This window comes from Eleginops maclovinus, chromosome 18 (assembly GCF_036324505.1).
Source record: "Eleginops maclovinus isolate JMC-PN-2008 ecotype Puerto Natales chromosome 18, JC_Emac_rtc_rv5, whole genome shotgun sequence".
Taxonomy (NCBI): Eukaryota; Metazoa; Chordata; class Actinopteri; order Perciformes; family Eleginopidae; genus Eleginops; species Eleginops maclovinus.
Window position 1 is genome coordinate 16,149,971 of NC_086366.1, and position 69,311 is coordinate 16,219,281.

General features: G+C 39.9%; 7 protein-coding genes across 13 annotated transcripts in view; 3 read left to right on the plus strand and 4 right to left on the minus strand.

Moving 5' to 3' along the window:
• Positions 1–3,061: 3,061 nt before the first annotated feature.
• socs9 (suppressor of cytokine signaling 9) lies at positions 3,062–8,724 on the minus strand. Its single transcript, XM_063907604.1, has 2 exons — positions 8,602–8,724; positions 3,062–7,087 (listed from the first exon to the last, which is right to left on the minus strand). The coding sequence occupies exon 2, from the start codon at positions 6,934–6,936 to the stop codon at positions 5,287–5,289; it is 1,650 nt and encodes a 549-aa protein (XP_063763674.1). The 5' UTR covers positions 6,937–7,087; positions 8,602–8,724; the 3' UTR covers positions 3,062–5,286.
• Positions 8,725–8,862: 138 nt separating this feature from the next.
• LOC134880665 (protein Smaug homolog 2) lies at positions 8,863–20,666 on the minus strand. The gene is made up of 13 exons (XM_063907676.1): positions 20,344–20,666; positions 18,342–18,863; positions 17,721–18,191; positions 17,286–17,525; positions 17,040–17,149; positions 16,634–16,720; positions 16,102–16,393; positions 15,206–15,291; positions 14,810–14,925; positions 14,409–14,607; positions 13,964–14,090; positions 12,390–12,473; positions 8,863–11,740 (listed from the first exon to the last, which is right to left on the minus strand). Exons 2-13 carry the CDS (start codon positions 18,535–18,537, stop codon positions 11,712–11,714), a joined length of 2,037 nt encoding a protein of 678 aa, XP_063763746.1. The 5' UTR covers positions 18,538–18,863; positions 20,344–20,666; the 3' UTR covers positions 8,863–11,711.
• A 1,389-nt stretch (positions 20,667–22,055) lies between these two features.
• On the plus strand, positions 22,056–24,132 carry gmfg (glia maturation factor, gamma). 2 transcript variants are annotated; one of them, XM_063907680.1, is made up of 8 exons: positions 22,056–22,214; positions 22,621–22,717; positions 22,871–22,920; positions 23,005–23,054; positions 23,149–23,231; positions 23,450–23,523; positions 23,783–23,868; positions 23,915–24,132. In XM_063907680.1, exons 1-7 carry the CDS (start codon positions 22,212–22,214, stop codon positions 23,852–23,854), a joined length of 429 nt encoding a protein of 142 aa, XP_063763750.1. In that variant the 5' UTR covers positions 22,056–22,211; the 3' UTR covers positions 23,855–23,868; positions 23,915–24,132. The 2 variants fall into 2 exon arrangements, with proteins under 2 accessions (XP_063763750.1, XP_063763749.1); XM_063907679.1 differs by having other exon boundaries at positions 23,783–24,132.
• A 15-nt stretch (positions 24,133–24,147) lies between these two features.
• paf1 (PAF1 homolog, Paf1/RNA polymerase II complex component) lies at positions 24,148–32,539 on the minus strand. 2 transcript variants are annotated; one of them, XM_063907677.1, is made up of 17 exons: positions 32,387–32,539; positions 31,327–31,463; positions 30,704–30,748; positions 29,114–30,601; positions 28,118–28,150; positions 27,891–27,983; positions 27,687–27,808; positions 27,505–27,571; positions 27,314–27,415; positions 27,125–27,230; positions 26,910–26,978; positions 26,669–26,772; positions 26,460–26,576; positions 26,232–26,360; positions 25,899–26,004; positions 25,080–25,164; positions 24,148–24,920 (listed from the first exon to the last, which is right to left on the minus strand). In XM_063907677.1, the coding sequence occupies exons 4-17, from the start codon at positions 29,158–29,160 to the stop codon at positions 24,484–24,486; spliced, it is 1,617 nt and encodes a 538-aa protein (XP_063763747.1). In that variant the 5' UTR covers positions 29,161–30,601; positions 30,704–30,748; positions 31,327–31,463; positions 32,387–32,539; the 3' UTR covers positions 24,148–24,483. The 2 variants fall into 2 exon arrangements, with proteins under 2 accessions (XP_063763747.1, XP_063763748.1); XM_063907678.1 differs by lacking the exon at positions 30,704–30,748.
• Positions 32,540–33,336: 797 nt separating this feature from the next.
• Positions 33,337–47,216, minus strand: taok1a (TAO kinase 1a). Of its 2 annotated transcripts, none has more exons than XM_063906565.1 (20): positions 46,915–47,216; positions 43,782–44,033; positions 42,595–42,666; positions 42,393–42,494; positions 42,263–42,308; positions 42,059–42,155; positions 41,846–41,959; positions 41,652–41,743; positions 41,373–41,466; positions 41,195–41,276; positions 40,938–41,105; positions 40,583–40,783; positions 40,284–40,412; positions 39,715–39,951; positions 39,497–39,625; positions 39,206–39,409; positions 38,832–39,071; positions 38,246–38,458; positions 37,915–38,097; positions 33,337–37,128 (listed from the first exon to the last, which is right to left on the minus strand). In XM_063906565.1, exons 2-20 carry the CDS (start codon positions 43,911–43,913, stop codon positions 36,589–36,591), a joined length of 3,075 nt encoding a protein of 1,024 aa, XP_063762635.1. In that variant the 5' UTR covers positions 43,914–44,033; positions 46,915–47,216; the 3' UTR covers positions 33,337–36,588. The 2 variants fall into 2 exon arrangements, with proteins under 2 accessions (XP_063762635.1, XP_063762634.1); XM_063906564.1 differs by having other exon boundaries at positions 46,723–47,216.
• A 2,690-nt stretch (positions 47,217–49,906) lies between these two features.
• tsr1 (TSR1 ribosome maturation factor) lies at positions 49,907–57,036 on the plus strand. Its single transcript, XM_063907876.1, has 15 exons — positions 49,907–50,081; positions 50,911–51,014; positions 51,103–51,331; positions 51,696–51,830; positions 51,985–52,439; positions 52,575–52,719; positions 52,985–53,172; positions 54,770–54,972; positions 55,086–55,245; positions 55,321–55,431; positions 55,556–55,688; positions 56,095–56,211; positions 56,328–56,468; positions 56,574–56,648; positions 56,739–57,036. Exons 1-15 carry the CDS (start codon positions 49,955–49,957, stop codon positions 56,915–56,917), a joined length of 2,502 nt encoding a protein of 833 aa, XP_063763946.1. The 5' UTR covers positions 49,907–49,954; the 3' UTR covers positions 56,918–57,036.
• A 9,110-nt stretch (positions 57,037–66,146) lies between these two features.
• hic1 (hypermethylated in cancer 1) overlaps positions 66,147–69,311 on the plus strand; it is a 15,341-nt gene continuing 12,176 nt past the window's right edge. The window contains exon 1 of one of the 4 annotated variants that reach the window (XM_063907089.1): positions 66,147–66,331. Coding sequence is in view for 3 of the 4 variants with exons in the window: in XM_063907085.1 (XP_063763155.1) it covers positions 66,272–66,331 (60 nt within the window). In the remaining variant the exon portion in view is untranslated. Of the gene's footprint in view, positions 66,332–67,776; positions 67,980–69,311 lie in introns of those variants that run through there. The other 3 variants (XM_063907085.1, XM_063907088.1, XM_063907086.1) reach the window with 3 other exon arrangements.

Sequence of the window (69,311 nt, forward strand, 5' to 3'; positions counted from 1 at the left end):
CATTTCCGATTTATAGGAAGTTATTTAAGAAAGCTAGAAATGTCAACATAACAAGTTACCTGTGTTTATTTTTTTTAAGTTGGCCCGTTATGTAGGCCTATGTCCGAGTCAAACAAATTTGTAGCTATGTAATTGCATTGTAATCATCTCCCTAAAAATCTCAACACTGATTATATGAGGCACAAACAAAAGCTGAGCTGTTGCTTACTTATATAACAACTAAAATCAAACTTGAAAGCCGGTCAACCTTAGAAAATCAAAATTGTGCGCAAACATCTGCCCACATAAAGGTTAATGTTAATTATTGTATAGGCTATGCTACAGCAAGTTAGTGCAAAGGATAATTAAGAATTGCCATAGTGTTAAAATATTAATAACTGTTTTCTGTTGTTGTTTTTTGTTGTTCATGTGCAATTATGTTAAGTATACTGTCATATTATAGAACAAAACAATGAATTATTTCATTAAAATAATTGAAAAAAACGTCTAAATAAAATGTTTGCAAAAACATTTTCCAACTGGGATATTTTGCCATGCGTTATTAGAATAATTAGACAAACAGCATCTCAACAATATAACCAAAACACATTTTACTAGAGTAAAAAGGCAGCTTTTCAAGCAAGCATTATTTTTAGCATTTAATTAGACTAAGGGGTAAGGGCAATCATTTTGCAATATAACTGTGTGTTTGTAATGGGAACAGTGCTGATATAGGTTTTCATTGTGTGATTTGTGAAAATATCACTTGGTTTAAAAGTTGCCCAATGTGAATGAGTCTTGCAATAACTAGCTGGCAAGGTCCACCCTCCTTTGTAATTTGTACTTTTTCATTTTTACACACTGGTCAATGCAACTGTTTTGCAACAGCATAAAAGACCCAGAAAACAGGATTTACGCAATTGTAAATTTTCCCCTACCTTTATCAATAATGCAGGGGTCTTTTCTAGCAAATTATTGTGAATGCTTATTTTAATTGACCGGTCTCCTTAAAACAAACAATGCTTATCTATAATTACATCTATTATCTGTTGCTCTATTAGAGCCCATTTGTAGTACAAACACATTATGATACATAACTTAATTTTGACAAATGAAAATAGAAAATTGCAGGATGTGTTAATTAGCAAAGCTTCATATAAACAAGCAAACATCATCATCCGTCCATGGTATATTCCTTCATTATTTCCAGTCTGTTGGTTAATGACTTTATAGGCTGAATCCTAGAATATGGGCTGTTGTGTGTCCTTTACACTGCAAACCCATCAATCTGTGTAGTATCCATGGCTTAGCTGTAGCATGCCCAACACCCCCATTATTCCATCAACAACCTGTCATTGCACGGGAGAGTGGACAACAGAGGCAGCGAGAGATTGTACAGGAAGAACACAAGCAGCTTCAATTTAAAATACTGATGTATGAGAGAATGGGAGTGCATTTGGATTTTAAATAGAGGGGAAAGGGAATATTCAGTTGTCAAAGGCTTGCTTCGAGGGAAAAAATATCAAGCGTATGCGTGTCACTGTTTGACAATGTACCTCCTAAGGGAGAAATTGTTAGACTTTTAAGAACTGAAACTGTATTAACTTCAGAAACACTTATACAAATAGTGCTCTGTTTGAAAAGTCATGCTTTGAAATATAGGCAAGAATGTTCCTAGTCAAGGTTCAAAATCAGCTGGACTCATAAACTGACCCAAAATAACTCTCTCTCAGCTGCAGTGCAGTGATCTGTCACAGCAATGTGTTCCTGCTCTCTGGATGGATAAGAATCACGTCGGGCTGTATGCATCTTGCAAGAATTTGAAATCAGTTTGATGCATCCTCCTCTGAATTAATGTCCTAGATACACATTGCATCTCATGGTTGTTGAGTTCACAATCTACAGTATATTGTTCTACATGCAGCAGCCAAGCAAATGCCCACAAACAGTCCCAGTCTCTGCACATTTTCAGCCTTAGAAAAGCCAACTGTGTGCCGTGGCGAGCCCTTTGAGGGCGTTTATTAGATTATGAGCAACAAGATTACTACTTGGGGAAGTAATTGTCCCCAGGTGTTCTGAGCACTCCAAGCTTATTCTCCACCCCCATGATGCTCAACTGTAGAGATTAGGCTCAGGGTAAAAGCTCTTCTCTCAATGGAAGGAAGGGGGAAAAAGGAGCAAACAGACACAAACACACTAAGTATGTGTAGCCAATACGCTTTCTGCTTTGGTTGAGCATGCTGTCCCTCTGGGCCCATTGATCCAGGCAAAGAAAAGTCCTCCTTTTTCCCACAGGACCTGTAATACCTGCATGATGAGTGCCACAGTGCTGCCAGCTGCAGCATCAACACTCTAACCCCCCATCTCTATCCACCACACAGAGGAACACAGAGGCCTGTTAGCAGCCATTGTAAAATAACTAAGAAGCTCTTTGCAGCCACCTGCTGTGCTTCATGTAATACAGCACTGATGGGAACCCAGTATTAGATTAAAAAAACCCGTATGTGCTGTTTTGTAAAGATAATGTGCGTAATTACTAGGCTATATAATTGTATGTTGTATTGGTAACACTTTATTTTTATGAGTCTGTAATTTCCTAATAATGTCAAGGGAAATTTCATGGAATTAACTATCTAATTTATTACTAGGTACAGGGCAAATAGAGACAGAAAAAGACAGTTTAGATGGTTGAGTTAAGGCTTTAATCAATTAAGGATTTGCACAAGAGTTATAGAATAAACTGCTCTATTTAAACACAACTAAATGTGTGTTCATTATGACTTTATAATTGAATCGAATGTACTAGCACTTAAAATGGTTTGGCATATTTGAAACTAATGTACTTGCAGATTGCTTGCTGTTCTGAATATATGTTCTCTTGCACTGACTGTAAATTGCTTTGGTTAAAAAGATAATGCAATGTGATATTTGGACAAATATATATATCCAATTGTACACTTGACTGCTAATACTTTCTGGTTACACTAAATCATTATATTGGAAATGTAACTTTTGCCAAAACACACATAAATATTAGCTCCTTTAAATAAAAAAGGGAAATTATTGGACACAAAATAAAGTGTTAAAAGTATTGAAATGTTTATTATTGGATCTCATTTGCCAGGCATGTGTGATTGCAGAGCATTGCAGTGTGCTAGAAATACAAAACATAAGCCATTAGCTTTCAAGAATCTGAAATTGCTGGTCTACAGGGTTCATAGCACACACTTGTGTATGCATGAAATGTCTTCCAACACAGTAAATCAGATTTTATAGTTCAGTTTTTGTGGTGACTTAATTAGGTATACAAAGGTCAAAGGTCCTGACTTTGCATTTTAAATGAAGACTTTAATGCAGCAGTTGAAATTATAGCTGCTTCATTAGTGAATGAGTGCTTGTCATGGATGATTTGCATTCTGCATATCAAATGGGCCATCTCAAGGAGAAAACAGCATCTCAAGGGTTGATGATCTGGGATCAATTCTCCATGCTTTCACATTAACACTGGCATGGCTGTCTTTTGTGATTATTACTTAGTGCACACGACCATTGGCAGTGTGGTCTTTCTTGTGCGTTTTCATGATAAAAAAAGTCACACACAGCAGTAAATCACTCCAAACCATAGGTAATTCATGCAATTAATCCTTGAATAAGTCCAAAGAATAGGGCAAATGCAAGTATGTCGAGCATTAATCGCCTTTTACTTTGTATTGCGTTGTTATGGGGATTTAACGTTTTATTGGTACATTAAAACATGCAGATGTTTCTTGTCTGCCATTAAAAGATTTATAGCATTAAGGCCATCAACAATGTCCAGATAATTATTCCAAGGTATTTTAATATAATTAAAATGCATATTATATTTTTTATTTGGTCAACAAATCACATATAACAGAATATATTAATATATTGTAAATTGCGGTTTATTTGTGTGACTGCGTGAAAGCATGTCCCTTGACTTCATATCATCGTTCATGTCATATACTATTTAAGTCCATCAGTGCCTTCAGGTCTTTGCTTAAGACTGATTAGTCTTTGGGAACTTGTAGAATTTTGTCTCCATAACTGACATGTCAAGCTTCAGAAAAAAAAGCCCAAAGCCATAATTTCAAACACCCTTCATTTTGTTAATTAAGATTAATCAGTGCTAATTCACTATGGTAATTTGGAATGGAAGATTAGTGTGTAGACACCCCCCCCTTAAAAAAATTAAGCACAGCAGGAAACATAGCAACAAGATGATATTTCTTAAGGATTCAGAACTTTACATTACAATTAGATGCCAATTTAAAAACAGCCAGACCAAAGCTATAACCTAAGAGAGACTACATTTAGAATTGGACAACACAATAGTTAGATCTTAAGCAAAATAAGGTTCAGAAGTCGTCTGGGCTTCATTATTTGTATTCTGATAATAGCTGCATCACCTGCTGCCCTCATTAGGGTCACATTTGATTCTTTACTTCAAAATTAATGAAGACCGCTGGCACTGGCAGAATACCTGAGATGGTTTAAATCTTAGACAAAAAAAAGCGGCTGAAAAATGTTAAATCTGATCTTAATATATTCCTTTACTGCTAGCCTTTGCATCTTCCCCTGCATTTGAACCACCCCTGAAAACAAGGCACAAAATAAGCACCATTACCATCCAAATGCTAATCTAATGAGTGGCTGGGGAAATGTGACACACTTCCACCCTGACAGAAAACTAATGCAAGCATAAGATCATACCTCAATGAGTGAATAATACCTCTTATAGAGCAAGCTCTTACTTTTAAAAATAAACATGAGGCAGCATTGCACCAAAAAATCTCCTCCCTTTAATCAGGGGTGTGCTAATTGTGGGAGAGAATAACTATTACTTCAATTGTTCCACACTCCCACACCCCAGAAGGAAGAAGAAACCCTTGTCAGTGTGTATTCCACCTTCTCAGCACGTGACTGATGAACACCTCTATTACAATCATCTCGACTCACACTAGGACACGTTTCCCATCGTCAGATAATTAAGCTGATTTAGTCTCACTTGAGAACACAGAGGATGTGTGATCGTAGTTCGGTGAACACCACATATCTAAATAACTGTGTTTAATTTGAGCATAAAAAACGTTGCTTCCACACGATCAGTGAGATTACATATAGTAACATCAGTGTAATTTAGTAGAATTGTTAAGATGTACAGCAGGAATAAAATAAATAAGTACATTGCAGGTTAACAGTGTAGGTTAATACAGGCAGACAGAATTGTTCAGTTCAGCTTTGGGAGTGTTAGGACAGTTTCTTTTAGTCAGTATTTTTTGTTCTTCTTCATTCCCACCAGGTATCCATTGGCCGTACACGTACTCTCTGCTTATAGTGGTATTCTTTCAGGTGCTTTTTCAAAGCATTAGGAATGGGTAGCATGTTAATGCCATCATAGGTGGTGCAGCTGCTGGTGACCGCTCTGCAGATCTGTTGCAGGGTGAAGGGCTGTGTGCGATGGATGGGGTTGGACAGCAGGGGCTCGAAAAACATGCAGGAATTGGGGTCCTTGTAGTGCTCCAGCAACCCTGTAACAGTGGGAGCGTGGAAGACACTGGGGTCGTGTACGTCGAAGCTAAAATTGTGGTTCCACTGTTCAATGCGTGCGTGGAGTGAGCGGCCGTAGCGGCGGAAGCTAACAGAGAAGAGGTATCCCTCCTGGGCAGAGTCACGTAACAGAAAGGTGCCTTCAGGCTTTCCCTCTAGCAACGTCTCTGCCTCGTAGCGGTCCATCACACCCCAGTAACACGGGAGGTTCGTGATCTGAAGCAGGTCTGGAACTAAGCAGTGGATATAATCAATCTGAGTGTGAATGCGGTATCCATCGTGAGGTTTGTGATCCTCGTTCAATGGAATAATGGCTTTGGAGGGCACGTTGGTTGCTGTAACCTCTGGGTCAACCAGAGGGTCGGCGAAAGTGTCACAAGTTTGGGAGGAGGCCGAAGCAGAGGCGGAGGCAACCACCTCATCCAGAGTGTCCAAACAGCTCTGCAGAAGGAGCTGGTGCTGCTGCTGTCTTTGGAGAAGAAGCTGCTGCTGCTGATGAATGGAGGTTCTCTCCGCCCCGGCTAACTCACTCATACCATGAGCCAGCTTTGGGCCGTGCTTGTACAGAGGGTTAATTTGGGCCGTCACCTCAAATGTGTGGATCTCTGCATTGGGTGGTGGCTCGACGCCTTGTTCAATGCTGATACGCCTGCGCTCTCTCAACCTGTCATCTACGTCCTCCACAACAGCAGCCATGGCCGAAGTAGGCACACTGCACACGACTTCGGAATCAAGCACATGAGGCTGGGTGATGGGCGCCGTGTGTTGCTTGATGAGGTACCACTTCTGAGCCAGCTCCGATCCTACAGGGAAAGGGCAGTCATCCAACATCAACTCACTGAGATGGATAAGGCGCCTTGTGGATGCACAGGCAGCTGGCGGTGAAGGAGCCTGCGGCGGTGGAGACGGAGATGGAGAAGGTGGTAGTGCAGTTGCACTGTGAGTCTTTAATGGGAAACACTGTCCCATTGCATCTTGGATTTTTTGCCAGGGAGTGCGGCTGCCGCTTGACCCTCTACTCTCACTTTCGCCAGGTTTCTCTGTAGCAGAGCTAATTGTTCCCAGTCCAGGCCTGGCTGTTACCTGTTCTTGTCCTAGAAACGATGCAGCGGCTTCCAAACCCTGCCATCTCCAACTCTCTTTCAAAGAAGAGGAGGAAGATTGGTCCCTGGTCTCTAGGTCACTCAACAGCTCACCGTACTGAAAGCCATCACTGACAGGTCTCTCAGTTGCTGGTTCATAAGAAGTAAGGCCTTTTTTCTTCCCCTTTCCTCCTTTGCGTCCACTACGTGCATCTCGTCTCTCCTCAGACCGGCTCTGTCTCACTTTGGGACGGGCCCCTCTCTCTCGATCTTTTCCTCGGTTTCCTGTCTCCTTTGGTAATGACATGATAGGTGATGTGCTAAAAAAAACGTCACAGTGTTGCCAATGGGTGACTTGTAATTGCTGTTAGCTTTTGGCAGGAAGTTTCCCATCCACATCTCTTGTTTGAAGCTTCATCCTCATTTTCCATGCATTGTGGTCACAGAGTTAAAATGCCCTGGAAAACAAGGTGAGGGTAAATCACTTTTTTGAGATAAAATACTGTCATATTGATATGGATACGCTTTTGTGAAACTGATGTAACTAGTGCCAACCCATCTGCCCTACTACAAATTTGAACTTCCTGAAGCCCATGTTAATGTTCCAACTTTTTAGAGGTGTTTTTTAAAAGCTGCAAATTACACTTATTCTCATTACCTGAACATTTTTTCATTTAGTAGGCCTATTTCCTTATCAACACACAAGGTCAAATACAAGGTTTAAAAAAAGCTAATGAAAGCCCTTTACTTTTTTTTTAATTTAATAATTTCGGCTTTAAAAGAACATGATTCGTCTTTATTCAAAATAGTTGCAGAATTGTTTTCTGTTATATGGTTATACTGGGAGGTGTTCCCCAATTTTTTAGATATGTCAGTCTGTCAAGTAAGCTATGTGTACTTGAGTATACTTTGAATTTAAGGCATATTAAAAAGGAACATATACTGTAAGATAGCTAAGAGAAGTATTCAGGTTGTTTTGTCACACCTCTTTTTCTTTTTTTTTCTGTGGCCGGCAAGTTAGATAATTGAGCGGTCAGCAGAGTTTTTATCATGTAGACCGTGTAAAACATAGTCTTAAAGTATTAAAGAAAGTATTGTCTACAAAAAGGGTTTTTAACTGTGCACAAGTGCTTTATATGTGCTACAATCTTGAGTCAATTGTGCTTACATTTAATCCTGCTTATGTGCTATCACTGTGCTCAGGTGATTTACTGTGTCTATATGCTCTCTTGTAAACTTTCTAATTGCCATCAACCTGCCAGGGACTGCAGATTAAAGTTAGCATATGGCTAAATCTGGCACATTAACATGATGGACTTCAGTGCTCCTTTTAATTAATGTACATTGTCCCTTGAATAAACAAATACATATTTGCTTGACTACTGGTGATACAATGCACTTCCTTTGAACGTCTCATAAGGCAGTTTGTTTTAAGCGTGAAGAATCTTAGAAAGTTCATGAAAATCACAGTTTTACAAGCAACGTTACGCCAGCGAACAAAGTTTACCAGAATATTTAACTAGGGGTGTAACTTGGCATAAGTCTTGACCAACTCTTCTCCTTTTTAACCCAGTAAGTGTCAGCCATTCTTTGCATTGAAAAATATCATGAACGCTGCGTATCAGGAACAGGATATGTCCTCTATCAAAAAACATTAGTATTTTCGAGAAAAGGTGGACACTCGATTAAAAAAATCCACACTGTTATCGCTACAAACTACGCTAACGCTAGCAAGCGACAAATACTTGACAAACTCAAACTCTCCCAGCACATCAACGAATCAAATGATCAATGTTCAAGCAATAACAATAACATTACCTACCAGCCTAAAACCGAGCAGCTGTTAGGCTAGGTTAGCCGCAGCTAGCTATCTGCTAACTTGGGTACTCTTTGCTACAGGATAACATGTTACATTTTGTTTATGGCAACTTATACCTAGCTTTCACAAACATAAATCAACATGTGTACAAACCTCAGCAGCTGTTGTAAAGTTTTCAGATGAAAAGGCTTCTCTTTATTCTTGGATAAACTAATGGCGTTAACAAAAAGGCGGCTAGCCCATATTAGCCTGATAAATGAACTCGGCTAAACCGTGTAACCCGGAAGTAAAAAGTAATTGAGGCTGTTTATGATATGATGACTGATGAGAGTAATACAAATAGCTGGTTTTTTCAACTGCTGAAAAGGCATGTGAAGTGTAAAACAGTAAGTAGACAAAAAGACAAACCACAGCTGAAGTTGCAAAAGAACTGAACCTCTTTATTTGGACTGTCAATGATGCGACGGATGATGCACTTCAGACCATTCACACATATGAGTGACAGTAAAAAAGTAGAATAAGCATGGGATGCAAAAGGTTCATAAAATATTAGAAAATGTCATGGGGGGGGGGGGGGGGGTCATCAGAATTAAATATAAATTGTACAAGACAAATATCCAATATCTGGCTGCATCATTTCAATAATAATTAAGCCTGGCAGGGACTTTAACATGACCTATTGGTAGACGTCTCCATGTGAAACAGGCTCTGTACCTCCTAATGGCTGCTTGGTATGTGAAAATACACCAGGCTGAACTTGTGAAGTGCATTTCCCAACTCATTTCATGCATCAGTGGAATGTAAACATGGAGTAAACATATTCCTTGGCCTGTTATTAGTGTTCAGTTTACTCATAATCACAGAATCTGTGGCTCAGATAAGCATTGTCATCCTCTGATGCGTCTTCATTCTGCATGGACATTTGCAGAAACCTGCCTCACTGTACCTGTCTTTTTTTGCAGTAATATGTAGGCTGTCCATAGTCACAGAGGCTATGAAAAGGATCATCTGAGCCATTTGTAACATAACATAATTGATATACAGTATAGTGAATAGTTAAAAATAAGATAGCCAAGTCTTAAAGTTCTCAGCATTGTTAACTCACTGAAGAGTGTGATGCTTTTAGTAAGTCAGATCTATCCAAGAGCCTGCTCTGAAGAAATCCTTGACTAGAACACTACTCAAGACCATTAAATTGATATATTAAGGATGCTGGAGCTGTGCATTTCAGGCACCACATGAACAGTTGATCACGACATGACAGCCAAAGTTCAATCACAAGGCCAGGAAAGCTATCTCTAGTCACTGTATGACCAGAAAAAGTAGGTGTTACATGCCTCAAACAGTTACCACTTGAAAAAACCTACTGAGGCTCATACAGAGTCCATGAATTAGGGGGTAGATGGCGTTCGGTTTCAGGCTCTACCCAGCCATCTCGTGCGAGATGGCATCAGTTCTTTAATGCATTACATATTGAGACAATGGAGTAATCATGACATCAGATAAAATCAATTGGGCATTATCCCAGGGATGTAAACAGTGACATTTAGGCGGTATAAACATACAGCATTAGTTGCAAGATTTTTGCTTTAGCTGTTGGTGAGACTGGGCACCATCAACCACCATGTCCTCTATCTACAACAGTGCTGTATTAGTGTGGCAAAACATGCGATTATAGAAAATAAGCATAAGTTATCAATATCAAGGGAGAGTACAAAATACAATTGGAAAAGATATCTGTAAATAACCATCTTTACTAGACACACTCCTATGGCTGTGCTGAAATAAAACGTGAATGGTTATCCCTGCCTTATGATGCAATCCAAAAGTTAAGACCATATTACACATACATGCACCTCTGCTCTGCCACATTCAAAGACAGAGGCTGTATAAGACAAGTTTTTGATTCAACACTGATACCACATGATCATGTTAGGGTTTTGAGTCTGGACCACATTGAGACACATACAGAAAATATGGACATCGTCAAGCACCTTGAAAAGAATGATTCATCAAATCGTCACGTTGGCCATTTGAGGAAAAGGGCACTACAAGGGTGAAGCGCTGCGCTCCCGAGCATTTATTACAAGATCAACCTTCATTTACCAGAGCCAATCATAAGGTGGCCGGAGGGTTGAGATGGGTTTCATTTAGTTTTCTCGCTCAGCTTAAAGTGTAAATTGAAAACACTCTACCCTCCTCGCTTTTATCAGTTAATATCAAATCTGCTCTCACACAGCACAAACCTCATCAGCCCTTATTCACCCCCTCTGGTGATTCTCCTCGGCACAAAATGGGATTCATCATCATCCACATAGCAGGGCATGAAATAACAGACAAATTGCAGCTGGCATAAATTATTCAGGCTGCTGTTCTTTTAAAAGAAAAATTATACCATTCTGTTGCATTTTACTACAAATATCCTTTGCAAATTAACAATCACACAACCCTTCTCTTTGGCTTTGTAAATATCTAGAGGAGGACAGTCACTTCTGCTTTGACTATGTGTTCAGGGAAAACAACCAAGACAAAAATGGTTGAATTACAAGCTTTACCTAAATCTTTTTGGCCCTCGTCTTGCCATGAAAACATGTGCTCTAGAGAGGAAAAAAGGAATCAAAGAAAGAGTTCTGAGTTCCAACCAATATGAGCCATCACCTTAACAGAAGCACTGCACTGGTTAGAGAACAATAAGGGTGGCAAGAAAGTGTATCCGTTTCAATAACTGTCTACAAGCGGAACCGCACTGTTTCTAGGGCCAATTACAGTTTAGTGGATAATATCAGAGATCTTTTAATAAAAGTGCCTTACTTCTGGCTGGACATTTTCTGAATTTACACATTATGTGGTGCCGGGGCTGTGGCTGTCAGTGTGTTCTGGAAAGAAGCCTTGCTCCAAGGCAGGAGGAAAAGAAAAGTAACTTGTAGGGCAGAGCCCGTTTAAGACAGCACCAATCCACCGTTTTTCTCTCAGACCACGGCAAACTGAGCCGCTGCACATCATGTCACAGTCCTGCAGGTGACATGGAGCAGTTTGCTTTTTTTTTCTGTCCTGCAATATAATAATCATCTGTATTCCATTTTTAATAAACTTAGTTGTATATAATAAAGTACAAAAATATTAGAGAACATATACACAGTTTTTTTGTCATTTTGTAGTGACTGCTTTGCCTGGTTTTCTTAAGCATACGTATATCTTTGTGCTGGGTGATGAGGAACTGAACAGGCCTCAACTGAAGTGTATTTTTTTTTTATTTCTTCCTTTCATATCGTTGATGTCCGGTCTGTTCCATCTGAGAAGGAAATTGGAAATAAATATGTTTCAAGACATTTACAAACAGAAAATATATTGCATTTTTCCATATACATTTCATCCCTAAGAGGAAGAGAACAATTCTAGTCCCTTTTCTCACAGGAGCAAAAATAAGTTATTGACCTCTTTTTATGTGTCCATGAATTTCTTACATTTAGTGCATGCATTTTGATGGCATGTCAGCCATTAAACACACCATATTTCTAGATAAATAGCAGCCCCATCCCCACATGGGCAAACCATAACACTAAGCTCTGTGCCAAATGAATGTACATTTGATATTCTTAAAATACTTTGTGGCTATTGTCTTCAAAACGTTTACATGTGTTTTTTACAATGGCTGTTGATATTAATGAAAGGTTTGATTTCCTTTAAATAAGGAAAACATGAAATGTTATAGCATGTCTTATTTGCCACTGCTGACTGGATAAATTCCTTAGTAATTGATCTTAGAAATCTAGAAAGAAAGCCAAACCCCGTGCTAAACAACAAACGGTTGTGTGTGACTAAGTTAGTATGTCTTCCAGAATGTTCACTAAATTATTGTCTTTCGTGGCCTACTTATAGAACTTCATTTGGTGATGTTGTGTAGTTGGCAGCTTTAGCAGCAGGTTGCTGAGGACACTTACCCCCTAAGGCATGCTCCGTCATACTGAGGCACAGTGACTCCAGCGTGGGGTTGATCTCCAGGTCAGCACCGGGAACTTGGCATTCTAAGGGGAGGATAAGAAGGAAGGAAGATTTAGGTCAGGATTGCTATTCAGTCCATTTATTTAGCATTTTAAATGTATTACTATTTATTTACATAGGTAAATATTGCTTAAAGGAGAGAATAGTCATTAATTAGCTGATTTTACCTGGAAAACTATTTATATTATCTGGTTTCAGTGAAAAATATCCTGTACAAGTTTGCTGAAGAACAACTAGTAAGTCAATGTAATGTTAAAATAATTCTCTGACCCGATTATGCGCATTACCAGGGGATTTATACTAAAAACATTGAGTAGTAATACACACATACAAAACAAGATTTACATGTTGAATCTGCTGTTTATAATAATATGTTTATTTGAGCACCTTATTAGAGCAGACATCAACAAGTGCTTCACAACAACATTCAAAACAATAAGTAAAATATAAAACAACAGACAGAAAATGCAGACTTCAAGCTCAACCACCAAAACTAAGAAAAAAGCAAGTCTAATAAAACAGGTCCTCGGCTGCTTTTTTGTGTATCCACAGACCAAATCGGAGAGATTTTCCAGTTTTCGGGGCTACAACTTCAAAAGCACAGTGGCCTTTGGTCTCAAGCATGGAGCAAGGAACAACCAGCAAGCCCTGATCAGAGCCCTGCTCTGAGGTGAGGCTGCAGGAGCACTTTTATGTCTGCAGGCGTCTGACCCTGCAATAATACAAATAATGCCGATGCAGAACAACTGAAGCCAGTAGTGCTAACACATCGCCAAAGCTACAGGCAGCAGTTGGACATCATTTGTTCATCCATATAACCACATTCATTTCAATCCATTAACTGGGAGAATGACATGTGTGAATGTTAAATTATCAAAACGTTTGTTCATTAATTGCAGTACTTCCTAATTCAGACACTATCACTCGAAAACAGCTGTGAACACACAGGTTCCAACACAGTCAATCATTATAATGTACCCTAGAGTGGGATTCCCTTTGTTTGGATGGAAGAAAAATAAGCAAATGTAAACTCATTTTGAAAGAGGTTTTTTTTAATATTGGAATACGAAGCCATATAAATTAGAATGTATGTGTGTATTTTGAATCACAGCTCACATATCACTTGCTTACAAACCAACATATGATCACAATGAGCCCTGCAGAGCTATATTCTGATCTGATGCCAGCTGTGAACTGTTCTTAAACCTGATATATCCCACTGTCTGAGGAGAGACTGATGGACGTTCGGGTGATACGTTTGACCCTTGACTGATGATGACTGATGCTTGTACTTTAATGTGCAGTGATTTGTGAGGTCCAGTTTTAAGCCTAGTTAGGATAATAATAATGATTTCACTTAAATAATGAAAAGGCAACAAGTAGGAATCGCTGGTCTGGTAAAATGTGTACATTGTGACAAAGACTACAGAAAATGAAAACAAGGCCCGGTATAGACGTTGGCTGCATACGCCCATGTTAGTGAAAAACAAAAGAGGCCTGACCTCATACATACCTTGCTGCTGGAACATGAGCATGGTTTGAGGGGACGTGTGGACAGGGAGTGAGTGTGTCCGCTGCACGGAGCTGCGACTCTGACTCGGCATGCTGTTGTTGCCCCCAGGGTTGGCAAACCACAGGTTCTGTAGAGGAAAACAACAAGTTCTCATTACTCAAATGCCACTCATCTTGGAAGGACCTTTTTTTTATCTTTCACCTAAGTCATTACAGAGAAACTCTATCAACATGTGACCCCTAACCCCTTGTTCTGTCCTAACTGCCAAGGTCTCCTGTTTTTATTACTTGTTTTTCAGAACAACTGTTTACTACGGTCTGTTTTGTCTCCTTGGGGATGACTTATGCATATTTTAAAAAATGAGTGGATATATTGAAATAGGATCTGTTGCTAGACCTGAAACAGACTGGGGTTAGAAGGCTCATCCATTGACGCCAATACTGACTTGTCTACCCTGTCCTGCCGGCGCAGGATTAGTGAGTGAGTGGTGTGGAGATGCTCCTCCAATCCCGCCGGGACTCAATAGACTGATGCGCCCGGCTGGGAGTCCACGAGGAGTCATCGGGAACTGCCTCTGTCCCCGTCGCCCTACAACTCCACTCACAGAGCCTGCTGTGGGGAGGGAGTTGGACCCATAGGTCCAGCTGGAGTAAAAAACAAACAGGAACATACATCAGCAATCAATGTAAGACAACTATGAAAATTATAGTTATTCTATGGTGGAAGAGGGAGTGAAAGAGGTAAAAGTTAGACAGTAGGGATGAGGGAAATGAAACATTCATAAGTTCCAACATCTCTGCAGCTGGAGAGGAAGATCAAAGGTAGAGAGGGCAGGCAGAGTCTCACCCTTTCTGTCGGTACACAGGCATGTCCAGCATAGCTTTCCGAGGGAACAGGCGAAGCAGTTTGAGGACCTGCTGCTTCCAGGAGACCAGCCTTTTCTTGTGAGTTTCTGTGAAAGCCTGAAATTGGGTAAAAGAGACAGCAGCAGAATAAAGGCATCAGATTTTCAAAGAGAGGAACAGTGTATTAGCTTCTGGAATTTGTGATTTTTTTAAGCAACATTATTTCTCATCTCAAAAGAAAATATGGCGCTAATTAAAAGATCCTATAAAACTTTATTGCATGTACATTTGTCTACATGTCATTTAAGTATGATTCATCCTAGTGTCCGCCTACTACATGCCTTTACTTTTGTAACACATACATGCATTATTCAGCAAAAGATCTTCAGGTTCTCACCTCATGAGTCAGACACTTCTCAATGAGCTGAAGGTAACCGCTGATATTCTCCTCATCTGGCCTCGACACCAGCAGCTGAGTGCACACTGAAACAAAAAATCCAGGGTTTATATTAAATCTACAACGTTATGTGTGTTTCTGTCCCCAACCATACAGCACAGGACATTTGGCTCAGTGTTCCACCCTTGGTTCTGTACATCTGTGACCTTAACTGTCAAAGCAGTATGTATGTATGTCTATTACACAGACACAAAATCATTTCTAGATGCTTCAACTGAAAAGCTTTGGCAGAGCATCAGTTGTACTTTATCAGCTTCAGCATGCTTGTCAGCTTCACCCACTAAGCCAGGTTAGCTGAGGTTCATGTTCAACAATTGTTTGGAAGTGAATAATGATATTGTTTAAATAAAGTTGTGAATGACTGTGGATACACTTCATTTATTCATTCATTAACAAAGGCATGTCTCAATTACTGAAATAAAATCAACGGGATGGCTGACCACACATTGATTATTTTCTGCATTTCTTAGTGAAAAAAATACTGAACATTGAACACAAAACCGAAGCAGTGAAGTATGTGTACCCTGACAACCCCCCCAGTTTATATATTCATGTCTATAAAGCAAACCTGGATCTGAGGGGTGTCTGAGGATATGAGGGAAGGTGGATATGGATAATTAATATAGCATATAGCATGTGTTTTATGTGGAATGCCGACAGACATAAAAGGCCTGAACAGTTTTATTACAGTATTTTACTATGCTGTTTTGTGTCTTACGTATGTGTGTTGACTAAGTCTGAAAAGCACGTTATAAGGACAGACGACAACTCCCTCTGAAGTCTACAATCTAAGTGTAATCAAATTTATTCTGGCGAAAAAAACATCATACTCTTACCTTTACCCATGACACGGGTGAACTGTCCTGCAATGTCGCCGTCTGAGATGGGTGTGGCTGAGGAGTCTCCGTCACAGGAGGGGGGATTGTTGGACTGGAAGCCCTCTGAGGCTGTGTCTTTGTCTGCTCCTGTTTTTGTGGATTCTGTCGAGGAGGTGGCTGAGTCCGAGGCCGTGGCTGCGTCCAGGAGCATCTGTGCCGCACTGGGTGGGCAGTAGGCCTTGATAGGTGTGGTGATGATCTGCTGTAGCTCCTGGAGAGCATTACGCAGGTTTCCCCCTTCCAAGATATCCTGCCGTGAGATGACAACATCAGTGGGCCATACTGTGTCGGTTATTCAGAAGTCAATTTGGGGTTACGGGATTTCAGACTCGTTGACAGCATTCATTTCCTTTACCAACCGGCGGAATGGAAGTATCTCAAGTGTAGCATAATCCTTAGGTACACACTCAAGTACGACATGCAAAAACTCAAAACACGTTTGCCCTTTCTTCTGAGAAAAGGAAGAGCATCATCATCCCGCTTGAATTACCTTTTCTAAAGACTTGAGCACACTTTGCCTCTCTCGCAGTTTCTGGATACTCAGGGCGATCTTATGCCGCGCTCCTTTAGTGACGTTCTAAGAGGGGGAGAGAAGTAACGAGTTGCCGTGAGAAGTAGGGGAGTTATCCCTTGTGGGAACACAGTGCAATTTATATAGTTACTAAATAACAAACCTAATCACCATTTGTTTCATTAAAGCCAAGGGGCAGAGGCAAAATCGCACCATTTGTATGTTTGACTGGCTCCATATAACTGTGTGGTGCATCGGTTAATTTCATGCCTCATTGAGAGTTGATGTATCATGAGGTTTGAGGGCAATAATGTTCACAATTGATAAGGAGGGTGGAGTAATCAAAGCCCAGCCCCAGTGTATGTAAAAAAGGAGGCGTAAAAACCTGTGACTCGAGGTGGTGTTCAGTGAGAATCATCATCTCCTCATAGGTCATCTGGGAGAAAAGTGATGCATATTTATGAAGGCGGAGACTCTTCAACCAAGCAGGAACATCTAGAACACACCAAGGGATAAGAAGAATATGCAATGTTACATTTGGGCTAATATCACCACAGCTGTTGACGGCATGGCTTTCACCAGGGCAAAATATTGTGAGCAGAGTTGCCTCAGTAAGGCGATGAATTCGGACCTTTCATGCCACTGCCATCCTCGTTGAAGGTGTTGCGAGCGGAGCCTTGATCTTCAGTCTGCTCACTGCCAGAGGAGGCTACACTGCTCTGGGGTGAAAGGGGCGCATGGTCTAGAATGAAGTTCTGCCGGCCCCCTATATCATCATGGCTAACCCACTCAGAGCCACAAGCCTGGGGACTGGAAGGAATAACGGACATGCACTTCTTCAGAGGGCTGGGCTGCATCTGCCCACCCAGACCTGGGAATGGAAACAATTAATGTATGAGAAACATCCGGAATGATGAGAAAAATTAAGTAAATGATTACACTCTAAAGACATTAACAAAAATTGAACACACTCTTAGCACCACAGCGGGTGTCTAGAATGGCCCAACGAAACTATTTGCTTTTCCTTGTTTTTACCCAATTTGAAAATAACAAAGGCTAACATCACCTGTGTTATTGCTGTTTATGGGAGAGGACATCCCGCCCGGGAAAGGCATGTGTCCATTTTGGCCTGCTGGAGATGTGCTGGATGAAGGGGACTGGTCGTGCCAGGCGTGGCCAGGGTCCAGAGCCTCAGCAGAGCTGGGCCATTCATCTGAGCCCTGGCGAGGGTGGTAGGGGCTAGATGGGGCCCGGGGGGCGTAGCCACTTGATAGGTGCTCCTCCAGGTGGTTAAGCCACATGGCCAGAGAGGTGCGGTCATCCAGTGTGGTTGCAGGGTGGATGAGCGCGTAGGACAGCAGCTGCCTGCTCTCTTCCACAAACAGGCTACTCTCAATAGTGTGACTTAACACCTTCTGCAGCAGCTTCATGTACTCACACTTGGCCTCGCTGTTGCGTGGCTGCAGCAGAGGCAGATGGGATAGCAGCAAGGACACAACCTTCTCTTTTGGCTCCTGATGCCACTGGCTGACAATTGCTATTTACAGAAGGGTATACAGAGAGTTTCACTGGGAATTCATATTTTATAACTGGTTCAATATTGGCATTTTCCATTGAAGAAAAGATACTTCTAAGAATGCTTAATGAACAGAGATATTTAAATGTATATAATAAAACATTCATATACCTGCATTGTTGGCCTCAGCTTCTAGGATGTGTATCTCTGTGCAGTCTGCCAGCCAGTGTTCAAGGCAGATGTGTAAGAAGCGAGCCTGGGTGCGGGACACCCTCTTCAGGAGGGACAACAGTGCCACCGTCTGTTCACACTCATTCCAGCCCTTGAACCAATCTGTGAGGATACCTACCTGATCTCGGAACATCATGGCGTGTCTCCCTGGTAAGGAGAACAGTAACGCGTGACTGGGCAGGGGGATAGTGGAAAGACTGCGCTCTTAGACGCAGAGAGGATCAGTCCCACCCCGCACAGCGGGGTCGTATTTGCAACAGTCCTGGGATCCCCTCAGACTGGACCGAGGGGCCCTCACATGGTTCACGTGCAGAAGGAACTGCAGACAGGTGGCAGTGTGGATTATTGGTAAGATATCCTAGGAAGCAAGGCTTATCGTGTGTCAATCGTAGTTGGAAGTGCCACAAACAGGAAAAGCTTAGTTTTTCACTCCAGCATGTTCAGGATCACATCATCCGTGCCCTATGGAAATCAACAAACAGAGAGAGAAAAAATCTTAAGATGGCAACTAGCCCATTTCGATATTAAATGTATAACCTTAACCAGCCAAATATGTAGACATTATACACCCATTACAAATGATAAACAAGTGATTACCTTTTTTTTTTTAAATGTATAAAATAAAATATGTTCTGTTTGTGATATTGGACAGTCTTGTTTGGGCAGATTTCCTTACCAAAAGCCACAAACAAGTCAAAATGTTCTTGAGTGATAGGACATGAGCCTTAGTGGGTGACAGACTGATTCAACCTTGACTGTAAGGATGTTACTTGAGGTGAACATTTACTGGTAAACTGCATCACTTCATATAGATTCAATTTTGACCACAAAGCTTGAGTCATATCAAAATGAAAAGGCAGAAGTAATTCACAAAAAGGTGTGTGCACAGTAAAGGCCGTTACCTAAGACTCATGCTTAACGCAACACACCGAAATGGGCTGCTATCAAATGAATGATGGCTGTCACTTGTGCCCTTTATTTACAACAGCTTTTTATAATTCACTATCTAAATGCTAACCGGCACAAGTATGCTAACGTTAAATGTCAAAACGATATACTCAAAACACTTCAAAATATAGCACCTTTAACATAATGTACTAAACATTGTGATTACAGAACAGGGATAAGGGCCTTAATATACGTTCAGTAGACTGTCGTTATCATTATAAAAGGACGTTTATTGAGTTGAAAAAGGCTAATGTTAGACCCGGCAGCCTAGCATTAGCAGTTAGCCAGATTTAGCTTGGTGCAGTGATGTTACCCTCAAATCACACAACACAGCATTCGTTCAGACCTTTTTATAGCAGAAGTAATCTTAAACATTTAGCTGTCTCGCTTTACCACGCCAAAAATCACGTGACCACCCAAAAAAAGGCCTCTTAAAGTCGAACTGTGTCAGAGAGCTGTCGCGTTCGTTTTAAAGTCGGGATGAGTTGCTTTATTATTTAACAGTAAAAGTGACATTCTTGGTATAATACACGTAAACATACATGTATATATAATTAAAACAGAAAAATACTTAAACCAACTAACATTGTTTTTATCATGGACTCAGATTTATTGGATTTAATCCATCTATATAAATGCAATACAAAGGGCTTGTCCAGCAGGTGTCACCATTTTGCCTAATAAAAGCTTCGAAACAGTGAACCTTTTTCAACACACAATTGCTTCATAGTTATTCAATGATACATACATCTTCTTTGCACACATCATACACTTGGTTTGCGAAGCCAGCGATAAGGGACTCAATAGTATTGTTTATTCTCGTTAAAGCTATTGCTGCCCCTTTTCTCCGTATCGTTACATTACTTCTGTTTAGCGGTGCAAACAGGGACGTTAGGACGCAGTTTTATTCGTCAGCATGTTGCAGCCAGTTAACAAGCTAAAGTTGTGTGAGTTATGATAATCCATAAACAGACTCAAAATGTGTGTTGTTTACCTTGGTCAGTTGTCACTGGTTGGCGAGCTATGCTAAAGTGCTAATGCATAGCTAGCTCGACGGTAGGGTAGGGATAGCTAAGAGCTAGCGCTAGCTTTTTAGCTAGCAAGTTTTGCCTTTTAGATGCAATAATGTTAGCTTAGCTGAAAGAGGCGAAGATTTCGATCCCATTCGAGGTATCCCTTAAGGATATTCCTTTACAGCGGCAAGCTCCCGGGGTTTCAAACAGGCCATATTAAAGAATGTATGTACAAAAGGTGTATTGCAATGCAGAAAATTAAGAGTGTACGCCTGGAGAAATCTACTTCGATTTTGAGTAGACGCAAGACGTGAGTACAACGTCATACGTCTGGACTGTACGTAATGTGTTGTTCCGCCCACTGTCTGGTAAATAAAGAGCTCCTACCCTGACATGTAAACAAACATCTTTTAACGCAACTATGTTCCGTGTTCATGAGTTAGATAAACTTGAGGTAAACACATATGTCTCTTTTTTGGTAAAAGTAGGCATGGTTAACGTACATGTACATGTGTATATCTATTGATACACCTACTGGTAAGAAAGGTTTCATGTGAGGTTTTCTTGGTAAATAACCTGCCTTTTTACGATAAACTTCATCTGTATGTATAAGTAAGAAAATCCTGAACAATTTCCATTGGATGTGCCCAACGCCCATAGAATTGTCTTTAATTTGCATCTTTGGTCAAGCCATAAACCTTAAGATATTTGATTCGTAACAGCAAAAAGTAGCATAACAGTGTATAATCATAATTGTAATATCATTTATATTATAATGTCCTGATAAGGAGATTGAACCCCAGGCTCTTCAATTAACAACAAAGTACTTGATATATGCTCGTTGGATTAATATTTGTTCCACTTAATTTTCTGCTGATCTAATAATTCCATAATTGACTGTTTCGACACCAGATAAAAAACATTGTATTTATTATGTAGGGAAAAGTGAAGGAGTGAACGAGGGACTCATTTTGGACATTACTGCATGTAACTAGAAAAGATTATTTTAGGAATTAGGATAAAAATACATTTCTCCATTGATTGGTTGCTGTTTACCAAGGAAACTGTTGTTTCATTCGTCTGAATGGCTTCGAATCAAAGTGTCTTTTAGTCACATCATTTGTCACAGCAGGTGTTTGCCTTCAGCTGTCAGTAGCCCAGAACACAGCACACACTGATGTAAATGGGAAAGCACCTGATATAAGATTACTGATTGGGGTGTGACCAGAGCTGTAACATGAATTAAGATTCCACCACTAGAGGACAATAACTACACCTTACCTTTATGGAGATGGTTTACATTTCTACTGCATACATTTATATACTTTTACTTTCATGGCAATGTATTGTATCGTGCTATCTTGAAAGAATATAACAAAACCTGTGTGCTATGCAACTTTGTATTTGATGTCCATCCTTCTATGGTAACTGGAAGAGAAAGTAACCCTACTCACATTGATGCTATGACACCAGTGACTCTGATAGACAACGTATGGGGACATTTGACTTCCTTAATTTCAAAGAGTATGGATCCATTAAACTACATTTCTTTTGTCACAGTGAGGTTTTTTATGCAACTGATTTCCCTTCATGCATTATATACATTGAGAGACATTCTTTTCCTTTTCTATAACACTTTGCTGATTGTGCAAACTGGTTTCAACCATGGTTTCAACTTGTGTTGTCAAAACAGGAAGCAGCGCTGATGCTTGCTCAAGCTGCGTGTCTACCCTCCCTTTGGCATTAAGGAGGATCTTGACAGTCTGAGATTAGCTGTCAGTTTGTCACAAGTTTGCCTTTTTCAACAAGCCACGCTGAATACAGGAAGGGAGGAAAGAATCCTCTGAGAATGGTAGGTTAAACTGAAGCAATTGTTTGAAAGTTTCACTTTTCTGTTTAAATCCATTTAATATGATGAGATGTCATTCGTACGTCTTTGTGTTTTTATATTTTTTACTTAACCATTGCGACAGAAGTCGACCATCCCCCGTGCTCTTTCACACAGGAAACCTCATTCTTGCTTGTTGCAGTAAAAACATTTCCTGCCCTCAATATGTCAGAATAGTGTTATAAATGTTTAATGCATGGAGGGTGGATAGGAGCCTCAACATCTGAACAGACCCGGGCATATGTCTCTTAACATTTGTGTTTCTTTTTCTGGCCTGTAGACCACTCCACATAAATGTATCAGCGCAGGAGACATTTTGATATTTCCTAGACTGACACATTGAGTCTTTTCTTTTAATGCCACTTTGCAGTCGAGCTCACTGGTTGTGTGTGAAGTGGATGACAGTCTGAAAGAGAAGCTGAAAAAGTTAAGATTTCGAAAAGAGACCAGCAATGCTGCCATACTGAGTAAGTATCAAATACCAATGCTGAATGTTTTAGAACTGAGCATATTTTTATCTGTAAAATGATCAACACATTGAAATCACATACAAATATCAGTGCATCAATTAATATAAATAAAAACTGAAAGCCTGAATAATCGTTTGAATTTGTTTTTAGTGAAAATAGACATGGTGAAACAGCATGTTATCCTTGAAGAGGAATATGAGGCAAGTCCAATGTTCTTTCTTCCTTTTTTTTTATGGGTTGTACATTTTCTTTAAAAGTCACTTAAACTTAACTTTTCATTTTAGGACATCTCACTGGATGACTTGAGGAATGAACTTCCAGAGCGGCAACCCAGATATCCTTTTAAAACTCGACTTAAATCCATAGCTTCACACAAGTTATATCAGCTTTATCTCTGAAATGTTTTAGAACCCTTGACAGTACTGCACATTCATTGTCTACAGCTACAAATATCTCCATGCTGATGGGAGGGTGTCTTACCCTCTGTGTTTCATCTTCTCCAGTCCAATGGGTAAATGATCAGTTTGTTGATCTAAAGTTATCTTTCTTCTTAGAACAATTTATTGCTCTGCTTGAAAAATACATTTACTGCCAAATCATCTGGTGTTTTCTCTCTTCTGAAATGCACTTTAATTACAACGTATTGATGTAAAGGTAGCATTATTTGTTTAAGAATGTTCGATGAAATGACCGAATACCTATGGGAAAATGTCAAATTAATTTGAACAGGATGTAAGCCAGAGCAACAGATGATGTATGCAGGCAGCAAGAATCGACTGGTCCAAGTTGCAGAACTGACTAAGGTAATTATCTCTAAAGTATGACATGTACTTTACCATTACTCCAGTGGTATACTGAGCAACAGATTAAAATGGGACAATAATTTAATGTCGAACAAACCCAAATTATTTTTAAGGTGAGGTACTGGTACTGAGTTAGATTGATACTTTTTTAAATCGTGATGCTCATATTTTAAAATGTGTCATTTGTTGTGTTTTGACGAGTATGATCTCTGCACATTTATTTATATTAATGTGATGTTCTCTGTTTTTCTCCGGGGAGGTATTTGAAACAAGAAATGCTGATGACTTGACAGAAGAATGGCTGAAGAACCAGCTTGCATTTTTTCACTAAATTTGCATCTCCAATACACTTTTTCTTTGTTAAAACATGACCAATGCCCATGGAATTCAGTTATTCAATGTTGTGCATGGAGATCAATAGTTTTAGACATGAAGAATGCCCTATTTTTTACCAAAAGTCTGAATTCATCTTCACGTAAACAGATTTTTTTTCTTTGACATTGAGCATGTTAAACATTCCTGTTTTTCCTTGGGGCCAAATGAAATATATGTAAATGTTACCATCTACCAAGTGGTTCCCCAGATTGAATAAAAAAGGGAAAAAAAGCACACCTTGACCATCGCTTCTTACAAAATTCCACCTGTATTTTATTATCAGTTTCAAAGCCGTTACACAATCACAAGTCAAAAACAGAGGGAACAAAGACATTTTTACATGACCCTTTATTGTATATGGTGTACAAATGGCTACAGGTGCGAGAGTTTCATCTACAATTAAAAAGGTTTTGGAAGTGAGATGTCCTGGGTCCAAAACCAAATATCTCACACAAATATCCTTTGATATTTGCTATATAAGCTACATCTCCAGACTGAACTAATATTAAGGTCAGTGACAGATGTTTGGAGATGAACATACAGCTAAGAAAGGTGGCCGTCACCTTGCTGTCCTGATCAGAGATCTCATTCACTGTCACTGGCATCACTGGAGTCTGAGCCTCTCTCACTTCCGCTTCCGCTCTGAGCCCGGGTCTCCGAGTGGTCACTGCTGCGGTTGCTGTGTGCTGGAGAGGCACTGCGGCTCCGGCTGCCTCCTCTGTTCCCTCCTTCATCCTCACTCCCGCTGCCCTCCGCCGCACTGCTCCGGGCTGAGGTCTTGTTCTCATCTTCATTGTCTTCACTGTCATCGTCACTGCCGAAGATCTCCTCCTCATCTCGCATTTCTCTGGTCCTCTCCTCGCCGCTCTCGCTCCCACTGCCGCTTGCCTTCCTCTTCCGCTTCTCTCTACCCTGTTCCTCCTCGTCTTCCTCTGCTCTTTGTTCCGGCTCTTCATCCTCCCGCTCAGAGTCACTGCCAGAGTTCTCTGCCTCACTGCCACTGCCCTTCTCTTTCTCATCACCTGTAGGAAGCAATTCCAATATCACAGACAGAAATAGAAGTCATGTCATCAATCCAGAAGGTGAACAATGTAGCACACACACGGTTACTACAGTGCAGCAGGGAGCGAAATAAATTAAAAATAATGAGAATAACACTGGTAGATCAAAAGCAAACTGACCGGAGTCCTGCATGTCCTTATCCAAGTCCAGGTCTTCCTCTTCATCTTCTGGCTCATGGTTCTCCAGCTGAGCTTTACGTGCGTCCTGATAATGAAGATAAAACTGAATCAGTCACAAGTAAACTACTATTGTCCAACACTTGGTTTATACTGCTATAAAAGTTTCAGTCATTAGATTAGATTAGCCGAGTCCTGTTGGAGCGGAACAAAACAAATTCCAACACGCATTACATGCCAATTCATCTAATATGGTTAAACAGACTACCTCACTGTTGAAACTACTTTGTTTAGTTAATGTTGAATAACCAAATGAATGTATTACATCTGTAATCCATGAAACCCATGATTTCTTCAATTTAGCTAAACTAATATTTAGCTTTACTTAGATAGGAGAGAACATTTGATTTATTTACTAATCTTAATGTTAAGTTACCCATGCACAAACAAGGTACTGACCAAATAAGGAACAATTACCTTAAAGAAAAGTTTTTTAAAAAATCTAACGCTAAAAATGAAATCATAACCGATCTGTGTTCTTCTTGTGTATACACATTTTAATATGCCCTAAACTAATTACAGGACTTTACACTACAGTCTTTGCTCAGTGCAGTGAATGTAACTAGTATAGTATAGCTCAAATAAACCAAGAGGCTTCCTACAGTTGAACAGTTTGACTAGGAGAAACTCAAAGAGCCAGAGCATTCATCTGGAACTTTCCAACTTTCCAACTGTGAGCACCCCATATTCTTGTCAGTAAAAAATAACTTTTATTGAAGTAAGAAAGAGCAAAAAAAACAGGAAAGTGAAAAGTACACTCACCTGGGCTTCAAGTTCCTTCTCGTTCATGTCTCTGTGCTTACACACCAGCACAGCATTTGTGGTGGACTGCGCCCCAGCCTTGGCTCTCCTCTTGCTCAGACGCACTCTGCAGCACAGAAAAAAAGCTGTCAGAGGACATGGTCCAACAGATGAAAGCACCAAATATCATAGTGATAGTGAAGTTTCTTATGTGCATCATCATCATCATCATCATCCATATGCCATACAATCTACACTGAAGTTTGATTTAATCACACCAGCTGCAATTATTCCTCTTAAAAGCAAGCTTTGAGGTGGATCAAGAAACAATCTGTTCTCTGATCAATGAGTTACCTTGTCTCAAGTTCATTGTAGTAAACACCATCTCCGTCTCTGAAGATGAAGAAGTAATTCTCTTCATAACCCTTGCTGGCTTTGTTCTTGACATTCCAGTTGTACTCCCTGGCTATCTTGTAATCATACCTGAAACACAGAAAATAAAATACATTATTACTCCCTGGTATACAAGCAAAGCAACAAGTGATTTTTAAATGACTTTCTTATTGCAGTATTTCTACATACAGATCCTCAGGCATATAATCCATGCCCTCATCGCAGTCTCTCTTGCGCTTGCGAATTGTTTCTTCGTTGGGCAGGAAGTAGGCCACAAACTGATTTCCTTCCTCGTCCATCATACCCCTGTATGGAAGAGATGTGAAAAGTAAGTTAGTGTTTATGCATAAATGTTATTGTTGAAACGCACATCAATGCAACACATATTCTGTACAGACCTGATCATAGCCTGTGACATCATTTCCACTCCTTGCGGTGCTGACAAGTCTTTAGGCGCAGGATCAGAGTCAAAGATGACCTGAGCACATGGGTTGATCCACATCTGGGGAAAGAGAAACAAGTTTACAAAATTGGAGCATGTCTTTTGTTTCACATATTTCCCCCTAATGCACTTCTCCCACTACAGTCAACACGAATCATACACACATACTCTTATTAATAATAATAATTATAGCTCACCTTGAAGTCGGGGAACACAGGAAGAACTTCCACGGGAGTAACTCTAGGTTTACTGTAGTGCGTTGCAATCTGAAGAGTAATAACAAAACGTTTAAAGAGAAGCAAAAACTGGGAGAAAACTATAATTACTAGTGCCCATTTTACCCATGAAGTTGCTTGAATTTGAAGAGCAGTCCAGAACCATAATTTGGGAAGGCTCATGGTGGCCAACTTACCGACTTCTGTGCATCCTCAAATGTTTTCTCAATAGCAGAAATCTGGCTGTCTCTATCCTTGTAGATTTCTTCTTCTGTAAACTGCTGTTTGACAGATACACCGATCCTAAAAATGAAAACACGTATGTCATACACACAAATTCATCTTCTATCTGGTCATTTCAAAGTGAACATGTTTAGCTAACTTACTTGACTTCGACTTTCTCATTAGAAACGCCATATCTGTTGAACTCTGTAGAAATATATTCAGTCTTTCTCATCCACGGGACCACTTTGGCATGCTGCTGTGACCTAATAGGGAATAAGAAAACATTTTTTAATAAAAAGATGTTCAAGCAAATAAAAAAATTTAAAAACAGCTGCCTATTTAGCAGCCTTACCTCTTTGAACTGGATGGAGCCTGGATGTCTTCTTCCAACAGTTTTTCATCAGCAGGATCCAAAAGTACTGACAATTTGAAAGATAATGTCAGTCTACAGAGACGCGCTTAAGCCAAGTTGTGTCTTGAATAAAAAAAATAAGAAAAAGACATGATATAAAAAAACAACAACTGGAGACTTACTACATGGGTCTACGCGGTAAGTGTCTGGGTTGATAAGATCAATGGTGACCCCGAGGTCAGGCTCAGTCAGGAGCTCATGCTTGTGCTGCTTCTCTAGAGAAGTGGCTTTATACTGTACAAACCTGCAGCAACAGAAAAACAAATGTCAATCTGTGACCATGTTAATCAGTGCAAAGTCCATGTATGGAGAGGCTGAATGCTTACCTGTGCTGATCAAATGGATATGTGATGAATTTGGGGTCAAAAGGGATGTCTGGCAGGCTGTTGCAGTACTTCACTCGACAGACCACCCCTGACCTGTCACAGGAACAAATGTACAGGACAAACACTTGTTAGGATAGAGAGACACTTTTGAAAGTGCTATTTTCATAGGGAGAGACTTGAAATGAAAAATAAATACAGTATTAATAAACAGTGCTTAATCTACTTACCTCTCTGGAACAGTTCTATGAGAGGACTGCCGACTGGAAGAGAAAACATAAACGTGTCAGACTAGCCTATATCTTATAAGCAAATTCTTGTTTGGACTCGAAAAGTGAATTGATGATTTTCTACTGTTTTTTGATGCTTTGATCTACTCTTACATTGTAGTTGATGGATACATCATACATGCTGTGCACATTTTCTATTTAGTTAATGATTGTGAAAAAGTATACATACTTTTTATAAAGTGAGTAAATTAAAATGGGGTTTTATTTGTTTCAGCAAACTACTAATGTTAGGTAATCTCACAGTAACTATTTATGATTTAGTACTTACAATGTATGGACGTACCGCTCATTTATTTGGATTCACTATGCAAATACCCTGCTATTTAAAACATACAATTTATAAATACATGTATACTGTATATTTAATCTAAAACATTTCTATTCTGTATTAAACCTGCAGTTTAACACCCTAATAATAGATCTAAATTTGCAGCATTATTAAGTATTATTTGCACTTTTGTTAGCCTATATACATTACTTATTTGTTTTAACAGGAATTGTTATATATTGCAAAGTAATGCACTTTTTTTTTAAAGCATTTCCATATTTCTCATTAAAAAAACGTTACGTTACTGTCAACATTAGAACTAGCAAATTATTAGCGTAAACGACGTTTAGCTACCATGAACACAATTTAAGCACATTTAAATGCCTTTACATTAACTACCTTGGAGTAATTCGATGGTATGTGTTCGTATTAAATATTAAGGTTAGCGCGCCTAGTTAGCTTAGCAGGCAGGTTAGCATAAATTAACTTGACACTTAGCTTGCTTGATAGTTTAGCAAGCTAACTAGCATTGTTAGCTTATGCTGTACGCAAGCGAGCCACCTTATAATGTTGAAGAACCATCACCATTTAAGCATTAACTCGACCACATTAACGTTAACGCTGTAGACAACCTGCCAGTATGAGAACCTTGTTTAATATTTTCTTACCTGTGTCCATCTTCTCGTTGAGATTGGGACTGAATCGTCGGAGCCATTTTTTTAACAAACTGCTCAAAACTATGAACAATTGTTTGCACAAATAATCAACCACTATATGGCAGAAGATCCAAGCTATACGAAAAATCCACTTTAATCAGAATGCATACGACATGTTTTTATTTGGATCCGGCAGGATAGGATGAATGACCCGGCGGTGATGTTAGAGATCCGCCGAGTTTAGGGTTAGGTTTAGCTTTATGTTAGCGACCCCTGCTGTCCTGGCATGTTACGTATTTCAACGTATAGTACACTCAGAAAAAACATGCACTCAAAATACTTCCATTTATTTTGCATATTTATATATATAAAAAAAAAAAATTGACATTCTTTATCTGAGTTACAAAATAAAACCCAAATAATTTGCTGGTATTGTTGAAAAGCAATCTGTTGGAAGACCAATAATCTCACAGACTTGCAAATAATCGTATATTTTGAAGGTGTAATTTCACTTTTCTTTCATTTCATAGATATCTCATTGAATTATTGCTTTAAGAGAGGTCACCGGCCAGTGTCCACCCTCTTCAATACTATGTTCCTGTTTTTGGCAATATACATATTGCGTCTAACTGATGAAAATATAACTCAGGGCTTTCGGCTCCATCTTGTGATCTTCCACAGCAGTTTGAACTTTTGCAGTTGCTACCAATGATGCTCAGTTATTATGTGTCCTATTGACAACAAGTCTTATAGTGAAATACAGATCAAATGACGAACAACTGAACAAAATTAACAGATAAAGGCCACAAAATGTTGTTGAAAGTATTTCCAAGATTTGAAATGCACTTTATAACCAGAATATATTGTAAGAGAGTTCTTAGTTTAGAAAAATAGGATTTCCTTGATCAAATAATGAAATCTTAGTTATGGTTCTTTTGTGTTCGGTTTATGGTTCCACCACCTCCTATATTCAAAGCTAGATTACTTATTGTGGTTGTGACATTAACACATCTGACTACAACATTCATAAACCCAACTAAGTACAGATTTACTGCAATCTGATATTCAAAACATATATGACGGCAGACAGCAATAAATGGAGTTGCGTGGAACAACAGTATGACCAAAACCGAATCTCCGAAAGTCTCCAAACAAAATTAAAACAAAGACACACAATACCACGTTTTTTTCTGCTACATTGATTTTGCTTGTCGATTAAGTTCTGAAGGGGAACATATATGTTATATCAATTATTCCCTATAAGCTTATAGCTTAGTTGTAACTCTTCACCACCTGTAACTTAGAGTGGGCCTACATGTATTTATGTTAACAAGCATTGTGCACAGCAGTGGGCGAGCAGTCAGTGAAAAGGAAAAACAGCTACAGCTTTTCATATGTTCTTCAGTTGTATCGCTGCACTCCATTGAAAGTCCTTTCGATGGAAGTCTTCATCTTTGCATGTCTGAGGTCTGCATTTCTGTTTGCATGTCGTTATCAACCCTGTGGAGAGAACAAGTGATTAAAACTTGCATTTAAATATGCAGGACTCCTATTTTTGTTTGTTATTATCTCAATGAATCACAACAAAAATGAAGTCCTTGCCTGCTCAACATGTATATCATCTGTCCAGGATCATCTGCAAATACCCTGTAACATCAAAATAATATTTCTCTTAAAACATAATGTTCACTAAACCATGAACAGAGCATCTGTTATTTTTTTATTCTTAGGACAGGGATGAGACGATACAGATTTTTTTTTATTGTAGATTGCCCATAAAACCATAAAAGTAAATTGTTCTTGGTGAAAAAAATCGCTCACATAATTTAGCTTTATTTATGCAGATGGAACGTGTGATTTATGATTAACTTATTTAAGATAATCTTTCGCTCAAGAAGATTTTCACTAAGGAGATATGTCTTGTATGTGACATTAAATGTAAGGCTATTTCATTCAAATAGGTTTTTGCCATTTTAAGAGTTTTAAGAATATTTGTTTATGATTATCTGAAAAATATAACGGAGGAATCCCAATTATCTTGGCCAGGATATTCATGATGTGACACTTTTGTTAAAGTTAGAAATAAGTCTGGAACTATGTATACAGTATATTACATACATCTTTATTGTAAAGTGACTATTTTTGTTTTAAAGTCTTATAATGAACAAACCATTATGAATGTATGAATCAAATAAAAAGGTCAACCAGAGAAACACATTTCTTACCCATCTCCCCAGTGGTAAAACGCCCGGTCCTGGTAGAACATAGACAGAAACAGCCAAACACCTATTGTCTCGACCCAGAAGATAACAAATAGGAACCATAGCGATGACAGCAGGACTTCACACAACATCCTGGAGTTCTGTGAGGACATACGGTAGAATTAAGTGATGTTTGCCTGAAGGACCTAATTATGAGCTTACCGTATACTACAAGTATTTCAGTATATTTACCAGTTTTCAGTCCAGGCTTTTATAAGTATATAATAATCAAGTGTGGTGTGTATTGTGAATATGGCATTTAAACATACAATATCAGTGTTTTCTTTCTACATTACTCATTAAAAGATATTCATTAATAATATTGTTATATTTTAATTGGTTTGTGCACCCAATGCAATGCTCCAAATATAGTATGTTGTTTAATACTGCTATAGGTCGTTTATGGATAAATAAAAGCGAAACAAACAGTAAAATAATGGAATAGTGGCTTCATCTAATGTTTGAGCAACATCATCAACATTAAAATAATACTCATACATCATACAGTTAGGATCAAACGCTTTACTTTATATTAAGCTTTAAAAAGAAAAGTAACTATCCGTGTCCCCACAATACAGCTAACTTTAATCTTAGCTAACGCATGCATTTATAGAAAACATAAGGCAGCTGTTGGCTGACGGAACTGTCCTTGTGAATCTTTACTATCTATGTATACAACTTTGTCAGTAAACATCCTCAATGTATGTATTTAGCCTATGAGATAAGACAGGAGGCTAGCTAAAGTCATGATAAAAGTTAGTGTACTGGCCAGCTAGCTAGCTACTTGTTTCATAACATCTTGTCTGTGTAGCTGGTTAAGCAAATGATCAGCTTCAGTTTGACTTGAACAATAGCTAATGATTGCTTTTAAACCTGACTTTCCTAAATGTAAATAGCACTAGGTGACACGCTGGAGCAAATGTGTTATTGACAGCTAACGTGTAACACTTGTCACCTGTCAAGAGTAACGTAGCAGAGGGTCAGTTAAAAGGTATGGACTCGTGTTGTAAGACTATGTACTCACTCAAGTAAAAGACACCAGCCACGACATTCCTTTTACAGCTAGCAAAACCTTGGGGTTTGTTTACAATGATCGTCACTTTATCACGTTCCATGCATTTCCGCTTGGTTCCAAGCTGTGGCTCTCGGACCTTCTGAGGGCTGGGCCTTTTCTTTATTAATCCCATGAAGGTAGCATGGCTCATTTTATTGTGTCGTATTTTACTGCATTGTATTATATTATATTATATTGTAATATCATATGGCACATTAGTTATGCAATTTTAGAGTTGTCGCAACTTAAATTCAGTTGCTGTCTAGTGATAAATAACGCAACCACTGCACAAACAACATTGGTATATTTACCCTCATGGGATATTTTAGTGCTTGCAAGTCTTGCAATATATAAATAAACTTGACTACTTCTACCGTCATTTGGCAGCTACTTCATTTTACTTTTTTACTTGTTCCACTTCATTTTTTATAATGCTGCATTTATCTTTTCTACTTTGAATGTGTACTTTTAGATTTTTGATGTTCTCGCCACTTGACTTCATAATGTGTTATTTGTGACTCATGGTTACTGTCACTTTACTGCAACAATTTAAATTTTCCCTCCGAGTAAAGAATAGTTATACCGATTCGCCTCCAGTGAGTGAGCAACCCTAAAGTCAGTAAGATACAGCCCTTAAAGACTTACTAAGAAGCCACTATTACACATAGCCCATATTTTAAAATCCTTCTGTGAGCCACGTACCCTTACAAATCACACACTATTTTTTTTTTCTCTAGCTAGAAAATGTTTCACTTGCGGTGGTATGAAACATTTCATGACCCTGCAGCTTCAGACTCTTTATAAAGGATTACAATACTTCAGGATTACATTTTCTTAACATTTTAATTCCAAAATTTCTATTACATCATACCAAAGAGACCTTAAGTTGAGGTACAAAATAAATAAAAACACAAGGCCAGTTATACTAAAATTACTTTATTACAGCTGATTTCTGTTCAATATCCCTCTGCCAACACAATGGTAAATATAATACAAACAAAATAGTAAATTTGATCCTATTTTTATTCTGTTTTATGAATATTTTTATACAATTTAAATTCACTTTTAGTACTTTACCATCTCCATAATCTCTCTGACATTCAAAAACAAGTTCCACCATCTATACATTTTAATACAGGTTATGAGTTGTAGTGGTAATGTGCCAAAGAAGAATACTGACATCTTCAAAGAAATGCAATCTCTTTTCATTATTTGCCTGTCGCCACAACCTCTTTCCAGCCTTTTAACTTTGGCCACTAAACCAGAACCGACTTGTTTTCATGTTTTATACATTTCTTGCCGTCAGTCCACTGATAGGTAAAACCCTGGAGATGAGACAATGCAGTGGTGTCTGGGCTTGGCATCTCAGGTATGGCACAGTGTTTGACCATAGAAAGGATTGCCATTTTTGTTGCAGACTCTCGTTCGGTATCCTGTAAGCTTTCAGTCAGTAGGACAAAATTTGACATCAAAGTTAAAAAATAAAATCCCGGTTTGTGGAGAGGTCCCCATGACAGACAATGATTGACAACAATATCCAGACTCCCTCACACACAACATTGACTTAAAAGTGAACAGAATCTGTGCATACAGACTTAAGGTTGGCATGTATGTGAGGTTTGATTGGCCTAACATTCAAACTTGGCTTTTGACTTAAGATAAGATTCCGATCATGATAAATACATTCCCCTTTTCTTTACCAAATATCAACAAATCAGAAAATAAATGATAAATATAATCTGCTTTGTTAAAGTAGCTGGAACTAGTCACTCTGCATTAAACAAAATAAAAGGTTTTGGGACCAAACCATCTGTAACTTGATAAAATGCATACCTTTCGCAGATAGGATATATACACATGTGAAAACTAAGAAACAGACCCCAGCATTTGCGTGTCCTCAAACGTGATAGGAATATATCACAGTATGACATTCAGAGAGAGCCAGCATCTGAATAAACGGCTCTGAATCAGAGTGGATTGGGGACAAATGATCAAATGTGTGCAGTAGGGGAGAACAGACTCTGCAGTGAAGATGCCGCCGGACTTAAGAGTGGCATTTTAAGTAGATGACAGACAATTCATCCATTTGAGTCTGTGTAGAGTATCTTCCAATGTGTCCAAACAACTTAAAAACACTTTGACAGTTTGCTAATATAAGTGTGGTCTGTCAGTTAAATAACGTTAGTTTTAGAAATTATTTTCTTAAAATGTGAGTTTAGTTTTAAATGTTTTCTTTAATAAAATATACACATATGAACATTTAACTCATGCTTTGTGATTCGATGGAGCATATATTCTAATTCTCTCTGGATCGTTATCCTTGATGGCCTCTTCAACAAAAAATGTTTAAAACTATTTGTATGGAAATGGTAAGCCTAAGTAGAACAGTCTGTTTGAAAGGTTTAAAGGGTACCCACTTCTCAGATGTTTAAACCACAAACCAGAGAGAAAGGAGCGAGCAGAGAAAGATATTATTAGAGGAACTGCTAGAGCTATCAAAGGGATTCCTAAGTGCTTTTTGCCACATTCATTTTGAGTTTGGCTGTTTTCACAATGTGTGTTGACTGTTACATTTACATGTCTCTGATACAATGTCATTATGCAAGCATATATTTGAGATGGTATAACGTTTTAAACTTAGCACCATACATGTGTAGTGTTACTGAACTGGGACCTTACTTTTTTTAAGGTTTCTTAGTAGTGCCAAGCCTGCTGTCATGGTCATGACAATTAACTTCTTAATTGAGCTCTTTGCCTGCACATAAGGGACTCTTTTCCTTTAGCACAGTTCAGTTGGTTTTTCATCGTGACTATAGCGAAATCCTATTTTGGAAACCTGCAGCATCCTCACATCTTCTAATCAATCTGAATTCAGCATAGAAACAAAGCTTTAACTGTATTTTCCAACAGTAAAAGCTGCAAGAAGAAGGAACAAGCTTTCATTTATATACGGTTTGTTGAAATAAACTAGGTCTTGGCTGTACTTGGCAAATTGCTCCTACAGCATCACAATATGGGTTAGCTCGACTCCTCAACTGAACTACATACGTACCGATGAAACGTTCCATCCACCAGGTGCTATTTTTTTCCTTACACATTTTCCGCTGTATAAAGTGCTTTGAAAAAGGCAGCAGTTTAAAAAAGGCACTAATAAAAAAACAGATCAACACTAGGATAGTTTTTGAAGGCAAATGAGTCTCCTCTTTCCCTCAACACAATTTCTCCTGTGAATGTGTGCAATGACATTCTCTAACGCAAGCTCATCCATAGAGCACCACAACTCTAAAGACCAAAAATATAGTCACTGATTGCTCACCCTTTTTAAGACTTGAACCAACTTTTCTGCATACACAGTGAAAACAGTAGTCTGAGAAAACTATGTGGGGCCCCTGGAACTAAAATAAGCTTAACTAAACATACACTGAATATAAACTGAGGAATTTTGTTTATTAAAGTATAAACATCTAAGACTGAAGGTTAAAAAGGCACTGTAGAAGTGTTCTAGCTAAGCCTGAAACGGTTAATATCATTTCATTTGGCTCTCATTTTAAGTCTCATTTTGGCTGATGAACAGGAAATAAGGGAAAATACAACTAGTGAGTAAAAGGAAGCATCCAATTCATCTCAATGACCATTACAGCAGGCTGGTATCACAGCAGTGAAGCATTTTAAGTTAGGCAGGCTGCTTTGTTTTCGACCTGTGTATAACTGAATATGAATTAGGAGTTTGAAGGAGACGGGTGGGCTAAATAAACATTATGATTGTTGGAGACCACATTTCTAAAGACATTGTAAGCACATGTCAAAGGCATGTGTTTGATGTGCAAAATGAGAGCAATGGCTGTGAATAGCACACAACATATGTTCAAGCAGGAGAGAACTGTAAAGAAAACAAATGGGAGGATTATGTGTTGACACTCAAATGACTTATGTAACATAATTCTAAGGATCTGCATGTGTGCCGATAATCTGCCGTGAGGAGGGGCTGCGTCTCTTCCAGCCCTTTTGACCTGAGCAACACTAATTTCATCGCACATCAACATCTGTACACAAGAGAGGGGGGGGGGGTCCAAGGGAAAGAGACAGAGCAGCAGAGCTACGCCAATACTCTGTCCTGCTGTGCTTGTTTGATTCTACGTCTCCACGCCCAGACTCTGGTGCTAACAGGGGATCTATGTGAAGGAGAGGTGTGACCCGTTGGATATTTGAGAAGTGACACTGGTACTCCTGCTCATGCTCTGCTCACTGCGCCCTCCCGATGGTGTCCTCCCCATTGCTTGGGGGCTGTTCTGTGCACCTCCACTGCTGCGGGAAACCAGGCCTCCTGATGATGGATGGCCCCATGGTGAAGGAGCCCCACCTCCCTGCATACCCTGCCCCCAGCCTTGCTGCATAGATCCCCCTCCCGGACTGGAGTGGTAGTGGTGATGGCTGCCGTGGTGGCTGGACCCTGTGCCAGAACCGCCACTGCCCCAGGGAGACCCTTGAGCGCTCCCGGACGGGTGCTGTTGCTGATGGTGGCTCCAATTTGCTGTAGCTCCGGGAAAGCTGTTGCTGAGGGCCTCTGGGGAGAGGTTTGATAGCACCACTTTGCTGAAACCCAGGCGCATGCTCTCAGAATCGAAAGCCTCCACTTCTCTGGCTTGACGTTCCAGAAGGCTCCGGATTCGCTCCAAGCGTTCATTCTGCAAGGACAACATCTCCTCCTCAATCTATAGAGAGAGAAAAAAACATGAATAACAATGTATGATATTTATATATATATATATATATATATATATATATATATATATATATATATATATATATATATATATATATAAAACATTTTTAAAGGCTTCATCTAAGCTAAATGATGTAGTTTTCTGAATGTAATGGAATATTTCAGCTACTACATCATTTGCCTTTACCGGCATAGATATTAAGTACACATTAATAATGATAAATTATCTAAATTCTCACATTATTAATTGATGTACTTAATAATATCTTAGTAAAAGGCTCTCTTTATATTGCCCAGCCCTATTTACCTTGCATATCCACTTAATTGCACAAAACAAAAAAGTGTAAATAATAAAATTAAGGATGGCTGAATTCCATTCAACTACTTAATTCAGAGTCCTTATATTGTGCATGCTGGCTCACCGCCATGCTTACTATGACACTGAGCCACCGTCGGAGTGTACAGAATACTGTTGTGTATTTCCTTTTGCCATACCAAATGTAGGTAAAGTAATACAGTTCTGAGACGCAGCAAACATCTGATTGAAATATATCCCTGAATGTCCCTCTTATCATATCGTAAAAGAAATGAAATCTCCTAAGATAAGTACTTTATTGATCCTAAATTGGGAATCTTTAGCATTGCAGCAGTCATATTGACAATCCTCTGACCTCATGTAAATCAATGCATACCTTTGCCCATTTTTGTATAATTCAAATAATGCAATGTTAGACTAGTGTACATTTCCACATGATAGTAATTTATAGAGGAGAACCTTCTGTTCCAGAAGGGCTCTTCGGAGTGACACCCTCTGCTCCAGGTCCTTCCTCTCGCGCTCGTGCTGGGCATCTGTCTGCATCTTGATCTTGCTCTGGTAGGCGTTGAGCAGCTCCAGCTCCTGCTGTAGCTGCATACGCAGGCCTTGGCCCTGAGCCTCCTGAGTCTCATCCAGACGGAGCTAGAGAGAGAGATCAGGGTCAGGATCGAATGAGTAAAACACATCCACCACCATTACTGATTTGGACACATCCTCTATAAAAAGATGGCAAAATGTAAAATTGGCCGCTTCACGGTCTTATTTTCTTAAACTACATTCTCTGACTCACCGCCTGAGTGGAAAGCATCTCATTGATGGAGTGGTCATACTGTTCTGCCAAGATGGCGAGCTTGCGGTGCTGCTCCTGCTTCAGCCGTTTAAGGACAGCCTTGTGCTCTGACTTTGGTGTGGTCTCCAACAGATGGTTCCTCAGCGCTTTGTACTGCCGGGTCTGGATCTTACATGTGTCCTGGAACTGCTTCTTGATCTGTAGCTCTTTGGACTATGTCAGAAGGGAAAAAACTTTCAAATTGTGCATTTCTCCATTCATAAGCAAACATTAGATCAACCCAAAAACAGAACATAACTATTTACATTAGGTCCTCACAAACAAAACATTGTCGGGCGTTGACCAGAACTGGAAACCAGGAATTATACAAAGGATCATGGGTCAGCTTCTATTCTCACTTTTACTTTAAACTTCCTAACCATCATTACTCCAATTCCTTTTACACTAAATTCTATGAACGAGTGTTTCAGCCCATCATGGAATATTCGGGATGAAAAATAAAAAAAGTGAATTGTGTAAAACAGATCCTACAACTACCAAGGTCAACATTTGATTATCATCACAAACTCAGAGGCTGCATTCTCACCTTGAGGCTCTTGGGCTGCTGGCGAACCTCCATAACGTGTTTACGTCGAAGTTCCCTCTCCCTCCTCTTGTTGTACTCCTGCTGATTGGTTAGCTCCGTCTGGTGCTGCAGGCGGATGAGCTCAGCCCTCGTTTTTTGGATGGTGTTGAGCTGGCGGAACTCCAGTTCTTGCATGGACTCATGGTGCCGGAGAAGCATGGCGTGTTCCAAATCCTTCTGGGTCTGACGTTTGTTTAGCTCCTAATTATGTCCACATGAAAAGACAAACGACACAAAACATGAGACTCTCACGCACCAAATAACTCAATTACTGTGTAAATCCATTCATTCATATTTGCAACCCAGCAGTATAATGTAGGTGACAAGGTGCTGACCTCACGCACTAAATCCTGTTCAATATTGTGGCGAGCAATCAAGATCCTCCGTTTGAATCTGCGGCACTCCAGATCCAGATACTGCCTCTGTCTGCGCTGCAGGTTGGCCTCCTCCTCAGCTTGGAAGTGTTGGAAGTTCTCCTTCTGCTTGGACAACCATTCCTGCTTTTCTTTCTTGGGTGTAGACTGGTTTTCATTCAACTCCTATATGGAAGAAAGAGACAGGTTACTCGTGTGACTGACGGCAAACACGCACTGACTGATGGGTGGAGAAGGCCTGTGACCCCCTACCTCTTTAAGCTGTTCCTTGCGAAGCTTGTACTCGCGTTTTTGGGATTCAAGGAAGCTGTTGAGCTCTTTCTTCTGCTGACTCTGGATATGTTGCTGGAACTTCTTCTCATCATTGTTAAAGATTTTTGCCTAATGAAGAAATACACACGTTTGCTTTTGTTTAAACAGAGTATGTTTTGTGAATCCTGAGTGAACACATGAATAAATAGGAAGCATACATCTTTCTCCATGGAAGCCTGGTGCTTTTTGATCAGTTTTTCCATCTCCTGGGCAAAGCTGTTCCTCTGGTTCTCCAGCTCCTTGTCCAGGCGAAGTCTGTGCTCGTCCATCTCAGCCTTCAGCTTGTTTTCCAGAGCCATCAGCTGTTTCTGGTGCTGCCGCCTCATGCGCTTGTATCCCAATATCTGCTCTCGTAACTCAGAATCTTGTTCATGCTCCTTTATCTGGCGAGTGAGCTGGAAAACACGAAACAGGGATTCTCTTTATTTTGTTGTGAGTGGAAAGGATTTGTTTGTTGTGTAAGTGAGGTATTTTTAGAGAATATGGGTAACATGGACAATTATTTTTTTAAAGTGCATATTTAAGTGCTTAAATCTTTCAAGCTGGATCAAGCCTCTGCTTTTGATTACATACAAGATTACACATTTTCTAGCCTTAAAGCATTCGATGATAACAAGCAGAGGACTTTTGAACAACCCGTGGATGTGGAAAATGTCCAGCAGCTACGCAAGCATTTATCTTAGCCATCGTTTTATTTGATCTACAAACACAAGATCTGTTTTATTACCACTGAGGCTGTGCGTATGGTAGCAAAGTGTTCGCGGTTTCGTTTGGGCCGTGGAGTGTTTGCAGGAGGGGACTGAGGCTCAGTGGGCCGGGTGTTTGGCTCCGACTCTTCATTATATGTCTCTTCCTCCTGAAATGAAGAGAACATGTCAACAGCAGAACAAGACACTGAAACGGCAATCAAAAATAGGCATAATGTTTAAATAAATGAATAGAATGTCATAAAAAGTCATTGTTCTCCTAGTATGTTTGACCGTGAACACCATATAACCAGGTCGGACTGGAACCTGAACACCTTACCGGTTTGAGGTGTATCACAGAGCTGTTGGACATGACTGTGTGGTCTCCCTCCATGTCCACCTCACTCTTATCATCGCCTGCATCTGTCAGGCTGTTGACCGAGCTGCTCTGGGAACTGGCACTGATTGACATACTGGGTATGGATTGGTTGCTCCCCACACTGTTTACTGTACCCGTTCGACCCACGCTGTGTTCTGGCTCCTAGAAATACCACGTAAATAAAAACAAGGGTTACCAAAAATGCTTTGTTATAACATAGGCTGACACAATTCTACAAAATACAACCTCCCTAAAGTGGAGATCAGAGAGAGATAGGAAAGACAGGAATGCAGGCTGGTAGAAACACATGACAGACCTCCTCTTCATCTTGTGCTTCCGTTGTCGGGCCATTGTGGGCTTCTTGAAACAAGATCTTCTTCATTTTACGATACTGCAGATTGTCAAGCTCTCGCACTGCATCCTTAGTCCGACTTATCAGGTCTATAAGAACTGATTCTGGTCGCTCACGCTGGACAAATGCATGCTGGAGGAAGAACACAGGAAATAAGTCACGCAATAAAATCTTGACTTCTTATGAAAAGTTATCTGCCGTAGCAGTTTTTTGATTCTTACCTTTAAGAGCTCCTCAGAGTTTGGTCTATCCTGGGGAAATTTCTGAAGGCAAGAATCTACAAAGTTTCGGAAATATTCGGTCCTAAAAGGTGAGGGAGAAAATGTTGAAAAATGATAGCATTGTATAATTTTAAGGACAAAAATTTGACAGCTTTTATTAATTTTGTCCTGAACTCACCATTCACTGGACTGCAGCGTGGGGCTCTCATTCTGTGCTATATGGTATAAGGCACTCATTGCATTCATGTTGAACAGTGGAGGCTTCCTCTCAGCTACGGAACAGGTAGCACGGGACAGATGTTGGACAGAAAAATAAAATACAAACAGTAGAAAAAGAAACATTAATTGTTTGTTGAGCGGATAAGTGAGCAAAATTCTTGCTTGCAATGAGATGTTTGTAAAGTGTAAAAACGGAAAACAAATTTTAATCTTGTGATGTGAATAACAGCGACCATACCTAATTCAATGCAGGTGATTCCCAAAGACCAAATATCAATCTTTCCATCATACTGGCCCTCATCCATAGCTAAAATTACTTCTGGGGCCATCCTGAGAAAACAAACAGATTCAGAACAATAGAAAGATGTAAATAACCATTGAATAGAAAATTGTCAAAAAACACCTTTAAGTACTAAGGTTGCTGTAGCATACCAATATGGAGTCCCAACGAAGGAGTTGGCAGGGCAGGCAATGGAAGCAGAACCAAAATCTGCCAGTTTTACCTGCCCTGGCTCCGTCAGCAAGACATTTCCTGCCTTGATGTCTCTGTCAAACAAATAATAAGAAATGATTACAGCTGCACACAGCAAACAGAATGCTTAAGGGCACAAGTGTTACATGCTCACAAACAGTTGAAACACTCACCGGTGAATCATGTTGTGGGAGTGAAGATAGGCCAATCCTCGAAGAGCCCCATGGGTAATTGCAGCTATTTCAACTTCTTGTAGAGGTTTCTTGTGAACTACAGATGATATATTCATCGACAGTGATGAACAAGGTGACTAGAATAAATGGTTTCCTGCTTACAGTCATAAAGCATTCAATGCAATAATCAGAATTTCAACTCACCTTCTAACAAATCTGAAGCAGAGCCTAGACAGTACTCCATTACCAGCTGCGATGAAATAAAGAGTGTTACATTAGTTTTTTAACTCATGGTTATATATTTTAGTGATCACTGACTGTCCTGTAGTCTTACCCAGGCAGTGTGCTCTCGCAGGTAACATCCTTTGTACTCTATGCTGTTTGGGTGTTGTATTCTTTGCAGGAATTTCACCTCCTTGATTATGTCTTGCCATTTCTGTGAAAATAGCAAACATTGTGAGGACACGAACAACAAACAAATAATGGTGATAAACATTGGCTGCTAACATGAAACAGGTAAGTGAAAGCTATCATACCTCGGTGGATTGCTTCCCACTGTAAGACATCTTCTTGATGGCCACCACCTCATTTGTCCGCACATCCCGTGCCTGAATGACAAGCACATTGCATAGTGGTGTTACTGTTATTGCCACTTTATTTTACATTACCAATGATTTAAATTTGTATTTGCGATTAAGGATACAAGGCTACATGGGAACAATTAGAAATATCCGTTTTTTTGGGGGGGCTTTTTGCCTTTAATCGGATAGGAGAGTGACAGGAAAGTGGGAGAGAGAGACGGGGTGGGATCCGGAAAGGCCCACGGGTTGGGAGTCGAACCCGGGTCGCCGGCATACGGTGCAGGTGTCCCAGCCAGTTGCGCCACGGCGGGGGCCAGAAATATCAGTTTTACCCAAAGTATTTTCTGTGTTTTATTCACCTATAAAAAGTCTTAAATTATGGATATTTGCATTTAAATAAAATGTGACCTCATTGCCCCACAATCATGACAACACAATCTGTATACGACACTAAAATGCTCCACATTCAAATTCAGACTATATAGCTGTTAGGGCAATTGTACAACAACAACAACAACAAGTTGGGACTCGTGATTCAAGCCTCTGTAAGCTGACCAATAATACCCAATAAGTGTTTATAACAGCTTGGCTGTGGTTTCAATATTACAAGACAGTGTCACTAAAAAAAAATAAAAGTCTTGCACAATCATTATTGAAATGTTTGAAAGGATCCAAAGGCCTTTGTGAATGATAGATCTCTGGCTTCTGAAACAAAACAGAACCCTTTGTCAATATCATCCCAATGAATTCAAATCTACAATTCATCTTTAAGCATGTTCTATATAAACTTGATCAACTGAAAGACAGCATACTGCACTTCTTTGTCAGTGTTTTATAGTACCATGAGTCAAGAAAAGTCAGCGGGATTTATGTTATCATCAGTAAAAACTATATTGAAGTAAACTATTTAATTAGCTCTTTCGTGTTACACTTTGCTTTACCAGAAATGTTTCCCTGGATACATTTCAACCACTGAGCCAGACTAAACCCGTCTGATCAGAAACCCTTTTGTGTTTTTTACCAGACCCCTGTGTGTCCAAATTAATGAACACAGTGTTCTCCCTGAAGGTGATGACAACACTGCTATTTTTGAGTAGTTCTGCTGTCGGACTGAACATTGCCTTATTTTATGAAATACTTACAAAGTATACAGCACCAAAGCTGCCATGTCCGATCTCCCGCAGATCTGAGTAAAGCTTTTCTGGGTCCTCCTTGAAGAAGAGCTCTGCGATTTCAGGGTCCTTCAGGCTCCCCGCCCGACTGCTGTTGGGCATAATGGGGAGTTGGGGGGGGCAATGCCGCTGCCGCCAGGAACTATCTGGGTCTGCGACAGCGACTTGAAAGCCCCCACCGATGGCTCATCTGCAGGACAGTGGTCTCATATGTGTTCAGAGCTGAAAAGTAAAAAAAGAAGAATGAGTACACTGAAAAAAAAAAACACTGCAGAGTGGTATAACCTGATGAATTCATGTGTCCACAGTACAAATAACAGTGCTTCATTATATATACTGACTGGAGAGTAGTACAATGTGCTCAAAGAGTGGTTTAATAGAGTAGATTTGGATTTTTTGAGGAAAATATTCTCCCTTCTAAGTTAGGTGGCATTTTTTATGTTAGGTTGCAAAATAATCCTATATGTGAAAAGTAATGTGAACAAATAGGTCGGATAAGTGAAACTGCAAGCCTCTCTTTTGCTCTCCATATTCAGCTATAGTAGAGCCTATTACCCTGAAGAAGGAAAGGCTAGGCAAAACATGTAGTGAACCATAAAACCAGGTGCAAATGTGGAGAATGGCCAGTCGGAAACCCTGAGGTAGCAAGATATAAGTCTCCTGTTTCCATAGAAACAGAAACCACAGTAAGAAAATCAGTGGGCTGTGTCATGACAAACTCCCCTCACACCTTCAGTGACTGGTATGTAGACAGACAGTTGTGAGGATGACACAAAGAACTGTCTTGCACCAGATCATTTCCGTGGTAAAAAAAGAAAAGGTAACAACACGTTGCTTCACTAGGAGATAGATGCCTGAAGTGAAACAAAGCATTCCAGTGATAGGAATACTTGTTAAACCTGTAAGTACTTGGTAAACACACGGTCTCAAACATACCGAACATTGTCCATATAACCTTCCTAAGAGCGTTAAGAGGATCAGTCCAACAAAATCACAACACACCTATTCCCAGTTATCTATAGGGGCTTCTAGCCTTGCTTTTGGTTCCGTTTAGTCCATCTTAGTTTTTAGATATCCACAGTTGAAAATATACTAATAAAAAGCAAATGTGTTGACTTAGCACTGTAGGTAACCTGTCAACCTTACTGGGAAGAGTGGCAATTGAGTTTTCTTCAAAGGCTGAAAATATCTACAGTTGGCTGTTTGGATTAACCTTATCTCAAAGCTCACCATATAAAACCAAAACTATCAGCATGACTAGACTGGGGATGCGAGGGAAAATGTCAATTTCTTGTTTATCTTGTTTCAGATGAAGTAAGCCTTTAATAAAAGACAGAAATTGAAACGCTTCAACTTTTTAAGTACTTGATTAATGTTAAATAGTTTGTTTTACAGTGTCACTGCTGTAATACAGATGTAGACTGTAAAAGATCATGGAGGAAAGTTTACTGAGTCCATGCTGCTCAGATGATCAGCTGCAAACAGATGCAGAGCTGACGCTAGAGTCACAAGACTTCTCCCAGCCTGGGAGAAACAGCCCCCAGTTCAAGCAGACATCTTTTGTCTCACAACAACACTGAACAACTCACTATTCCACACAGATCCAGCCACTGCGCTGAAATAAAGCCTCATTACCATGTGGGACTGTGCCTCTTTATTGCCATTGTTCTTTACAACATTGTCGCTCATGAAAGAGCTTTGTTGTCATATCTCATGATGGCATTTTGTCCTGTGGAAATATGAGCCCAGAAGTGAGTGATGATAACTGATACCTTCATAAAACACCCTTGCGTTCCAACTAGCACACATATATGCACAAGAATGCAGCAGGACAGGACAACAAAGCTTGAGGGCTGGAATTCTCAATGTATGCCCTCACTGCGCTGCATTTCCCAGCATTTCCTGTTCGTACAGCTATAGGGAGGTAGGAAGGGGCCCTGGTGAGCATTTTGACTAGTGATTATCTCTCTCTCTCTCGACATTCTTAGAGACATGCATTGCAATAGCAGAAACGATGTAAAACACGTTTTAAATCACTCATATCATAGAGTGAATTTGTCTTTACATAATGACATCACTTTAAAACAGTATCAGTTTTAAACTTATCAGTAATGTTGTACAATTAAGTCATTTCCTTTCGGCATTCCATTCCACAGCACAAAACAAACAAACACATAATCCTAAATAGTGTACACCACCACAGTGTCTTTAATCTGAACCACCCCTCTCAAAGAACAAACACATATGATTGTGTACAGGCCTTTAGCACAGCACATTCATGAGTAAGATTGGGCCTAATCAGAGTTAGTCTGTTGGGATAAGTAGACACTTGTCCAGTATTGTTATTGCTCTGAAAAAAATAAACCGCTATCAAATTACCAATTTTGCCCTAAAACAGTCATATGTATGTATTTTAGCATTACCTGCTGCGTTACATCACAAGTTACCTGTGGCTAGGTAACGTTAATAAATCCCTGGAGTTGCATCACAAGTGGAATAAGAGAGAGCACCCAGTGGGATTTTCCGAAAGTTGTCACTTTCCAACAGCGGTTTCAGCTGTCACCCAAGTAAATAAAACGAACAAAGTCTGAAATGTAAAGACCCAACAGTCACCCTCAAGCGTGCGCAATCAAATAAATCAAAGGTTTCAGGAGCTCCCTCACTAGCCAGCGTTGACTGTAATGTTAGCTGCACACCAAACTTCTCGTCAGCTAAGCTAAGTTACGTGTCATATGATCAAACAATCCAAGCAATATTCGCTACGTATTTACAGTGTGAACAGTTGAGTTACTACACAACATGATGTGGAATTAAACCAACTTCAAGGGTAATTGACCAGAAATGGCTAAATTAGCAAGCTAACCTATGTGATGTTTGCTAAGTTAGCTTTAGCCAGTTAGCTGAAACTCACCCTCTCCTGACAGGCCAGGTTTCAGCACTGTAGAGAATGTCGTGTAATTCAAAGCAGTTTAGGATTATAATTATGTTCCTCGCGTTTCATCCCCGGCGAGGTAATTTCGTACGCTAGCTCCTTGTGGTTCTTAACGCTGTCAGTCGATTATAACATGCAGATTTGTGAATAAGTGTAGGTTAAAATCCCCACCCTCGAAGTAACTGGGGAGCCAGAATAGTCGAATCCCACTCCCAGGCAGGTCCAAAGATGGCTGCCGAGCGCTCCGCCGCCGCCTCCCTTCGTGGAAATACGGTTGGGGAGAATGTGAGGGAAGTTCAAACTCTTACAAAACACCACGAAACAAGCCGCCAAAGTGTCCTCGACGTTGCTGGAAAAACAGGGGATTTAACCTAGCACCTTACTGTGTTAACACGTTACTTTAAAAGCTGTAACTCAGCCTGCCTGCCCGTCTTCCTTCGACATACTGCAAACAGCAGTTCCGCCCTGCCTGTTGTAGTTGCAGTAAACTCTCTCTGACCCAAAAACATCCAGAGGCGGAGACATAATTAAGAAACACTCAGTCTGTAATATACTGTATAGTGGCGTTAATTCTCAGCTCTTACTAAACTTCTACTGTTCATTTGTGGTTTGGTATTTCCTGATATTTTTTCTGACAAAATGAATTGGATAGGTAATATAAAAAAGAATGATTATCTTTTAGTGGAAAATGCTTTTGCAAAATAGTATATCACTGGTGGGTTCACTAGTTTCATACACTGGAAATAATTTAAAGTCATTTTTTAACCGGGAAATATGTGATAAAGTTCAAGGGATTTAATCTATTAATTGTCTCTACTAAATGAATTAAACAGAAAGAAAGATGTACTTTTATTAATCCCCATGGAGAAATTCGAGAATTCGGCAAATTGACCCATCCTAGTGTTAGGAGCAGTGGGCTGCAATATGTATGGCGCCCGGGGAGCAGTGTAGGAAACGATGCCTTGCTCAGGGACACCACGGTGGCACTTGGTCTTTCGGGGACTTGAACTGGTGATCTTCCTGTTCCCAGGCCAAGCCCTTAACCACTTGTGCCACCAAACAAGACCACACTACCATCAGTTGACAACAATACAATCAAGAAAAATACAAAAAGAGAGACAATAAAAGGAAAAACAAAGAATAAAAGATTACAAAAAGCTTTAGTATTTGGGACCAATCTTATGTCTGATGATGGTGCCCAGCAAGGCTGGAGGATTGATGATCACCACCAGTTTAGGCCCAGAAATATATGAAAATATGGACAGAAACTTAATGCAATTTGAGGAAAGCATTTTCTATTATAATGACCTGTTGTAAGCCCTAATTGTGCTTTTTCAAGATGTAACATTTTCTATTTTCTACCCATATGGTCAGATATACTGTCAAACTAGCAACTAATAAGCTTGGCAGTAGATATCAGTTTTTCTAGGCTACTCTGCAAAAAAGCCCATTAGCACATTTTGCTGTCAGTACCTTGGCCACATGGCCCACACATAAAAACATGCACAGGTTTATATTTTTAAAGTCACCAAAATGAATTAATACTAAGACTATTACTATTACTAATAATAATACTACTAATGTGCAATATATATATATAAATAAATATATACCGTAAATAACTTTGCAATATATATATACCTTAAATACTTTCACCTGGCTGCTATATCTCAAAACTGTTACTGGTTATGTATTTTGTAAATTGTAAATTGTATAATTTCTATTTCTATTTTTCAAATGTTTTTGTGCATGCGTCTTAATAAATATTAAGCTATAACTGGATCTTTACTTGCTGGAACAAATGTAAATTTCCCTCTGTGGGATGAATAAACGTATTCTGATTCTGATTACCTATAGAGCAAGTATTCTGCTGTTGGCTGCACTGATTTGCTCTTCGGTGTGCTGTGTGCTGTGCCCTGGCTGTGGACCTTCAGCAGTAAGCGTGTTTTTTGGCCAAAAAGTGGGTCTCAAGGCTGTTGACTTTGTTTAACTTGAGGATTTGAACCACATACACCAAGACATCTCAAACTAGGCAATTCAAAAAATAACAACCATTTCTTATTTATTTCCAAAAAGGTTACAGCCATTGGTACCATAAGTGAAGGCTTCTGTATATTTCCCTGAGCGACTGGATGTGTATATACTTCATCATACTTAAATAATTATTCATCAGCAGACCAAGAGTATGCACTTCTTCTTTTCAGGCAATACCTGATAGTCAGCTAGTGTTTGCTGATTCTTTCTCTGCAATTCATGGGTTAGAGCATGATGTAACAGAAAACCCCTGTTGCCTCTTCATTTCAAACCCTGTCTCCCTCTCTTTGACCATCACTATCATGGTAACTCGGCTTGTACAATAACTTGCCTGTTTAGAAAGCCAGCTCATGGCAAAGTTCTTCTCAAGTTGGCTGTTACAGGGCTTTTGGATGCCACTTGTGACTGGTGCTGCATGTCTGTTGCACAACTTGGAGCTTCTCCACGAGGAGGGGAGATCCTAATGGGAACACTCATTGGCCTGTTTTGAGCCCTGATTGAACTCCATATTCTAAAGCAGATAAAACTGGCCATAAAAGGCTTTAAATGCAAACCAATAAGTTGGCTCCAATTCTATAAATATTGTAAAAAAGCATTGACCTCTTAATTTTAGGGCACATTTACAGTTATTTATGCTCGGAACAAGTCCTTGCACACGAACCATTGGTATCTGTGTGGGCTCCTAGTGGGGCAGTGCTTGAACATTGGAGACTGGCAAACAAGTAAACTAAGCAAAACCATTATAGATAACAAGGGTTGCATATAAGAGGATGAAAGAGAGGATGTATACGTCCTTTGAGAGGTGGTCTTCAACCGGCATTTAGCCCTTTTTATGATCATAAGTACTCACATTTGTATGAATTAAGCAGAAAAAAAGAAGTTGAAATACATTTGTACTATTCTCTTGTTACAAAAGTACCTTTCTTGAGCTTTAGCAGCCTACTAATGTAACTTAGAAATAAAGGGCCCCAGGTTCTGATTTACTTGCCTACATATGAAACAATTGATACAGTAATATTCCAGTATATATTAATGCAAATTGATGTGGAAAATGACCTAATGTTCACATGATCATGAGCTAAGCTTTTATTTTGAAGAAGAATCTCTCCGGAAAGCCTGAAGACACGCCTCTGATGACGACATCGCGAGTGAGGAAGTAAACGCCTGACTGTCGCACATGGTGAAAATGGCTGCGAATGAGGAAAAACAACAGGGGCACAGAGCCGGCGTATATAAACAGAAGAATAAAGGCCACAAACATGGCAAGCACCGGACGAAAGGTGAAATTGAGAGAGAAAACAAAGGTAAGCTGTGTTCCGTTACAAAGTCTTATTTAAAAGGCGCTATTTGCTTGAGACTGAGTCCACGACCCTGCAAGCACACGTGTTGAGACTTCTTCAGCATTTCTTTTAGGAAGCGTCATATTAAGATACGTTCATCAACACTTCTTTGTAAGAAATCGAGTTTAAACCCCACCGTGCGTCTTGTCCTGCTTGTTGTTGCTAATTAAACTGCGTTCTTTCTCCAATTGACCCATGACCTTATAAAGCATGGGGTAACCAATCAGATCTCCCAGACATGTGTTTTTTTTATATTGACGTAAAAATTGTCCACCATACATGACAAGCGACCCACCATGATCATTTTGAGAAAACAGAGCACGCAATGTTAACATGATCATAAAATAATGAATGACATGTTATAAAACGAGATGTCTCAAATAGACATTATTTTAGGTATTTAAGTACAGAGTATCCCATTGAACGGCGAGTATGTCAGATGGACTTTAACCACCTAGATGGGACTCAACTTAAATTGTCAGAATATTTTTTTGTTCACAACAACAAAGCACAATGACAAATCAAAGTATGGCTTAAAAATATGCATTGAATAAGTATTACTAAAAATGTAAGAAAAAAAAGGTCAAGCCAGTACTTGCTGCAGGGCTCCAAAACTAGACAGGTGTGTGTGTGTGTGTTTGATATATCTGCGGTCCAGCAGCTCCGATATTGGAAACATCCATCATAACCTCAACACAACTCTTTTTTTTTTTTTTTTAATGATTTGTGCTTTGCTCAATGAAACACCCACATCAGTCATGTCCTCATAGTAATAAATCATTGTGTCTTTCAGGTAGAGTATCAGTGACGGCCCTTACTAAGAAACAGAGAAAGGAGCATAAGAGGATGGACAGAAGGCACAAAGCCAACCAGCTGCGAAAAAATAAGAAAGACATGGTAATTGTTTTTATTCACGCGAACAAAAGTTTTTTAAATTCAATTCCTGATTGTTGCTTCAGAGTTTTAATGTCTCACGTATTTTTAGGTCCTAACAGAAAAGCGGCGTCTAGGCACAAGGGAGGGTCCTCCTCATCTGGTTGCAGTGGTATCCCTCCATGGTGGAGTCGATGCTGGGACTGTTACCAAACTGCTACGTGGGGAGGGTGCCGGGGGTGTTGGACATCAGGAGCGGTGCATCAGTGGCGTCACTGACAGTTTTGGGATGCTTCTGCCTCGTTTTAAACAAAGGTTCAACTTTTTAAGCATCAGCACGGGTAAGTTTCAAGTGATATGGGAAGAACTAAAGTGAAATATGTAAAGAGTTTAAAACAGTTAATTTATGCATTAATAATTTTGCAGACCTCAGTGATGCGACTTCAACCCTTTATTTTGATTAATGTTGTGATTTAGTTTTTCAAATATGAATACAAAACAACATCAATCTAAAACATGATAAAAAACAGTCCGACAACAGCACAGTCCAGCATTTTGGATGATAACATGTATGTATTGTTGATGTAAATATGTATGTAACGCAAATGTAGGTGTTTAAAGATTGTATCATGCATAGGCAGTTGCATTTACAGTTTTTTCTTTGTTGTTCCATCCTTAATCTTCTCTAATGTTTTTTTTGGACAGCCGACATACACTCCCTGCTGGATGTGGCAAAGATTGCAGATAGCCTTTTATTTGTGCTCGACTCTACTGAGGGTTGGGACAACTATGGAGAATACTGTCTCTCGTGCCTCTTTGCCCAGGGCCTCCCTAGTCACGGTGGGTATACACCTGAACACACTGCTGGAAGTTTTTAGACTCCTTCATTGTCACTTGGATCGATTGGATTATTGTTGTTGCAGCCTATTATATGCATTATTTCAGTGTGCTTTGTCTAAGTTTGCCTCTCTGTGCCTTTATCTGCCCCTTGTAGCACTGGTGTGTCAGGGTGTGTCTGATCTTCCTGTGAAGAAAAAGGTTGAGTCCAAGAGAGCTCTGTCAAAGATAACAGAGATCCGTTTCCCTGATGAGCGTATCTACCCTTTGGATTCAGAGCAGGATGGCACTCTACTTCTCAGACACCTGGGCACTCAGAGACAGAGAAAGCTCGGTTTCCGCTCCAGACGCTCCCATCTTTTGGCTCAGAATGTCACTTTTACGCCCAACAGCCCTGCTGAGGGGACAGGATCTGGACCCACTGGCCTGGGCACCCTCTGTGTCTCTGGGTACGTCCGTGGTTGTCCTCTACAAGTTAACAGACTGGTGCACATCACTGGATATGGAGACTTTCAGATCAGTCAGATTGATGCTCCATCAGACCCTCTTCCCCTCATCTTAACAGCAACCAGACCTGCAAAGCCTGGCAAGGGAGGAGACTTTGACATGCAGGTAGGTGAATAGATATAGTATGCTCAAGAAGACTGGTATGCTTTCAATGCATAATTTGACGTTTAAAATTGTGTTATGGTCATTAGTTTAATCTTTACAGTTCCCGTTTACCTCAGTTATCTGTGTTTCTTACAGGATGGAGGTGAGGAGGAGGCCCTAGTGAGGGTACTCATGAAAGCGGACCCCTCCTGCAGGGAGAGTCTGCAGGCGGAGGCTGAGGTGGACCCCATGGAAGGAGAGCAGACATGGCCAACAGACTCGGAGCTCCTGGAAGCTGAAGGTGCACAAACAGTGCAATGTACACATTGTTTCTGTTAGAGCAATCGCAATTGTTGTTGTAATGCGACTAGCACCAAATTATGATGATGGTAGAGGTCACCTTTGTAACGACTTGACAAATTGAAAAAAGAATTGCAGCCAGAAATGGTGTGTACTGAAATGCCCCCCATTATAAAACATTTTGAAAAAAAAAAGGCTTAATACAAATAAACCTGCCCCATTAAACATGATTACAATTTTTGTACATGTTTCTCTCTGTTGTTTAGAGGCCAGAAAGACCAAACGTGTGATGAAGGTCCCTAAAGGAACATCAGACTACCAGGCCTCCTGGATTGTTGATGAAGAGGAGGAGGGTAATGGAGAGATAGACGAAGAAAGCAGTGAAGAGGACGATGATGATGACGACATGTTGGACGAGGCCATGGACGGAGAGGATGAGGACAATGTTTCTCAGGTAAACATTCAAAGTACATCCACACTTCAACAATCTCCATACACACAAGTGTTTAAACAAAAATATAAAAAATATGACTTAATTAATGAAATGGTTCATTCATTAAATGTATTACCATTAAATAGTTTCAGCACAAGGGTTTTTCAGCTGCTTTTAGTTGCCATAGCAACTGTGCAGTTGCAGTCAGAGTGTGATGCAGTGAAGGATGATGAAGACAGTGATCCGAGGAAGAGCTCTGAGTCAGTGTCAGTGGTTCCGGGGCTTGAGCGGTGCATACGTGACCTGCGTTCTGTGCACCTCCTCACTGAGAGGCACTGTTTGTTTTCTCAATGTCTGTCTCTGGCCTGTAGTGCCAGGCTGCGCACCACAACAATAGTGTTTGTAGCAGGAGTCCCGAGAGAAGCCTCCTGTCTTCCTGTCCTGTGAACAGAACTTCCCGTCAGAGCAGAGGGAGGGGACGACCATTTATTTATTTCCAGCTCTGCTTGAAAAGACGTCGAAGGAAACTCCTTATCCAATGGGTTTATTACGATCTTTGATTGTTATTAGCATGTGTTTGATGTCAGTTTCAACGCACAGGAATACGTATTTAGGAGAGCGTAACAATAGGGAAAAGGGTACTTCAAATGACAATGATTATTATCATTGCAGCAGGGATGTTGGAAAGGTCATGAATCAACCTCATGCTGGGTGCTTCCCCCCTATGTGTCTGGCTCAGCCTGTAATCTGCCAGTTGAGGAAGGACTTTAAAGAATGGAGTTTTTGATGGTTAATTTCCGCATACATATATATTGCTCCCGGAACTTGAGTTTGACATATTGTAAGAATAAATGTCGGGATAGACTGAAAAGAGTCCTTTGAACAACGCAACATTTTAATATATGCAAACCAGGGGTTCCTATACTTTGGCTACACATACAAACACAAAACAGTGCTCATATTGTGACTGCGTCGGTCTTGTTTATGTTTGGCTGTAATACAATTTCTATACTTAGAATGTCTTTGAGTGAACTTGTGTTCCCAACGTGTATGTCTGGCCATTGTTCGGAATATATCGAGTTTGCAATTTTAGACAAAATGGGGAAGCTAAAAGCTGCCTTGATGAATTAGACAAAAAGTTGCATACATATAAAAATAGCTCTGTATGGGGAATTTAACAACATATTTAATTGTGTAGAACAGCAAAAGAATATCAGAGACACATGTTCTACTACGTATGTAGACATATTTGTACTTTATGTGAAAGAGGATTGAAAGTGTACAGTAAATGTGTGTCAGCTGACCAAATCTTGCCTCTTTTGCGGTGATTCAAATTCTTATTTGCTACAGTCCATGTTTTTAGATGTAACCAGTATTGTTCTGATCTGTCTGCCTCCACCATAACTCAAAGGCACCATGCCATCCTTAACGGCCTTCTTTTTTGATAGTCAAGAGGCAGACAGGAAATTTGTTGTTTTACTCTAGGTTTTAAAACCTGGAAATACAGTGTGTCTCACAATGTCACAAAGCTACTTTGACATTTTGGCAATCGTCACATTCAGAGCACATGGAAGTTATTGCATAGTGAAGCAAATTTTACTGTATGCTGTCTGCTCAGGAGCCAGGTTCAGAAGAAGAGGAGGAGGATGAAGAGGAGGAAGAGGTGTGCTCCACAGAGCGAACCGGAGTAGATGAGCGATATGATGAGCACATTGATGTGGCAGCAGAAGAAGAAGGCCTTAAACGCTACCGCGAAGCTCGAGCCAATGAAATGTTTCCTGATGAGGTGGACACGCCACTTGACATCCCAGCTAGGATCAGGTCTGTTCTGCTTCTATTATTTAATACTACATAAACATATGGAAATGTTCTGAATTTATGATTGTATGAAAACAAAATGTGATGGCCTTTACTATTTGCCTTCCTCTGCCTAGGTTCCAGCGCTATAGGGGCCTGAAAAGTTTCCGCTCTTCACCCTGGGACTCCATGGAGAACTTGCCCCTCAACTACTCACGCATTTTCCAGTTTAAGAGCTTTGAGCGCACCCGCCACCGCATACTGGCTGAGGCCGCAGCAGAGGAGGAGGGAGCCATGGTAAAAAAAAAAGAAGGGTCTTTATTTGTCAATGTTAGATTCATGGCTTCACTAACTCTGCTGCTTGTGTTTCAGGTGGGCTGGTACGTTACGCTGCACATCCTTGATGTCCCCTCTTCTGTGATAGAGAGTGTCCAGTCAGGCAAACCTCTGATAATGGTGTCGCTCTTGCCCCATGAACAGAAGGTCCGATCTACTGTTTCATAATCCAAAATCCTTTTCTGTCTGAGTTTATATCTGTCCATTTGTCCAAAGTCACACTTGCAGTACATTCCTATTGTAATTGACTTTTCTGACCTCCTGTGCACAGATGTCAGTGATGCACCTCTTGGTGAGGAGACACCCCAGCAACACAGAGCCCATCAAATCTAAAGAGGAGCTAGTGTTCCACTGTGGATTTCGGAGGTTCAGGGCATGTCCTATCTTCTCCCAGCACACTTCAGGTAGAACATCTCCTCTTTATGATAGCAACAGTAACAAACCCTCTACTACATGTAACGGTCCCGCTCACACCAGAAGTACTGATGTAATTCAGGCTTCAATCTACTACCAGTGAATGGGCTTCAACATTTTCTTTAATAAATGTACTTTGAAAAGACACCATATCCCCAGCCAGCAGGAGATAATGAATATGATTTGGATATTCCAGAAACTCAGCGATACACAAAAAAATAGTATATCCACTTGCATGGCAAAATCTTAATTAATTATAGTTTAAAAGCATTGGGAAATTAGCTGTTTCTTCTATTCGAAACTGTATGAGCAGAATAATGTATAAGCAGGTAGACTAAAACATATTCATGTACAGAAGTAAATTAATTATTTATTGTCGAACTTGCTCTTCTCTAGCTGACAAGCATAAGATGGAGCGCTTCCTCAGGCCAGATGCCCCCACTGTTGTGTCGGTGTACGCTCCCATTACCTTCAATCCTGCGGGAGTCCTGCTCTTCAAACAAAAGAATGATGGTGAGATGAACATTTCTAAGTTAGTTAAAAAATAAATAGATACAATGTGTGGTCTCTGTCCTGATTTCTACCCTTTAGATAATCAATTTTGGTGTTTTGTCACTGTGTCTTTTTAGGCATCCAGGACTTGGTAGCTACCGGCAGCCTTCTCAGCTGTGACCCTCAGCGTGTAATGCTGAAGAGGATTGTGCTGAGCGGTCACCCGTTCAAAATAAACCGGCGCTCTGCTGTGGTCCGTTACATGTTCTTCAACAGGGGTAAGATGATATTTGGATACTTTTATTGTTACTTCAAAGTATTGCATACCGTTTGAATTCTCTGTGGCTTTAAGCTTCATGCTGAAATTTGTTTTCCTGTTACAGAGGATATAATGTGGTTCAAGCCAGTGGAGCTGCGGACAAAGTGGGGAAGGAGAGGCCACATCAAAGAGGCGTTAGGTGAGAACATTTTAAAACAGCACTTTTTAGTTTAAGCAGCTTAGCTTTTCCAAGTGTCACAATTCTAACTATCATGTTTTATCTTTTCAGGAACACATGGTCACATGAAGTGTGTATTTGATAATCAAATGCGCTCGCAAGACACTCTCCTGATGAATTTGTACAAGAGAGTGTATCCTCGCTGGACGTATGACCCCTATGTGCCCTCTTCGTTACCCTGGTTCAAGAGAGAGGTCACTGTGGAGATGGACGACTTGGACATGGAATAGTGGAGCGACGGCACGATAACACAAGAAACACAACGTACTAATTGAAAAACCGTATATCTGTGGGATCACATGACCTTTTCCAAAAGTATAATGTGTATTAAAACTTTGGATTCAAAGTATCTACTTGTTAATTGTTTTTCATCTTAAGCCATCTTATACAATTTAACTATGAAAGCTCTATCTTGCTGCATGAGTGTGTTTCAGCCACTAGATGTCAGTGATGAACAAGTATTCATAAAGCTTTTTCAGTCCCCTGTTAAGCAACTTCAATTTAGTTCAAAATGGTTCAAAAGTCTGTGATCACTGTTGGACAAAAAGCTGTGTATGTGTTGAAGACTTCAGGAATAAATGAAGGCTGATTCACAGCCTTCTGGCATGTATCAAGCCTATAACAAAAACAAATCATGACGATTTGGCTTTAAGTCTGTAATACAACTCAAATTTACTAACTGGAAAAACATTAATAAAGACATGTTTTTCTTTGTGATAATTGTGGAAAAAGAACCCAAAAGTACTTTTCACACAAATTCTTGCCTGTCTATATGAGTGATTGAAACCTCACTTTTAAAAAGAAAAGACCCAGTCTCCAGTCTGAATGAATTTTATATCATATGAAGCTACAACAAAGTACATAATTCAAAAATCTGAAACCATTTCAGCTATTTTAAGCTACATGGCACCACCAATACAACTTAAGTGGGCAAGAGAGCAGCTTTAAAAACAATTATTTTCCAAAGACTATGCTACATATTCCTGTATATGGTGATTCATAGAGTCTGGTGGTTCGTCTAAACTTGTATGAACATCTTTCAGCAAAAATATAACGGGAATATAAACTAATTTGTGTTCGCACACACAGTTGATGTTTGATGTTTTCAAACTGAAGCTGAAATGCTTTGTGTCCTCTCCTGCACCGTGTTTTCTTGCTTAGGAAAACTGTTTTATGAATTGCAGTATATATAATAAAACTGAGCTCTTGCATGCTTGCAGCAACATGATTCATCCCTGGGTTGTGTTGGGACTGCACCACAGAGGCATGCCAATATGTCTGGGAAACCAGAAGGTGAAGACTCTGGGATGGAGAGGAGAACATGATCCAAGAAAACAGGGTAGTAAAAGTTCACTGTGTGCAAAAAAAGTTGAAGAAAAAAGATAATACAATCTAGAAAGACAAATGTCTTTATTGCCCATGGGGGGCAAGCAGGGAGCTCTGGACAGTTTTGAGGTAACACCCAATTTATTTCCTACTTTTTTAAACATGTATTCAGACAAGGGCACAGTAACAGTGATGTGTTAAGGAGTGGAGGGTTCTGCTGGCCACTAGTTCATAGCTAGGGAAGGGGGAATTCATTACTCCCTTGATGAAGTACAAAAATGGTAGTTTAGATGCGCACATTACATTTTTCCCTGACACTATCAATTTGAAACAGATAAACATTTAGGGGACCAACTGCAACGTGGTCAGGCTGAATGCAGCCCATAAGTGAAGTGTGTGTTTGGCAAGGGCTACTGTCAGGAGACATGAACGCTGGTGACTGAGTGCTGTTTGGATCAGGAATGTCTTGTGGTTCCCAGTTCACTGCCACCACACTTAGTTGGCTCCCACCGAAGATATAATGGGTGAGAGAATTTTCCGTTGGATGTGGAAAAGAAACGGAAGGAGAGAAAAAGGGGCAGTGGGGGAGTGAGAGATAAGCGAAGAGCCAGTTCATGTTCAGCATGAATAAAACCAGAAGTGGTGGGAGGAAGCAGTCGTAGGAATGTGAATAGGGGGATGCATAGAATTTGGAAATTAAAATGAAAAAAGTTAGTGGGTGAGATAGAGAGAGAGAGAGAGTGAAATGGAGGAGTGTGAGAGTCTAAGGCGGTGTGGGCGAGGGAGTAGAAGAGCGAGAGTGGCTGGCGTTTATGGATTGCAGATGTGGCGCTATGGGGTTTTGGCAGGGGCCATGCAAAGCCTGAATCCTACACTGGCTGGGTGGCACCGGGGTGAGAGGGAGGTCATTGCACCGCAGCACACAGCCCATAAAACACTGAGAGTAGTGGGGGAGAGGTGGGAGAGAATAGGCCTCAAATAATCACTAACCCAGGACTGCAGGGCAGTGAGCACATCACACTTTGGGTTTAGCACACACAGGAATACCCAAACATCCTGTGTATATTAAGTCAGGCTCCTAATAAAGCCATAAGTTAATGCATGAAGTGGAGGGCTGATAAGCTTATCTCAAATGTATTAAGGATGAGCCGTCTGTAGACACCTCCCCCGTCCATGAAAAATCACACCATCTTCCCTGTAAAAAGGAAATTTTCCACCTCTATATGCATAAATGCTAAATGCATTACTAGAGCGTTTGACAGGAAGAAAAATGAGAATCAAGCCAGCCTGTGTGTGCTCACTTTCTACCATTTTCTCTTTCAATCCTTATCATTCCTCATCTTCCTTTGGGAAGTAAAAGTGGATTTTGGAATACAGTCACAAGAAATGTTCTTGGCAAACTTACAGATTTCCTCCTCCTACTGAGGAAATCATTTTGTTTCACATTTAATACCAAGATCTACTGCAGTTTTCTGATGCTAGAGGACCTAAATGATCCTGCAGCCATTTGCAGTCAGCTGCTCACAGGACAAATGTGAGACTGTTTCACACACCACTGCACCTATAACCAGTTTCTTACATTTAAAGTTATGAAGCTGGATGGCATCTTTAGATATCCTATTGTGCATTAAAGTTGGCTTGAGGGGCTTTTGTCTCCCCCCTCTGGCAGTGAAAGCAATAAGCACATAGGAGAGTTGATGCTCAAGGTAAAAAAAGAAACTCTGTGTACAAAGAAAGGATTGTCACAAGAAAGTCGCCACACACACCACACACACAACAACTTCTGTATACTTCAAAATACAAAGAGCTTTCTCTGGCATTGATAGGTTTAATCAGCATTGTGTGAACTGTTTTGGCAATATCCTTTAATTTTAAAGTCTTGCACTCTAACTCTAAGACCCACCATTTGAAATGATGTACAGACTGAAATGATAATGTCTCTGTTTGATTTTTTAAATAGTACAATTCCCTGTAAAAATCTGTGTTTCTTCCACTCTGAGAAAACTGAGCACTGATTTTGTTGCAACATAAAACCACTACACTACTATCAAATAGAAAAACCTACTTTAACAAGCTTTTTGGAAATGTGATCCTTTGAACCATTTTGCCAGTAAAAAACATTAAGGAACATATAATGCACTCTCCTGTTTGTGTAGGTGCTGTCTGACAATACTTTCGTATTAGGTCAGCTCTGTTTTTCTCTTTCTTTTGTGATTTCCTTCCTTCTCTCTCTTGTTCCCCTTTTTCTCCCCCTTAGCCTGGTCCTGACTCCCTGGTTCCTGGGGCCTGGCCAAGGCGTGTGTCCCTGGAGGAGCCAGAGAGGAGATGGAGAGGGGGCAGCAAGGGGGTGCGGAGACCGACTCCAAAACCACAGCTGCAGCCGCTTCTCCTTCCTCCTCCCCTCTCTCCTCTAATGCCTTCCCTCCTTGCCTGGCACCCTCCCCAATCTGCCATTAATCAGAGGGGATGGGTATTTCTGTGCATGTGTGTTTGTGTTTGAAGGGGAGAGATGCTGACTATGTGAGTGGCCAACTGAGTGTTTATGTGCATCTCTGTGTGTGCTGATAGAGAGCTGGATGTGTCTGTACTGATGGTATGGAGACCAGGATCTCACACAAAGCTGCAGAGTTCACCCAGAGAACAAAAGCGGGAGGGAGGGAGGGAGGGAGGATGACAGACAAAAAGCCTGGTGAGCACATTTGGGACTGCCAGTGACTAAAAGGAAGAGGTAGACAGATGATCTCCAGACGTTTTTTTGCATTTAGCCATTTGAAGATGGCCCAAACCTTATTTGCAACGCACTAAAATTCCTCTGATTGAGATACTGCCATATGTTGGTGTTGAAACAGCACCTGCACACAAAAGTAAGCTAAGCAGTGGGGGAAAGTTCATGACCTGACACGTTCACAAATGACATCAAGTTTCCCTCAAGGTGGCCACTGCCTCTCCTCTTGCCCTACATTATCTCTTGATTATCCAGGTGGGAGTGAAAAACAAAAATGTCCAACCTGCTCTGCTCTCACCCCCCAACGGGCCTCCCAGAGTGTTTTTCTGCTGACATCACTGCACAGAGACCTGGCAAGCCAATCTCTCCCCTGCTCTACCATTCCCCTCTCCCTGCTTCCTGCCCTGATGATGTCACTCACCATATGGTTTTCAGCAGTATCGAGCCGGAAAAGAGATTTAGTCAGCGAAGAGGAGAAGGAGAGAAAAGGAGGAGAGATGGAACGGGGTGCAGGTCGGACACAGAACACAAAAGGTTCGCTCTTCCCCTTGTGTGTACTGTGAGAGAGAGGGGAAGGTGAGGGGGAGAGGGGGAATGGCTGTACTGTGGGAGGTTAATGAGGAGAGCTCAGGGAGCAGAGACCATGCATCGGACAGCCATGTGCTGCACAGACGCCTGGACTGGCCTAAAAACATACGCAGAGATAAATCCATTTAATATACTCACACTGTAATGCAAGTGTAAGCAGGGTTAAGATAACAAGGCCTTCCTGGTAAATAAGGTTCAAGTGTGCATTTCTTCACCGTCTCTAATTCTATATCAATAAATTACTCTGAGGTAAAGAAATGCTTTGTTGTTTCACTTTGACGTATTTGAGCAGCTAAAATGTTTAACATTAACACTGACCATATGAGTTTGTTAAAGGGCTTGCTGGCAGTAAAAAAAACCAACAGAGATCTATCACACAACTCTGAACTTCCTCAGCTTTAAGAAGTGTTTTAGCATCTTTCATCTCATTGTTTGGTTTTTCTGGCAGCAACGTTACGGTTTTGGCTCAGTCTTACTGCTCTCACCACCAGCAACATTTTTGGACACAGTAAGAAGTTGTTTTCAGCACAAAAGTTCTACAGACCAACTGTGTCCTACCTGCTCAGCACTAAACACTACACAGATAAGAGTTAATGACTATCTTGTGGACGCACTGGAGCATTTAGCAGCTAATTTCCCTAAGGAGGAGGGGGAAAATTGGACTTAAGATAAGATAACCCTTTATTGATCCCAGGAGGAAAATTCAGATGTTTAGGCAGCCCTAACACAGAAATGAGAACAGATAGACAGAGTAGTAAATAAAGACATATCAAGGACTAGAAATAAAGGCTAGTATAAAAGAGTTATCCAAGAATGAACTGTGGACGAGCAGTTAAAAACAAAGTTATGAGGTAAGTGACAAAGTTACAAGGAAAGTTACATTTAGGCCAGGAGGAAAAAACACAACTCCAGTTGCATTATCAGCTTAAAAGGTGACAATATGTCAGTGCTGTGTTTACTACTTCTAATAGTCGAGGGGTCAGTTTATAGTCAAAATCAGTCCCGTCTTGAAATTAGAAACAGCAGTTGACACTTAGCCTCCTAACACCAAGTCAATTTACCCCCAACTCAATTTTCTCATTGTTCTCAAAGTGCTGAGTAAATCGGAGAATAATATGACCAAAAGCTACATAACGGCCACTTGATTGACCAAATAACATAGGTTTGTCAGTTTTTTATGGTGATTTTGAAACATAAGATAGCCCAAAGAGCGAATCCTTATCCCTCTGTTTTGAAAAGTCAAACTTTTCATTTCACCTCAGCCTGAAATTGGATTTTTCTTTGTTGCACAATTTATTCATAATATATTTAAATATTGTACTTATTGTTAGTTTAAAGTGACAGTCCAACTGTTTTTTGCATGGAGTTAGATAGGAATAAAAACACCATTTCCATATCTGAAATCTAATATAAAGCTAGAGCAAACAGGCAATTAGACTAGCTTATCACCATCCTAAGGTCATTTTAAAATGGGGCTACTTATTTGAGCTTTAGAAGACAGAACCCAGCAAAGCTGTTTCTTACTGTTTTCACTGTCTACCTTTAGATAGAGATTGTGATCCTCTCATCTAACTGTTGTCAGCAAATAAGAGTGTTTTTCCCAAAATGGTCTACTATTAAATTATATATGTTTACTTGTTTTGAAAAGGAGATGTCTTTTTTGTTGATATAGTTATTATGTATTTTGTTCAATAATTGCTTGGCTAGTTAAAGGTCTGCATACACAGGAACTGAAAAACAACCTCTACCACCCTGCTGAGGGCAAGATGTATTTATAGCATAAGAATTGAGGGAATAAAACCAGATATGGTATGAGCTTGCACAATTTTGGATTCAAGAATGACTTTTCATCGTACATTTTCAATTCTTTAAATAGAATATTTCTGATCTGGCATGGTAATTGCTCATCACCAGCATATGGGTGAACTAGAATAGCCACCAAACGCACACAAGAGCTCTGCTCAATCAAATGACATGGCTTGCACGCCTGTGCTCTAAAGCTGTCGCAAAACTGCTCATTACAATGAATTAAGAGGAGTCTGTGTGTAAATGTTGAGCCTACCGTTCAATTTTTGGTGGTAAAGGGAGTCTGAAGCTGGAGGGGGTGTGTCTGGTATATGGTGGGGTGGTCAAAGCAAGCATTTAGAGATATGTGTGGCCATGTCCACTGGAAAGAAAGAAACAAAGAAAGATGATTGATGAAAAGGACAGAAAGAAGAGGGAGCAACAGGTCTTGAATGAGCAGTTTAGCAAAGTGTGGGACATTACAGTCTGACGGTCTGTTTCGAGGTGTTAAAATTACATTTAGACTGTCCTGTCTATTGTCCAGTCTCGCTCTATACCTGTGCTGGTGGACAGAATGCAGCAGTAATAAGGACATTGCAACAGTCCTCACTCATAACCTAAATTGAAACGAGGTGGTTTGGGCCTCAGAGACATGGTGACCCTGCAGCATATCTGCTCACATATGTTTGAAAAAGTTGGCCACAGTCATTCAGTATTCACCTCCTCATTGTGTTTCCATATCCAAACCACAAAGCCCTTTCAAGATATATATCACATGTAAAACGTGCAATGCTCACACTTGGAGAAATGGTGGGAAAGGTGTGTGATTTAGAGGGTGACAGCATACTGTAAAGGGATTTAGCTGTCCGGGCTGCCTTATCTGCAGCTCTGGTTCCTCACTGAGGGTTGCTCTTTGGGGAAGTGCAGTCTTTGGGATGGGCTCCCCGGGCTGTGTTTGGGGCTCAGCTCACAGCTTTAATTGAATCATTGCTCACAACCAGCAACTTGGAGGCTTTTTCAGTTCATTAGAAGTTCAGTGTTTAAGGTTTGCTGCACTCCAGATTACAGTAAGTTAAATTGTGTTTTGACAGGCTGAAGTTTAATGACAAACGCAGGCCTCCGGGGATTGATTGATTTGTGAGATGAAATGTGTGTGGGAAGACAACAGCTGTAGCCTGAAGACACACAAATAATCTTAAATTAAGCTGTATCACACTTTTTTTTCTTAAAGAAAGAATACTTATACTGTACCTGTCTTTTCTAGCCATGAGCTGATTTTGAGATCAGACAACACGTGAAAGTGTCTGGTTCTCACAATCGAGCAACAATTATTGGCTGTAACTCCTTATTTAATGTTGTTATGGAGGTCTGAGAAACCTGTGGCAAGTTTATTTAATGGTAATGATACTTTATTGTACTCAAAAGCTAAGTTTAGAACCCTGATGTGAAGTCAGAACGCTGCGTGACAAATATTTACTTGAATAAAGGCATTTTGTTCCACTTAATACATTTGTGCATGTTATTTATTGGTTATGAAGATATTGAAGCCATCGCCAATATGCCAACAATTTCACAAAGTTTACTGATTAGCTGGAATGTAATGAGTTGTCATCTTCAAATAAATTAATGTTAAATACATTAATATTTGAAGCCAATGAGATAGAAAGACCTGGTTAATAATAATAATCATCATCATCATCATCATCATCATCATCATCATCATCATCAGATACATAAACACAGAAAGGCAGTTTTATGCCAAGGGGCTGCAGGGGTTAAATAACACAACAAGCCATATTTATACTTTTTAAAGGTGTATGAATTGAAAATAAAAATAAAAGCAAGCTTTAAGAGAACGAATCATCTGACATCACTATGTGTTTCCTCAACTGGAAAAAACTATTTTGGACTATGAATCGAAACACGCTGTCACATCCTTGAAAGATCTATTCTTCGCACAACTCTGCCTACTTCTCTCTTGGAGGTTATCAACAGTTCATCATGAGAACATGGAAGTGAAAGACAATACCTTCCTGCACTGCGACAGGCTCTTGGGGTATTTTGCATCTCTTCAATGAAACATCAGCACCTTGAACTTGGATCATTTTGAGAGGAAGAGACGCATACGTTACGAGATTGTCAGCTGCTGTTGTGATCAAAACAAACATAAAGAGGGTTCAGTCTGGTTTGTGTTTAACTGAATCACATTGGTGGTGTATTAACGACCACAGTAATGGTGAAATAAGTAGTTTCATCAATTTCAATCTGCGGTCTTTCAAACACATCAGCATGGCAATGGAAAGACTAAAAGAGATAATAACATACAGGCCTGTCTGACATAATCTGTTCAGAAACAGTAGATTAAATAATTCAAATGTACTTTTTAGAGACACTTAAACCAGTTAGCCCCAGTATACAGATTCATTACTTTTATCATATGAACCAAAATAATCTAGCCTTAAGTGATGGTTATGATGAAAAACCACTAAAATAAATGGTTCAAATCAATGGCTCTCAAGCCTCTTAAAAGAAACTCTGACAGCAAATGTTACATTCAAGTTACAATTCTACACACAAAACATATAACCATGGCATATGATTCATTGTTAAAGACTAAATCATGCAGTGTATACAAAAGTCAAAGTCAACCCAGCCAAGTATAATATCAAACACACAACATACATAAACATGCATCAACAACAATCATGATAGCCTACAACAATATATTACATCACTGGCAGTGGAAAAAGTAAAAAAAAAAGTGAAAACAAAAAATTATATCAAAGTAGCCTATATCGTGTTGCTTTTTTACTTTTTAAATGCAAGACTTAAACTTTTGCTTGAAGTTTAATATCTGAATATATCCTTCCACCCTAAACTTTCTTAATTTCCCCCCTTAAATACGGCAAAGCTTGTCCTAAATGGAGAGGCTGACGGGACTCGCTCGTACCATTGGGTGTCGCTGTGCGCGCGGAGTCTCCACCGGCAGGTTTGGTCCGAGCCGACCAAGTGTCAGATAGTGTTGTTAACACGTGAGATACTCTGTGAAGGGAAGAGTGTTAAAGAAGGGGAAAACCGGGAGACAGAGGGCTCCAAAATAACGCGGAAGAAAGTTTTTTTGCGAGAGATCTGGACCTGAAGGAAAGCTGCAGAGATCCTAATGAGGGAATGCCGAAAACGAGAGCAGACACACGGCCAGAGCACCAGACATGAGTCCGAGGTAAGACACGGCAGAGGCAGGGATGGCATTCATGCAGACGTGTGACACTGTCGTTGAGCTGTTTTTAGTGCACTAATATGAGTTTCTCCATGGTTGATTGTACCTAATGTATTTTCGTTTTGAGCTGATGGTCCTGATGTAGCCTTCAGTACAGACACATCTTAAACATCCGGATCATGGTCACGTCTGGCCTAAAGCTAATATTACAGTCACTTCGGCTTCATTAGCAATGAGTATTTTTCATTTTTAATCTTGACATAAACACATTTAACCCTCCAAGACGCTCGATGTCATTTGAAGATGATTTTAAGCCTTATATGTAGCCATAAAGTAAACGTTTGTTTTTATATATGTGCCGTTTATAAATTTAACTTAATATAAATTGTTTAATATTTTATTTTGACACTGCACACGATGACTGAATAGCTTAACTTCAGAAAATGAAAAATATTTGTTAAGAAAATTGGGAAACTTTTTATGACCTATCAATCAGAATATCTATTCATTTTGGGGAAAAGCTTAAGATTTGAAATGTGGATAAGCACGTTATTAAATATGAAAATAAGCCAAAATGGCCTCGTGTTGCACGTTTTTTGGTGGATGTACCTGTCCGTCAGAGAAACTGTCAGAGATGCTGTCCAATACAATAACAATGTCCAGTCCTGTCATAGCAGGTGTTTTACCCTCTATGGTTTTACCTGAGAGAGAGAGAGACAGGGAGAGAGAGTGTGTGTTTTAAAATGATCAAGTGATTTATCAAACCTCCTTTTAGATGATTGTGCTCTTTTAGTCAAGCCAGGGGGGCTTTTTAAAAGCTCATTAGCTTCTCAGGGGAGGTCTTCAGGGAGGGAGACAACTTCATGTATAACACTCTATTGATTTAACATAAGTCAAAGGTGTACAGTTAAAGAATGCTTGCTTAAAGATGTGACACCCCCCCCCCCCAAAAAATGAGACCCAAAAAGGCAAACATGAATTGTTATTGAATTTGGGAAGCGTCAGATAAAATAAAATAAGACTGTCTTTGACATGAAAACGTTTAGCACCTCTTGATGTAAAATCACAGCGTTAAAATGATTTCCAAAGTTGAAGTGCGCTGACATGATCATAAATATGCAACATATACAATGTCGGCCTGTCTCTTTAAGACATTGTGTTGAGAAGTTCAAGTCGGGGTCACTTAAAGTTCCTGCCCTCGATTTTACCTTTTAGTTTATTATAGACTGACATCAGACGGGGCGCTAAAACACTTAAGGCGCATAGAGGCTCCATTATCATCCCAGTGCGCGTTATTGCTCCGACTCAAAAATAGCTAAGGAAATTACTAGCAAAAAAAGGAGGAAACTGATGCTGGTATAAGCACGTATTTTTATAGGAGGGGATGAGAAAGAGGGCAGAGGAGGGGCAGAGACACACAGAAAGAGGGAGAGGGAGGAAAGTGGGTGGGAGGACGGACCTAAGGAGCGACAAGAAATTCATATCAATTAATAATCATAAAAAAAGAGCTGGCAGACGCTCTCGGAAAACTGGCATGGGTTTTTGGAGGCTGGCAGTTCAAAGCTGAAACGTCAGATATGACTCCTAGAGACTGCTGAGATGATCATTAAGGGAGACTTAGATCGGATGGCAGAAGACATCGGGCATGCAGGTAAGAGCAGATACGATGCACACACGCAGGCACCCAAACAAGAACAGGGCAAGAAGGACTTTTAGGATTTTATTCATTAAACTGTGGACCGCATGCTGGCAGTGAAGACAATTGTTTCTTATTTAAACGTTGTACAATACGAGTATTTTAATAATGCAGTGCTGTATCTCATTGTTATTTCAGTGGTTAACAATTGTGATAATAACAAGTTAAGCACTGCTACTTCTCTTTTACTTTCATTTTAGTTGAGCCGGTTGGGAAACGAGCATTTTTTTTTCTTCAAATAATAAAGTATCTATGTAATAAAAAAAGCAAGTTAATGTGTAAAATCATTGCAGATGTGTCCCACATAGAAAACATAACGTGTCTCAAAAATCAGCCAAAAGTATGATAAAAGTTTCAGTTAGATTACAAACTGTCTGTGTCACTGAGATCAAAACAAATTTTATAACATGATTTAAAAAAAGATACAAAACAGATTTGATGTTTTTTTAGTTTTGAACTCAGACGAGTGTTTAAAGGGAACTCCAGCTTCTTCAGTAATCCCAATAACACACTTCAAAAGGAAGCAACAGTGAAAACACAATTATGTATCAATGTAGCCATTAAAACAGGCCAATCACTGTGTAATAATCGTACCACTGAGATCAGGTGACACACGCACTACATTATATTATGGTAACACTTTTGTTTTCTGGTTTCTTTGTTAAAAAACAAGATCTTAATACGTGTATTAGAGAGAAGCTCCTCAGTGATGTTGACAGCAGCTGTCTGATGCGCGTTGAAATGCAATGAGCTGAAAACAGGTCTGTTTCTGAGGTGATTTAAGACTCGCAGATACAGTGGAGGTTTGAAGCAAGAGGCGCAGTAGCTTCACTCGTGATTCTGTTTACTGTGTACAATATGTGTAGAGTAAAGGGTAAAAACAGATTAGAAGACGCGTCCTCTCTGCGACACACAGTCAGCAGTCAACTTAATGCTTTGCTTGCAAAACGGGACGTAAGGTACTCAGATATGAGGCAATGCAATCTTCTCCTCCGTTAACCGTGCCACAAGCAAAAAACTTGCATTGCCTATAACGTCAATATTATGTTTTAAAAAATAAAAATAAAATAAATAAATGTATTCTCTGTTGATCAGGATGAGAAATTAATAATAAGTGACATTTAAAAATCTGCCGTAAAACCTGCACGTCTTCAAACAATTGTTAATCTGAAAAAAGTGTCTCCCGTTAATACCCGACCTAAATGTACGTTTTAATTATTAAAATGACATTAATATGATTATACGTGATCTGTTGTTAAAAAAGACGACTATGTTCCGAGCATGAAT

What these genes read in the sequence shown, in the direction of transcription:
- socs9 (XM_063907604.1), bottom strand. Translation starts at nt 6,936, where the DNA reads ATGTCATTACCAAAGGAGACAGGAAACCGAGGAAAAGATCGAGAGAGA.
- LOC134880665 (XM_063907676.1), bottom strand. Translation starts at nt 18,537, where the DNA reads ATGATGTTCCGAGATCAGGTAGGTATCCTCACAGATTGGTTCAAGGGC. An exon ending in AGAAGTGTCTGACTCATGAG is followed by an intron (nt 14,926 to 15,205) that starts GTGAGAACCTGA and finishes ACCCAATTTCAG; the next exon opens with GCTTTCACAGAAACTCACAA. An exon ending in GCTCATGTTCCAGCAGCAAG is followed by an intron (nt 12,474 to 13,963) that starts GTATGTATGAGG and finishes TCCTCCCCTTAG; the next exon opens with AATGCCAAGTTCCCGGTGCT.
- gmfg (XM_063907679.1), top strand. An exon ending in TCCTTGAAGAGGAATATGAG is followed by an intron (nt 22,921 to 23,004) that starts GCAAGTCCAATG and finishes TTTTCATTTTAG; the next exon opens with GACATCTCACTGGATGACTT. An exon ending in CATCTTCTCCAGTCCAATGG is followed by an intron (nt 23,232 to 23,449) that starts GTAAATGATCAG and finishes TAATTTGAACAG; the next exon opens with GATGTAAGCCAGAGCAACAG.
- paf1 (XM_063907678.1), bottom strand. Translation starts at nt 29,160, where the DNA reads ATGGCTCCGACGATTCAGTCCCAATCTCAACGAGAAGATGGACACAG. An exon ending in TACAATGAACTTGAGACAAG is followed by an intron (nt 26,005 to 26,231) that starts GTAACTCATTGA and finishes TCTGTGCTGCAG; the next exon opens with AGTGCGTCTGAGCAAGAGGA. An exon ending in AGAAGGAACTTGAAGCCCAG is followed by an intron (nt 25,165 to 25,898) that starts GTGAGTGTACTT and finishes CTTCATTATCAG; the next exon opens with GACGCACGTAAAGCTCAGCT.
- taok1a (XM_063906565.1), bottom strand. Translation starts at nt 43,913, where the DNA reads ATGCCCAACAGCAGTCGGGCGGGGAGCCTGAAGGACCCTGAAATCGCA. An exon ending in AATCACCTGCATTGAATTAG is followed by an intron (nt 41,467 to 41,651) that starts GTATGGTCGCTG and finishes CCTGTTCCGTAG; the next exon opens with CTGAGAGGAAGCCTCCACTG. An exon ending in AGGCTTCCATGGAGAAAGAT is followed by an intron (nt 39,626 to 39,714) that starts GTATGCTTCCTA and finishes TTTCTTCATTAG; the next exon opens with GCAAAAATCTTTAACAATGA.
- tsr1 (XM_063907876.1), top strand. Translation starts at nt 49,955, where the DNA reads ATGGTGAAAATGGCTGCGAATGAGGAAAAACAACAGGGGCACAGAGCC. An exon ending in GGAGCTCCTGGAAGCTGAAG is followed by an intron (nt 52,720 to 52,984) that starts GTGCACAAACAG and finishes TCTGTTGTTTAG; the next exon opens with AGGCCAGAAAGACCAAACGT. An exon ending in CTTCAAACAAAAGAATGATG is followed by an intron (nt 56,212 to 56,327) that starts GTGAGATGAACA and finishes GTGTCTTTTTAG; the next exon opens with GCATCCAGGACTTGGTAGCT.